This window comes from Ipomoea triloba, chromosome 15 (genome assembly GCF_003576645.1).
Source record: "Ipomoea triloba cultivar NCNSP0323 chromosome 15, ASM357664v1".
In the NCBI taxonomy this organism is placed as follows: Eukaryota; Viridiplantae; Streptophyta; class Magnoliopsida; order Solanales; family Convolvulaceae; genus Ipomoea; species Ipomoea triloba.
The window spans coordinates 8,404,445-8,476,533 of record NC_044930.1 but is presented as its reverse complement, the minus strand read 5'-3'; the positions used below and the strand labels follow the sequence as shown (position 1 = coordinate 8,476,533).

Here is a 72,089-nt window from a genome sequence, read left to right as displayed (position 1 = left end):
GGTATCTATATATGTAGGACATTTGTATGTGAGAAGCGACGTGTATGGTTTCGGAGTAGTTCTGTTGGAGATAATAACGGGTTTGAGAGTGATGGACTTGAACCGGCCGGGCGGGCAACACAATCTAGTAGATTGGGCAAAGCCGATTTTGCCGGATAAGAAGAAGCTAAGGAAGATAATAGACCCAAGACTGGAAGGGCAGTACCCTTCAAAGGCAGTGTTCCAAATATCTGAGCTTATAATGAAATGCCTGGAGCCTGATCCTAAGGTGAGGCCACACATGGAAGAAGTTTTGGGCAATTTGGAAGAGATTAATGCCATCAAGATGAGGTCCAGAGACCACAAACCCAACCAGTCCACGAGCCACCACCGTCACGGCGCCGATCATCGTTCACCTCTCCACCCCAAGAAAACTATCAGCGGTAATGCGATCGGACGTCAAGAGTGCCGTTTACCGGCAATTAATCGGAGCTATTAGAGAAAATGATCCAACTTTTTTTTTTTGTTCTGGCAATTGACTCTTAGTTGTGGGCTTTGTTTACTTTGGGTCCAATATTTGTTTTGCAAGGCCTAGTTAAGACCAACATATTTTCACTTTGACTAGAATTTGTGTAATGTCATAGTTTGATTCATGGAATATGTGGATAGGTTAAGGACATAATAGTATTTTTGTAAATATGTTTATTTTGATGTTAAGTATGATTTTTTTAAAAATTTCTATGAGTAATATTCTAAAAAAAAAATTATTCTCTAGCTTTGTAAAAAAATTACCATTTTGAGAGATCTAATATTAGTTATTTTTACCTCTCAAAATAAGTACATTTTTTCATAGATGTTTCCTTTATCTATGTGCATATGTAACATATAATACACATATACATATAAATGGATTCTAAGATAAAATATGATATACTAGTTGGTCCTTTTTTGGTATTGGCCCATCACTTAACTGATGAATTTAGCTATGTGAGATAATATGAACATTGGATTTTGTAATGAGAAATTGGACAATTAGTTTCTTTTTGGCCTATCAAGAAGCTCTTTCCTGACTGAAACGGTGGGCTTCTTGTAATGCTCATTTGGAGTTGGATTGCTTTAAGTTTATATTGTGAAATGAAACTGAAGTTTGAATTATAATGAAATTTTAGTTGTGATGCAATGAAACTATAGTGTATTTAAAATGTCTCCTTGCTGTAAGGAGAGGTCGGAAATCAAGGATTTAGTTCGACTCTCATTAAAGATTGTACTTTCTTGATGGGTTCCTTTGATAAGATTTCTCTCCAGCACAATCTCAGAGAGGGGAACAAAAGTGCAGATCACCTTGCGAATCTTGGGCAACTGGGTACCTGGGGAACTACTGTTCTAGACACGCCTACGACTAGCATTGAAACGATTCTTGCGGCTGATATTGCTGGCGCCAATTACGTTAGAGTTTGGTAACTTTGCTATACCCATCGTTGACGGGCCAATCCCACCAAAAAAAATAGTGTATTTAAAATGAAACTGAATTACATATCTCATATATTGAGTGTATTAAATGAAGCTGTAGTTGAATTAAATACTTTAGTTGTGCTATAATGAAACTATAATATATATATATATATATATATATATATATATATATATATATATATATATAATGAAACTGAATAACATGTCTTACATATTTGAGTGTATATTGTCCAACTTGCTGAGTTGGGCATCAACTAGGTTGAGTTAGGCGGACGACTTGACCGAGTTAGGCGCTCAACTTGGTACTTAGGGCGCCTAGTCAAGCCAACTAAAAGCTGTCTAAGACTAAAATCGCCTTGGTCTATGGGTACGGGACACCTAGCGCCTAGTCAGTGTCTAGACCAATTTTTACAACACTGCCCGCCAAACATAGAGCCGAAGAGACCTCCCCATTGTAACATCATCATCCCTTCACCTCCTCTTTTTCGTTTCGAACTCAACACCAAGCTATCCACCTCCAACACCACCCCTGCAGCACCACCCACCTTCATCATCGCCGCAGCCTTCCCCCTATCCTCCGGGCCATTCACCTGCAGCCACGGAGCTCCCAAAGGCCAATCACCCTTTTAAAAGACTCTTTAAAAGTCATCAAACTTTTAAGGTTTTTAAAAGTTTATAATAGTGTTGATTGAGTACACCTTTAAGTACAAAGTATAGTCATATATACTATTTTTTGTTGTATAAACTATTATATCAAAATTAGTATTAATAATATTTGATCAAGATAGATCTATCATAAGGATTATATTATACTCAATACTATTCGTAGTTTTGGATAAGAACGATAGTAAGATCATAATAACAATATAATATTGAAGGAGGAGGTCCCAGAGATCTATACAATTGATCATGAAGCTAAAACGTCCTTTCAGCAATCAGCTTTCTAATTTCTATTCACCAGATAATGATGCCATGGTAAAATGTAAAAACTAGAAAGGGCTTTCAAAGCTAAAACTTTTATCTTCTAATTTAATCATTTAAACCCAACTTTTCTCTTTTTAATCCCAAAAGATGAGAAGCATGGGAGACTGCATGCTTGACGCTACTATTGGCTGTTCAACTGCACAAAGGCTTACACCCCCCTGTGCTTGACTGCTTAGCTTGTAGGGTCTTTATTTCTTCATCATTATTGCAGCCATCAACTATTAAATATTTAAAATATAATAAAAATTCCTCGAGAAATAGAATAAGTTATGACAATTTGATCCAGGACAGAAAGCTGAAAACCAATTTAATTTGTTGGCTTTAAAGATGGTAGCTGTGCAGCCACTCGTTTAGTTATGAAATTTTGGACACAAACGAGTAAATGTAGCCCAATAATGGTTAACATTTTGCCTCGATGGGGGTAATGCATTAGATGAAAGTATGAAACATAACTTTTGTATAAAAAAAATTGTGTTAATTATTGTCAATATATTCTTAATTGAGTGTCACATCAAATCTTTCTAATATAATATACTTTTTTGTGTGATTTATAAATTATTTCACAAGATCATAGTTTATCTACTGTACATTTAGTACACATTTTCAAATAGTGAGTGTGAACTTCCCTCATTATTTCTAAATTAAAAAACGAAATAGACACAATTCTATTAAGAGATATAAGATTGTATATCTTCCAAATACATACTTAGAGAAAATCATGATCCAGTTTGAACCAAATTAAATCGATTATTGTATAAACAACCAAGTCAATCAGATCTAAGTTCCAAATCTATTTTTTTAAGGGTTGATTTTTTTTTTTAATTTAACTATCTAGGTATTTATTTTTATTAAAATTATTATGATAAGATAGGTAGGTAACTTAATATTATTATTATTGTTGTTGTTTGTTTAACTTAAAATTCTAAATATTTGATCTAAAAATCTTAAATGTTGAATTTGGATAATTTCAAAATTAGAAATTAGAATTTAAAAATAAAAATAAAAATACAATTCAAATCGGAACTCGTTCCTATGATTCTAAGTACCATGAACCACCTTCAAAATTGAAATCGAATTGGGTTCATGTCTAACGAGATATTACTTTTTTCAACCAATTACATTTGAATATTTAATTAACTTTTAGAGAAAAAAAATCTATTGTTTAAATAAATATTAATTTTTTTTATCTATCTCGTCACTTAATTAATATTTATTTCAATCAATGAATCTTTTATCTTTTAAAAATTAATATAATAAATGTTATAATGTGATTGTTTAAATAGCAAATAAGGTGATAGTTTATAAAACCAAAATTTTCAGTCAAAATACTCCAATAACTTTTGCACCATTTAACTTAGGCTCGAACCCACCACCTCCCGTATAAAAAGAAGGGTTTGATGCTACTGGACCACAAGACTCTCATAACTACAGTGTTCCTTGCTAATAGGATTCCAGTAGTTGTGTTCTACTAGGCTTCTATCTCTTACTGATATTATCTGTATTTAGTTTTATGCTTGTATTATGTTTATGATATTGATTGAATATACGATTCATCTATTTTCCCGGCCTCATCCTTGCAAATGAGTATCCAAACTTCATACTGTATCGAATTTTGGATTCTTACTCTCTTGATTACAAGAAGAGTAACAAGAGTTGCTTGTGAAAACATGTTGATGCTAGCTTTGTGGTCAAAGCAATTGATCTTTCACTGTAATTGTGTTTTAGGAAGTGATTATAGTGAATTATATTCCTCCTAGACGATATGAACAGAGTGGAGTAGAAATATTACATCATTTTTGAACCACTAAAAATATTATATATATTTATTTACTTTTTTAGCACTTTAATTTCTATCATATATTTTCTCTTGTATTTGTTAGTTTTAACAAGATTTCTCTTAAAAAAAAAAAAAAAAAAAAAAAGAACCTTGCTTTTTATTGCACAATTTTTTAATTTTCACTATCTAGTTAAGAAGTCAATGTTGACATTTGAACGTGTTGAAAACTTAATTAGTTAAGAACAATTTATGAACCACTGATTACTTAACAATTTTGAAAAAGTCTATTCAACCCGCTCCCCACCCCTCCATGTAGACTTTTTACCTTTGTTTAACTGGAACCAACAAATGAAGCAATGGTGTCTTTGGATCCAAACTTTTTGTTTCTTTTTAGAATTTACTACCATGGCAACTTAGTTTTCATTGGCAACATTTTCTTTTGGCTATTAGAAGCTAAGAGACAAAGGTACCTTGAGCATCTTTGACTAACCATAGAGTCTATGTATGGTATTCGCCCATCATTTCTATATATAGTTCACTTGCTATCCTTCACTGATATCCATCTTTACCCTTCTTCTTTAACGAGGAAGAAGAAGAATTTTAAAAAATATATATTACTAATATTATTAAAATTAAATTATAATATAACACATCAAGTCATCCACTCCCTAAAACAAAGAAATTAAGTCATGCCTGCATGAACAGCTCAATTGGTCATAGGGTGAAATTTGGGAGCAAAGACTAGGGATTAGGTCTCACCAACCAACGGAAGTAAGGGGAGCTCCTGTGTATCAAAGAACAACTTTTTTCCTCCCAGATGTTTTGTCAGGCCGAGAAAATTCTTCCATATGCTTTGTCGGGTCAAGGCGTGAGAACCCTTAAGGTTTAGAATTCAACCTGTGGGAGCAAAGAAATTAAACCATTTAAAGTTGTCAAATCAATTAAAAGCATTTAGTAAACCATTTATTGTTGGTAAGTGGTGACCTACCCGAAAGTTGTAAATACACTTTTTTTTTTTCAAATTTAGTTATTTATTTCATTTCTCTGTTTTTAATGTTTTAATTTTAAAAAAAATTAAAGACTAACGCTTAGTAGGATTCAAATTTGTGAAATCAAAGTATTGACCCAAACCGTTAAACGGACGGAGAAAGACCAGAAACACCTCGTGAGTTTACATTTAAAAAAAAAGTACTGTTGAACACTAGTCATCCATGTATTTCTAATTCTCCAAATAGAGAATGCTAATTTTAGATTCTTCAAAATGATACAAAAATGGAAGAATGAATATAGAAAATTAAATTGAAGAATTGATTTTAGTAAACAAGTTTTTCATTTTTCACTTTTTCACTTCTCCAATTTCATATTTTTTTTTAGAAAATTCACTAATTTTCTACTTTAGGAAACAACTCCTAAACATTTAACTAAATTTTTTAAAATTTAGTGACTGAATTGCATATTTGCATTTTAATAGCTTATTGGGCCTTTAACATATTTTAATATAATGGCTTATAATATATAAACCTTGTTTTTACAATTTACAAATCTAATTAAACACACATTTAATTATCTATTCATATATTCCTCCGTGCCCAAAGTTTATTAACGGTCACATACAAGAAGCCCATCAACAATACATATATTACAATACATATATTATTTTTTACATAAAGTACATTATTTTAGAGTACATATTTTTGTACTCAAATTACATTATTTTATATATACTATCAAATAATATACTTTCAGTACAAAATTAATGTACTTTTAGTATAATAAAAATGTACATTATATTCATGGTCCACATAGCTATGTGGACCATGGTCCGCACAATAATTTGCCATTTACCAGAGCAAATTATATTGTGAACCTTCTACCTTGGTTCAGATTATTTATTTTCAATTAACATATTATGTACTTGTAAATTAACAGAATATACATAATATGTTAATTGCAACTACATAATACGTTAACTGTTGTATGTACATAATTTGTTAATTGAATATATATAATAAGTTAACTGTAGTCAAGCACATAATTTAGATATGGTCTATAATGTGTATTTTGAACTCTAGTCAATGATATAAATATTAATGTGTGAGATGAAAATGGGAGATATATAAAAACCTATTTTAAATAAAAAGATAGAACCAAGTATACCTAAATACTAATACTAATTCATAAATTCTAATAAATTACGGAGTATTTGTATTTAGTAGATATAATAGAGTTGGTTTGAGCAATGAATAGTAGGTAGAACAGATAAAATGAGATAGATGGAGTACTATTTAAGGTAAAATTAATTATTACTAATGATAAATATTGTAATATTTATAATTGAAATTGTGATATTTCTTTCAAAATGTTGAATCCCCAACCCCAATGCCCCCACCCCCCGATCGACAGAGCATATGGGAGGATGTAAATCATGTCAACTCAGCTCAACACAGATACTAGACATTTGCTTACTGTATCTAATTGTTAAATTGTGATATTTACACAATCTAATTGTTTACAATTTTATTTAAAATAAAAAAAATAAAAAATAAAAAAGAAAAGAAAACAGTGTACAACTCTAATAAATTCATTGTTTTTAAAATGCTCGCAATTGGTCAGTATATCCATAGACAAAGTTGCAATAAATATGATGCGAACCCATGCATCCATATTTTTGGTTCGCAATTATTATTGGCGTTGATTGAAAAATTTGTAACAGTTAGGGGACCCATGTTGACTATGTTTGAAAACGAGATATACGTTACTTGTAGGGTATGTTGCGCATTAGTGTTATATAATTCATAAGTTTTGATGGACCTCTAACGCGTAAAAGTTCTAAACTGTTGAATGATAAAAATATCTTTATAATATAAAATATATACAATATCTACTAAATTATATAAAAGTCAATATTATTTTCTAATAAAAAAAATATAAAAGTCAATTTTATTAATGTTTTAATGACAATATAAGATATGTTTGTTGTAAAATGTTGAATGATAAAAATATCTTTATAATATAAAATATATACAATATCAACTAAATTATATAAAAGTCAATATTATTAATGTTTTAATGACAATATAACATATGTTTGTTGTAAAATGTTGAATGATAAAAATATCTTTATAATATAAAATATATACAATATCTACTAAATTATATTATATAAAAGTTAATATTATTAATGTTTTAATTAGAATATAACATATGTTTGTATAATTATGTGCGTTGATAACTTGTATATTTTGATTTAATCATTATATAATAAAATCTCAAAGTTATAATATTTTCCCTTTGTATAAATTTTGACTAGTTTTTCACGTGCATTGCGCGAATGAAATAATGCACAATATTTGTTTTTAAATAAATATTACAAAGTATACCAATGCAAGATTATATAGGAAATGATCATTGATAAATTTATTTATTTAAATCGATAATTCAAAGTATATGAATGAAAGATTATATATATATATATATATATATATATATATATATATATATATATATATATATATTTATTTATTTATTTATTTATTTGTGTGCAGTGTGTAAAATAAATTTTAATTAAGAACCGTATGCCTAATAATTTGGATCACGTCTCATGCATAATAATGAGTGTTTTGATGTCTCGATAGATAGCTACTTCAATAAATGAGGTAGCTCAAGTGGCAAATGAGTTTTGTTTGTGGGGAAGAATTTTGGGAGAACCCGCGTCCAATTCTCACGAGTGACGAGAGAAAGACCCCGTGAATTATAAAAAAAAAAAAAAGATAGCATTTACTACCAAATTTTTATATGTTAATTAATTATTAGTTTTAAGGAGATATTTGATCTATTTTTTGTTGGAGAAATATGGTATTTGTGTGTAATAAAATATAGGAAAATGTGAGAATCATAGTACTTCAAGCTTGTATTAAATACACTAAGCAACTTAAGTTTGAGATAAAATTTGTTAGATAAAATTTGTTAGATATAATAACAAACTTAGCTGAAATTGTAGCTAAAAGATGGCAAATTCAATTTGTTAGATATAATAACAACTTAGGTCCAATCGGACTTTTTTATATATAGGATATGTTTGGTTGCAATTTCAATTTGACATTTGTGTTTGAACATTGATTTTTGTATGAACTAGTCTTATGAATTATAAACATTTTGTTTTAATTTATATGTTTTCAAATATATGTTCTTACTTTATATTTTATTAAAATATATTGATTTCACTATTTTATATTTTAATATATAAAGAAACCTATTTAAATTTAAAACTATTTAAATTGTATGAAGATGTCATTTTTAGTCTTTTTACATTTATCAGCTTATCAAAAAATTAATTTTGCCAAACACTTTTAAGCATAACAACTAGCGTAACAGCTCTTCAGATTTCAGTTTCGAGCTTATAGCTTTTCATTTTTCAGCTAGTTTTCAACTTTCAGCTACCTTTTCAGCTAGGTTTGCCAAACATAGCCAAAGTAACTTTTCAAAATAAGCTCTTATTTTAAGCTATTAACTTATTTTGAGAATGTTTTCAAAAAAAAAAACTTATTTTGAGAACATTACCAAACAGTACTTATAATTTATTAGTAGCTTAAAATAAACTATAAGCTCCTAAACTCTGCAACAATAACAGGCGGTAAGGCATTTGCTATAGCAATGACTGCACAAAAATAGTAAATGACGGAGCAATAATGTTGAAGTTAAAAGTATTTTTATTTTAAAAATAAATTTAAATGCTTTCGTATTTGAAATTTTAAAAGTATCTTTGTTAAGGAAATAAGATTATAGGTACATGTTATGTTATTATAATATTATTGCAACGTGTGACGAAATTATGATTCATCATTTATTATTGATGTTTAATTGATGAAAGTATCCTAGGCAAGAGGGTATGGAAAATTAATTACATTATAGGACTATAAGAGATGATTGTCAGATCAGTGGATATTGAGAGATTAGACTCACAACCAAACAACCATGTGTTATCGCATTTTTTAATAAGATGATTTGGATTAATCAGGGATTTGCTATTTTGAACGAGACATATGGTTATTATTGTATCTTTGAAGGAAGAAAACTAAATAAATAAATTATTTGATTTCAACAAAATACTAATATAATGACTTTATGCTTGTATAGAATTTTTTTTAATATGATTGTAACCTTTCGACCTTATAGTTAGTTAGACCATCAACCACCCTATTCAACTTCTGAATCAACAAACTTCACTTAGAATGTGTTTGGAAGCTCGAAAAATGATTTTTAGAAATTATTGTTTGGGTTTCCAATGTTGGATGTGCTTGAAAAATTCAGTCAACAAAGAAATATGACTATTTTGGCTTTCGTTGATTGGAGAAAAAAATATGACTATTTTGGCAGAAGACATTTTTTGCAACACATTCTAAATAAAATAATTAAAATGTTTAATTATACAATTCTACTTATTTTCTAAAAAATAACCAGCAATCAAACACTAAAAATGAAATTATTTTTTTTAAAAAATGACTCATTTTTCAATTTTTTAATTTTTATTTTCAAACACACCCTTTGGATTATCAGTATCTAACTCTTCTATGTCATCTTCTTTCACAAATTGAAATAAAGCTCCAATTATTCACAACGCGTATCTCTTAGCTACCTTACTAGTTTACAACTGTTAACAACTTGGCTTCAATAATGTTGCACGCTAATTTTTTATTTTTTATTTTTGAAGGTTATTGCACGCTAATTCAATTCATTTTAAGTGTCATGGCACCCCACTCTTCAACTCCATTTAATCAAAAATCAAAATAGTTAACTATGCCACTCAAATATGAGTTTTTGTGCCTCCATATGTTTAATCCAACCACCAGCTCTATTTTTAAATGGGCATTTAGTTGAGACTTGGGACAACATCGTCAAGTTGATTATATTGTTAGTTTGGTAACCACAAGATTACAAGTTCGACTTTTAATGTGAACGGCTTATTGTCCTTTTTAAGTTGAGCCGATCAGCTATAAGCAACTTAAATTGGTTCACCTCCTTGTGGTTCTTTGCCAGCCATGGTCATAAGGTGGACTTTACTAAGTGCATAACATAGAGTAATGGTTGCGGGTTTGCCTCATCACTCTAAGAAAAAAAAAAAAAAGAAAAAAAAAAAGAAGAAAGAAGCATCTAATCTAGTTCAGGAAATGTAATTACCATAAACTATAGGATTATCTCTTAAACTATTGCATTGATGTGGATATTATTGGAGATGTGCTCAATTTGTATTTTGGTTAGGATTAAGAGCATATAATAATGGATACTATAATAATATATAACTTGTTTGGTTAAGTGTTCTATTTAATTTTACATATAAAACTATGCGTATAGTATATGTATTTATATATTTATAAATTTATAAATATATATAAACATATACATATATTAAGGATATTAAAGTATATATATATATATATATATATATATAGACACAAACAAAAGTCTATATATATTTACTTTTAAAGGTTAAAGATGAAATCATACCACATAACCAAGGTTAACTTCAATTCACAATAAGTACTGGTGCATTTACTTTAAGTTATATAAGATAATCAAGATAATGTGTAAATAATGATTATCTTACTCTTCTATAATGCATGTAGCAAGAGGTAGAAATACTCTGGCCCATGAATTGGCCAAATCTTCTATCTTGTATAGAAACTCTAGGTATTGGCGATTTGACCCCCCTATTTGTACAATTGTACCTTGAAGTTTTCTATTACATAATGAAGATTGATTGTTGGTTGTCAAAAAAAAAATGATTATCTTATACTCCGTATAATTTTGTTTAGTTCAAGTGTAATTAGATAACCTAGGTAGCGTGACATTATTGTGACATACATTTGATTTTAAGTTATATTTAACCTAATGTGATTACCTCCCCTCTTCTTAGAAATAATGGTAACATTACCTTAGTTATGTTGTATGATTGTACACATTTTTCCCCTTTAAAAAAAATACATGTATATATAAATAAATAAATAATTTATAGTTCAGGTGAGAATGAAGTAAAAAGTGTGGACACATCCACACCTTCCATCTTGAGAAATCAAAGACTATAGGATGATTAGGATCTTATCATTACTAAGATTTTAAGTGTGCAATAATTATAAAATGATCGGACCTCACTCTTAAAAATTTTTAATAATTATAAAATTGACCCCAATTTTTTTTTTTACTAAAACCTTCAATCATTGATAAACTCTGATTGACGGCTGAGATCTATTTTATTGCTTTCGTTATGCAATTTTATGGTTTATTTAAAGCGTGCTACATAAATTTTCAATAGCAAAATTTGAATTTGGTTATTTAGGATTTATTATCATAATAATAATAATAATAATAATAATAATAATAATAATAATAAGTATGACATTTGGACTTTATAGTACTTATTCCATTTCAATTTCCATGTATATCAAACATTGAAATTGAAATTCCCAATAATTCTATTCTTGCAAACGAATTTAAATTATCATTTTATTCCCACATTATTTATCTCTCATGAAATTACAATTCTTTTCCACCTAATTTCCTCCCTCCAACCAAATGTGCCGTAATATTACACGACATATTCTCAACTAAACACACTAACTATCTTTTTACATTCCTGTAATATGACATGATCTCTAAAAAGATAATCATGTTACTTACGGATAATCATGTTACTTACGGTAATATCACATTTTGTGAATTAAGGCCACTTAATGTGAAGAAGGTCATCACAATACCTTGACATGACCCAAAATTTGATACAATAGTAATATTACATTACAGTAAATTATCTTATAACATAATCGCGCGAGATTATATATATAATATATAACATAATCATGCTCTTATTACTTTAATTATCTTATATAACTTAAATAAAACACCACCTAAAATCTTTAATTATCTTATATCTTATATAACTTAAATGAAACACCACCTAAAATAAGTAAGCCATTATCTTTATCTATCTGTATTAGCCAAGGTAAAATGACTAAAATCAGTACTAGGGTGCTGACAAAATGTGGTGGAAAACTACATCTACATATATATATAAAGAAATCAGCTACATTGCCGGATCGAGTCTTACTAGCGGCAGTGTGGGAACAACCTCTCAAAGTGAGTGTGTTTAGTTGAACTTTTTAAAACACAAGTATAGGATTTGATTACCCCTATAATTTAATAAACAAAAAAAAAAAAAACTCGCATCCTCATCATACAAGATTAGTACTTTTAGATTTTTGTTCCAAACAACAATATTCATAATCATATTGTTTAAATTCCAACCTACTACCAAATATGTAAAATACTTTCATCAAAACACATTTCAATTACCAAGTATATATTTGATTCTCATTCCCATTTGGATTCCCATATTCGAACCAAACGCATCCTAAGTCCCATCCTCCCTTTTACAGATAGCACAAATGTTATATACAATACGTCAACACATTAAATAATTAGTTATAAGTCAAACAATGGACCCCAAGTTACCCTAATAAGCCAATTGCAAAAACAAAGATGTTAGTATTCATATTAGACATTTACACACAAAATAATAAAGGAGGAGACAATTGGTCCCCATTTCAACCCCATGTATACTATACATTGATGAAGGAGAAGCAACGTATAGTATACACACATATCTAGAAAGTAGAAATGAAAAATTGCTACCCATATTCACACAAAAACCACATTAATAGTCTATGTAAGTACAAAATTGATATGGAATGCTATAATCCACAATGAAATCACAAGCTAAAGACAATATAAGCACATGCAACATTAACAACATAGTCTACCGCAGGTATATATGGTGGAGCATCCTCAGACCGGTGATGTCTTCTCGAACCCATTTTGGCTCATCTTTCACTTCACAATTTAATGTCAACACTAAATATATATGTGTACTGAACTATGAAATGAAAGTGTATTGAACTTTGGAATATAATGCTTATTTATTTTTATTTTTATTTTTTTTGGTCTCAATAGCTAAGCTTTTGAGAGTAAGCTTAAAATTTTGAATGTGGTGTAAGAAGGAATTTAGGGGGTGTTTGGTTGGATAGAAAATCTTTTCCATGGAAAAGATTTTTCATGAAGTGGAGGAAAATGTGTTTTGTCGTTGTTTGGTTAGATGAAAAATGTTTTCCATTGGAACTTGAGTTCCCAAAAGTTAAGGAAAACAAATTCTTTGTTGGTGATGAGATCGGAATGCAACAAATAAATGATCCATTAAAAGTCTCGAGTGGCCCGGTAACAAGATCTAAGTCAAGGAAGATTCAAGAGGCTTTTAACACTTTTGTGCAAACAGATTGGAGTCCAACATCTTTTTGTGAAGAAGAAGATCAATCTGGAAAAATAATTCTATTCAATTGTCTTCACATAAAAACTTTTGAAGACAATTCAGACTTCAGTATCAGATCAAATTTCTCGGTGTGAAATTATTTGCAAGGTGTATTTTTTTTTTAGGTGGGAAACTACTTTGCAAGAATTGTATTTTTTATTTTTGGGTGGAAATTACTTTTGCAAAATGTTGTATTTTTAATTTTGGGTGGGAAATTATTTTGTATTTTAATTTTGGGTGGGAATTATTTTGTATTTTTAATTTTGGGTGGGAATTACTTTTACAAAGTTGTAATTTTTTATTTTGGGTGGGATTAGTGACCTAGAATATTTAATACCTTATTTTCCCCTATAAATACCCCATAAACCCAATGGTTTGAGACACACCTTGTAAGAATTCAATTTGAGTGAAATTTCTCTCTTTTCTTTGCATGAGAAGTGCATTGAAGTTTAGGTTGTTTGTGAGAAGCATTCAATCTTGGTAGGCTAGTGAGAAGCTAGTTTATCCCTTTATCTTGTTCTTTATATTCACACACATATCCAAAAACCCAAAAAGAATACTATTACTCATATTATATAGCTAATTTTATTTTTGTATCTTAATTCTAGTGCTAGATTCCTAATACTCTAATTCTTAGCCTTGCTTAATAATCTAAGGGTTGAGAGTATTATTTGTTAGTTTGGTGAGGCATTTGTAGAGTTGGGATCTCAAAATCCAAGAGTCTACAAGGTAAGATCCTCTTTTGGACACGAAAGGTTCTTGAGTGATTCCTTGAGTGTGCACTTATTGCGGGAAGCAATCCGTGTACGCATCAGTTGGAAGGTGGTATTTTGTTTTCCATGGGGTTTGGGAAGAAAGTTTGACCCAGTAAACTATTTTACCCTCATCAATAATAATATAATATATTATCACTATTAGGGTGTGTTTGGTAACCTGTAAAATGACTTCTGGAAAATGTTTTCTGAGTTATCTGTGTTTGGCAATGTCTGGAAAATGTGGTCAACGGAAAATGTTTTCCGTTGACCAAGGAAAATCAGTTCATTTTTCCGGAAAATGACTTACAGAATTTTTTTCCGTAAGTCATTTTACGGAATCGCCAGAATAGATGTTTCGCATGTTTTCAACCAAAACCAAGCCATATCATCCATGACCATGGACCAAGGAGGTGGGGAAACCGCCAAAAACCTTTGCTAATTTTTTTTTAATTGTTTTTTTAATTTTTTTTATAAATCCTATTTTTTTATTAAATACCATTATTTTAATAACTATTATAATTTTTTATATTTTAAATAAAACAATTACAATGTTTAATTATACAATTCTATCCATTTTCCAAAAAATGAACCAAACACACAAAGACAGTTTTCCATAATACATCCAAACACTGGAAATGAAACTGTTTTCCGGAAAATGACTCATTTTCCGGAAAACATTTTCCAGAAGTCATTTTCCTGCTTTCCAAACGGACCCTTAATTGTAAAGGGCATGCATATTGGTCTTTATATTCATAATTTCTTACCCTTCCAAATCCAACCAAACAATGGAATTTATATTTCCAGTAATTTCTTTTCCACCAACCAAACAATGAAATATATTTTCCTGGTAATTTGTTTTCCATGGAATTTGAATTCCATTTCCTTCAAATATTTTCTAGCGAACCAAACAGGTTGTTAATGTCTATTCGAAGGTGTTTAGGAAATGTTTGATTGGGTGGACATTTTTTTTATGAAAGTTGTTTTCTTTAGAAGGGAGGAAATTTTGTTTTGTGATGTTTGGTTCATGGAATTCATTTTTTTCAATGGAAAATGAATTTCTCAAATTTGAGGAAAACGAAATTTTTGGTTGGACCAAGGATTTTGTTTTCTATGAAGAATGGGAAGAACATTAGGCATGCATGGACTATCTTACCCCTTGTGTTCTTTTCTAATTATTATTACTTTTATTAATTTGTATGGGCATATAGGTTTTTATACTTTATTATTCCTTACAATTCTAAATCTAACTAAACAATGGAATTAGTATTCTAAGTAATTTTTTCCAACAACCAAACAATGAAATTCATCTTCTTAATAATTATTTTTCTATGGAATTTCAATTCCACTTCCCTTAAAATATTTTCTTTTAACCAAACGAAGCCTAAACCCTAAACCCTAAACCAAATGTATCAATGTTAGATGCCACTTTATTTGAGATGTTGTAGCTAAGAGACATATGTGTAGTAAAGAAAGTTTATAAAATGTAGAATCTAGAATACATGCCTACTCACCAAACCTCTCTCAATTGCCAAGTTCAAGTAATGCTTGAATTCACACTAGTACAAAACTAACCATACGTATTGTGTTATAAAAGTAGCTTAGATGCCTAAATTCGTATGGTGGTACTACTGTGATTTTTTTAGTTACTTTAGGCATCTACTCGAGCAAAATATATATATATATATATATATATATATATATATATATATATATATATATATAAAGTATACATTTATAAAATAAAGAGGCTTTAGCTGTTTGATGTACAACAAACTAAAACAAGAAGAACGCTTTTCGTACAAAATGTAGAATAATTTCATTCATTCATCTGAGTTAATCAACCGCTAGAAAATATGTAAAAAAAAAGAGTAAAGTATGATCGATGACATTTTTGTAATTATTGCAAACTTTTGAACGTGCACGGAATTATGCTTGAAATTGCATCTGATGATAACTAACCATACATTCAAAATCTAAAAAGAATGCACTCAAGTTTGTTGCACTCTCGTACAAACCACTCACTATAAGAGAATTAGAAACAAATCAGAGTCGTTCATCTAGAAAGATTTAATGGATCTAAATTAAAGCAATTAGAAAAAATGTAGTGACATTTTTATAAATAACTTGAATCTTAAAGTGAAACTTATAACATTAGTGAGTGCAAATAACAACACTATATAGTGCAACTAAGCAAAGCTACATAATGCATCGGTTGAAAATTGTGGTGATGACATTTAATTTGTCTAAGTAACTCAAACTTTTAAGTGCAATTGTCAACACTATAAAGTGCAACTAAGCAAAGCTAAAGAGTGCATTATTTGTTCAGGTATTGCACTTATACATATGTGAGGTGCACTCTATGATGTTATTAGGTGAAGGTTCATGTGATAATGGACCCCCCAAGTAAAAAAGTGATGACTGATATGATTCATTCATTTAGGTAGATCAATAGTTAAAAGTTGCTAAAAAAATAAAGAAGAAAAGGGAAAATAGTTTTATAGACTTTGCAATATAATAATTATAAATTGAGTATATTACTTTTTCTTTTTTACTAAAATCATCAACCATTGATGAACTCTTATAAGCAGCTAACATCGGTCCTCACTTTTTTATAAGAGGAGGTTTAGAGAGAGAGAAAGAAGTGTGTGCGCTTTTGTGAAAATAATTGTCTATGTTGATGTTAATGATTTGGAACCAAAACCATTAAGTAGCACGAACAACGCACAATCAATCACCACTAGAGGAGACTTAGGTATAAGTTGAAAAGTAGAAAGAACAAAAACAGTATATCTAGTCGACAAATTATTAGCCGCCACCGGCCATGTAAGATCAAACTTGCCTACTTTTTTTTTATAGTGCTACTGACTCTGTTATAAATGTAATATCTGTTCGTAACTACTTTCTCAACCTACTGAAACACACAGTTGTCTCCATTGAGGCTCGAACCCACTCCCATCATCCATGTGAGAGTGTTTTTCGAGACACCGAGTGCCACTAGACCACAAGATTTTTGGCAAACTTGCCTACCTTAGTTTCTCTTGTTTTCTCATTTTTTTTTTTTGAAAGTGCTTTCTCATATTTTAGTTTCCTGAAGTCACATTACAAAGTTGTGTATATATAATATAATATAATAATTATAATTATAATAATAACAACAAAAACAATTATGATCGTCATTTATCATTTGGTAAGAAAATGAAATTAATCTTACCTTAAAATTAAACATTTATCATTTAACATATAATTAACTCTAATCATGGTTTCTCAATCTTTAGATATGTTCAAGACTTTATTAGATTCAAAGGCAAAATATATACTTAAAATAATCTCAACTTGGATATGTATTATGCTAATTACTTTTTTTGAGTTAATTGTACCTTTTGATTATTGAAATCGGCAAGAATATAGTGACCAAAATGATCCTTCATTTAAAGGAATGAAAGTACAAATTACATTAAAAAGAATTATAATACATCAAAATATATAATTATTAATGAAATACTAAAAAATCATTATTAATTTTTTGAAGATAAAAAAAAAATCATTATTAATAAAACCGACATTTCTACGCGTGAATTTGATGGTTGATGGGATAGTTTCGCACTAAATTGAAATGGATCCAAACCTCTAGAGAAAGAGAGGTTGGTAATGAGTTGGTATGGTATGTTCTTACATTAAAATAAATAAAATAAAATAAGAGATTGGGTGGAAAAATAATGGTATATTCCCTCTTTAAAATCATTACTTACATTTATTTTGTTGGGTGGAAACCTATAACTACGTAAGGGTATGTATTGGATAAACTCTACTATTTTGTAATAGTCCGTAAGTTCTCAAGAGAGGTAAATAACAACTTGTAACTTTCTAGTATGAGAACCATGCCACACCCACTTGGTTATCCCTTTTCAAGATACTTACATTTATTCTTTATGAGATTACCTAACAGTGTTAGTTATATTACACGCTTTGTGTTATGAGATTACCTAACAGTGTTAGTTATATTACACGCTTTGTGTATGTATTTAGTATAATTCTCAGTTACTATATATCTGAGGATTTGTATTAGAAAAATCCCGCCTTGCAACCCTAGTCAACAAAGAAAGACAAGGAGATAAACTAGCTTAGGTTGCTCATAACTGATTAACTCAAACCAATAAAGTCAATAGGCAGCTCGATATGAATCAAACTTGTAACCTTATATATAGTTAATAAATCAACAGTCTTACTAACTTGGTTAGAGTTACCCTTGATATTTTTATTTTTAGTCATTAATTTTAATTTATTTTACTTTTATTCATCAATTTTTATTTTTTTTAAAGGTTTCACTTTTATTCATTGACTAAAAAAAACATTGTAATTTTGGTTTAAAATACAAAGAATGACTTCGCATTATAAAAATTTACCTTACTATATTTAAATATATTTTGAATTAAAATGTAACATTATTTAATGTGTAGAAAGTTAAAATTAAGAATAAAATATAGTGGCATTCTTTAGTAACATAGTTAATTTATCAATTAATTTTAACTTATCTGATCACTATTAGGTGTTTGAGTTGGTTATACAACCAATATAAGTGTTTGATTAATTAGCTTTTTGTAACAACTCATTGCTTCAAAATGTTAAAATTCAAAAAGATGCTTACAACAATTTTTTATCACGTTTTTTGAGAAAGTTGTTTTGCATGTAATCAGTTATCAGCTAACAACTAATTTACCAAGCATCTTTCTACAATGATCTAATGCTATCAACTAGTCAAACCCAGTAACTAACTCAGCTAACAGCGAAAACTTGTGTGAGACTGTCTCACCATGAGACGGGTTCGGGTCAAGATGTAAATGTAACACTTATATGCACAAATGTCATACTTATATGCTCAAATGAAATACTAATCAGGAATAAAATTTTTGTTACTTATAAGGGTAAATGTAATACTTTTAAGGGAAAATACAATACTTTTACATTTCGATTTAAAATTATTACATTTTTTCACAAAAGTATTATATTTGCCTTATAAGTAAGGGGCACTTGTCAACATTACTTATTATGAAAAATGTATTACTTTTTCTCTAATAAGTAACAAAAATTGTATTCTTAATTAGTGTTATATTTGAGCATATAAGTATGACATTTGCACATATAAGTATGACATTTCCATGGTGCCTTGATCCGACCTGACTCGTCTCACGAATAAGGATCCGTGAGACGGTCTCACACAAGTGTGAGCCTTTACCAAATACCTGCATAAAAAATTAAAAAAAAAAAAGATATTGTAGTTGAAATACCGAAATTGAAGTGTCACGTCATGAATTGCGATTCTACTAGTTTAGTTTACGGTGAGGTGCTGGGTGATGGTGCGTGTAAAATGACGTTTAACTACCTCAGCTCCCTACTCCCAACTACAAAATTCCATTAACTCAATCGGTAATCATTTCTTTATTGCCTTAATTCTCCATATGGATGCAATCAAGAGAGGTATGTGTTTAATATTATGCAGGGCAGACCTAGAAATTTTATTTAGTGGGGTGAAAAGTTAAAATAAATGAGATATTTTAGAAGAAAAAGTTAATCAAGTAGGAAGATTTAATCTCTTAACCTCTTACAGCAGATACATACTTACTTAACCATCTAAGCTACTTCATCTTTGAATAATTTATAGTTATATTTATATTATTTACTTATATCTAAACATTTACTGTATATAGGGTCCCCTGTATATAAGGAGTGAGGTGGGGTGAGAGAATGAGGCAGGCGGGCAGTTGCCCCCACTGTCCCATATTGGATCCGTCCATGTGTTTATGATATTATTTCATTTATAAATATATTTCATCTTAATTGTTTAAAAAAAATTCATCTTAATTCGTAATCGGATTGACAAATTCACAAGTCTTCAATGAATATGAAGAGTTTTATTGCTACATCAAGATATGAATATTAAAAGGTCAAACTTAAAGAGAAATTAAAATTACATTATTTTTTTATTATTCCCTCTCTCTGTAAATAAAAATAATAATAAAAAATTATCACCCTTACTATATTAAGATATCAAAAAAAGTGTAATTTTTTAAATTAATTTAACAACGAATATTTATTACTTCATTACTCAAATCAGTTGGCCTTGTATGAGATTATCATCACGAGTTTGAGAAATAGATTTTTTTGCTGGATAAAATGTTTATTTTAAAAGTTATTTCAATAGTAACCATTTTTTTAGTACTATTGACTCTGTTACAATATAGTATTGCCAATAACGCCTCCATTGAGGCTCAAACCCAACCCCTCCCATGTGAGAGTGCAACCAAATGCCACTAGACCATAAGGTGTTTGGCCAATAGTAACCATTTGGTTGAAAAGTAATGTGTTTTATTTTAAATATGTTAAGTGTTTTTTTTATAAATATTTTAATTTTTAATTAAAAAAATTAATATGTATTATTTCAAAAATATTACATTTTGGGCTCAAAGTTATATGTTTTTACATAAAATACAATATGATGCTTCAATTATTACTTTTAATTAAAATACAATACTTTTAAAAATATATCGCGTTTAAGAAAATGTAATACTTTTAAAAAGTAAACTCGTTTTGTGTCCAAAATTACTTTTTAGATTCTTGAGATGGTCTCACATTAATTTTTGTGTCCCAAAATACCCTTTAATTAAGAATTTTAAATACTAATTTTATTACTTATACATTTAATATTAAGTACAAAAATGCCTTTATGTTAGAAACAACAAAAAAATACCATAGAATATAAATGATAAAGGTAAAATGGCAATTTATGTCTCTGATTTATACAAAAATAACACTTTTATTTTTTTTTTCTTATTTTAATTTAATCAAAATATATTGTGAGCATTTTACCTTTAAAAGCATACATTGTATTTCCCATCTTTATGACAAAATTCTACTCCGTATATGTTTTGTCAAATCAGTAGCGTTGAAATTTCATACAGCAATAAATAAAGAGGTATTAACTGATCAACTTGATGTCTTGATGTTAATGTTATAGTTTCATTCGCATTAAATACATACAATGGAATTTTGCCAAAAGACCTTCTGGTCCAGCGGCATGAAATAACTCTCTCAAATGGGAGATTGTGAGTTTAAATCTCAGTGGGTATAATATTGACTTGTTGGGCTTTAGTAGGTTAAAAAAATATATATATAAACATAATTATGCCAATTCATTTTCATGTCACATTAAAAAATTATCATATTCTCTCAATAAATACTTCTTTCCATCCACAATTATTCTTTTATATCAAAACGTAAATCATTTTCAAATATTAAAATAAAACAATAAAATTTCAAAATACATAAAACTATTAAAAATGAAAAATTACATTCTATTACATAAAAACTATATATATAAGTATACTTAAAAAACATACAAATTAAAATAATATTATCATATTTATAATTCATTCGTTATTCCTTTTACCCGACAATTTCTACTCACTTTCAATAATAATCATATAATTCTAACACTCGTTTATCCTTTAATTTAAATGAGTCATTCTAATTTCTAATTGTCGTTTATTATCAAACAGTTAAAACTCTAATGAAATTGGTGGCAATGGTGGGGCCTATTAGTCCAATCCAAAATCCCACTAAGCTACCAAATTACGGAGTACAACTTTTGCAAAGCAAAACGACACAACTGCCCTCCCGTACTCCTATCCCAAAGTGTACCAAAAGCTAGGCTGCTTTTCCTTTTCTTTTTAAGAGTTAATTCCATTTTTGTCCTAATTTTATAGGTGATAGTTCAGTTTTAATCATTTTTATCAAAATATTCACTTTTGATTCTAGTATTATTGTGGTTTGATCATTTTTGTTCCTCTAACAATAAAACAGTTTAAATTTCGTCAAATACAGGAGCATTTCAATCTTCATTTTTGATTATTTTTTTCAAAAAATAAACATAAAAAATATAGCGGGTCAACCTACTTTGTATATAAAAAAAAAAAAGAGATAAATGTGTCCTTGTATTTAACGGTATTTCAATGATTTTCTTGAGGGAGGACAAAAAATGGTCCTGCAACAATAATACTAGGACCAAATGAGGATGTTCTGATAAAAAATGACTAAAAGTGGACTGACACCTATAAATCTAAGACCAAAAATAGAATTAACTCTCTTTATAATTACAATTTTTTTGAAGTTTGATAATTTATTTTTTTTCAATAAAAATTCATTCGTTAAAGAACACGCTTTCGATGGTGAAACATCATACGCTTCATCAACTCCCCCGACATTCGGCCGAAAGCAATCGTATTAGCCTAAAAATAACCTGCTTGCCCTTTGAAGGCCCCTTTGCCTGCCAGCCAATTATACCTGCAAATTTGATGTTTTATTATTATTATTTTTATTTTTAATCAGAAGTGTAGTTTACACGTGTATACTTTCAAAATAAAAATTGTAAATTTATCTCATCACCATAAAAAAAAAGTAATTAAAACTAATACATGAACTCTATAAACATGATTACCAAGGTCCAATTAAAACAAATGATATATACACACACATATACGTACATACATAATTTTTTTAAAAGAAAAAAATAGACGTCTAAAATGGAGGTCATGCATGTGTCGTCGCACTGGCCGCACATGACTAGAGTTGGCCCTGTACAGCAATGAACTTGTAGTCATTTGGATAATTCGGGATTTACTTCAATTCCTCCATGAGCCTTGGGATAGGTTCATGGAGGTTCAAGATATAGTTTGGTGAAGCGAAAAAAACATGAATTATATATATAATTTGGATCAATTGAAAACTAGTCATATTGAGAACTGTGGACTAATTTTGTTCATCATGTGAGCTACAATTTCTTCATCATTGATGGAGTGTTCGTCCATGAAAAGTAGTTATTAGTATTTTTTTTTTAATTTTTCACTTGTTTTTAGTATAATATTGAGCATATCTGCACATATTTTACGTGTTATTATTATATATATTTTTAGATTATTTCACTTTTTTCATGACTATTGTTGCATTCTCACATTTAGTTCTTAATTTTTAATTTGATTATATTTAGTTTTATTGTCACATTTGAGCCTTTATTTCAATTTTTATTAAATTAATATTAATTTTAAAGACAATTTAGTATTTTTACAATCTTATTTTCTCTTATTGTCGAAAAAAAATGCTAATAAATGATATAATAAAAATACTTTAATTTTTAAATGAAAAAATAGTTTTTTTCTATATTATATTATATATTTTAGGAATTTAATTTAAATATGGTAACTTCACTGTAGTTGTGAGATTAACAGTTTTTTTTTCTTTTGTATTTATTACTTTATAAAATCTTTTAACTAAAGTAAAGACATTCAACCAAGTTGGTTAGTTAGTGTGAATGATCGTATGTATACATTTTCAAAAGAGGTAAAGAGTTTAAAATTTTTTCTTGTATAGAAAAAATTAATATGGTTAGCACACAAGATGACAGGAAAAGTGTGTATAGTCTATATATACAAAAATATTATATTGGTCTTATACAAAACTTAAGATTAACTAGGATTACAATAGAATTACCTATGCATGCACAAGGTTATGTTTGGTACTTTGGTTGAAGAATAACTAGGATTACAATAACTTTCCATCGCAAGTTGAATTTCTAGTCCTTTCGAATGTATTTTAGAAGCCTAACGCCAATTAGGCGAGTTAAATAGCTTGGTTTGCAAATGTGATATATACAAAATAAAAATATTATTTTAACCTCGTAAGTTTTTTCTTATATTTTCTTTCATTATGTGATTTATATTCATTAGATGTCATGAATTTGTTGACTTTGCATACTTTTAATTAACTACCAAGTAACCCAATTAGATGATACAACATCAAGAGGTGAAATAAGGAGGAAAATTTTAGCTAGGAGGGATGTACGTCTAGCATTGCTCATACTAAAATTAGTAACCTAATTTTGTGAAATAATTCTGAATTTATAAGTTTGAACCCAAATTTAAGCTAGGGTCTTTCACCGTTCTTGCCATGGAGCTAGATTGGTGGAAGAAGTAAATTGCAAGATGTGTATCAATTCGCTTACAACAGGCCCTCAAATGCTTGTATTCACTCAACATTTTGTTTACTCCGCTATCAATAACAAGATCGTTTCATTAAAAATATGGATCATGTCTAATAATTTAATTTGGACCTTCATCGGTTTTGTTTCGAGATGTCTAAATATAATTATATAACATAGTAAAACTACAATATAAATATAATAGAGTAAATAAGAAAGACAACGACAATAATAGAGAGACGAAAATAGGGGGAGAGATTTTTTTTAACATTTACATTTCGCTATAATGATACGAGATCTATATATTCTTTATAAAGATAAGAAACATAATCCAAACATACATTGAATGATAAGTTAAAGACAAAAATTATAGAAGATCTAGGAGGTAATTGAGTCCAAATCCATTTAGACTTCAAGTAATTGTATAGTATGACAAAAATAAAAATGCATAAAAATTCAACAAATATTACAATTCAAAATTTAATTTAAAAATGATATCTTTCGTACATATTTAAATACAAAATTATTCATCAAGATTTCAATATCAAATCGTTCTAAATGTTTATTTTCAATTACAATTAAGACTAATCTGTGTATTGTAAAAAAAATTATCAAATATAAAAATAATAGATTATACATAAAATATTTTTTTAAAAAAAATTGGGCCGCAAAATTTTGGAGGCTCTGTGTGATAGGTCAAAGTACTTGTGAGATATATATATATATATATATATATATATATATATATATATATATATATATATTTGAGTACTACTGACTCTGTTACAATGCAGTATCTGTACTACTTTCTCAATCTACTAAAGCACAAAGAGTCAATGTCGCCTCCACTGAGGCTCGAACCCACCCCCTTCCATATGAGAGTGCAACTGGGTGCCACTAGACCACAAGGTCTTGGTAATTTTGTCTAATTTAGTCTTAGTATTTTAAAAAGTGCAACAATTAAAGACAATAGTTATAACATCCTCACTAGTGTTAGTTTTATTAGCTGAATAGAGAGAGAATGATGAAAATAGGAGAAAAAGAAAAAATAAACAACAAAAATATGGGTTTGAAACGCGCCCAACACACATCTGTCATACTTTTTTTTTTCCTTTCCCCATGTAGGTCCCACAAGAAACCAAATTCCTGCAACTTCAATTTTTTTCTCTATTATATTCTCTCCCCTCCAGGCCTCCACCTGACTCTCTCTTCACTAGAAGAAGATTTATAAGAATATCTTATGATTGATTTGTTTGATATAACTTATGGTTTATTTTAAGTTATAAATAAGCTTATAGAATTTGTGAGTAATGCTATGCATGGTGATTTTATATTTTATAATAAATTAGTAGGGTTAACCGATTTATGGCATCAATGGCTATAAGCCATGCCAGAAGTGATTCTAGGAGGAGAAAATTTTAGAGGGGAGATAAGCATTTTCCTTTTTCTTATTAGAGTAAACCTATTTGTGGTTTTTAGAGGATTTATGATCTTTTGCCATATTGAAAGTGAGAGATAATTTCGAGGGGAGAGAAATGGAGAGAGAAAGTAAAATAAATTAATTCTAATTTTTTTTTTGTGGGTCTTACCTGTCAACAAAAAATGAAAAAACACTTCTCCTGGTGCGCGTTTTGCACACCAAAGGGCGCCTAAATACTCTGTTTTTTTTTCCTGATAAACTTGTTTTTTTTCCTCTCTTCCCCCCCNTCCCCCCCCCCCCCCACCCTCTATCCTCTCTCCTAATGTTATTGACAAAAACCATTGAAAGAACCTACACTCTCTCCTAATGTTATTGACAAAAACCATTGAAAGAACCTACCAAATGGATTTGCTTGAGCCTCCCCATTTGTGATTTTTGCAGCCTTTTTGGCCATGTGGAAGAGATAAAAGAGTGGAGAGAGAAGGTTGGGGTTGCTCAACAAGAACCAAGTTTTTTATGGGCCTCGCAGGAGAGAGAAATAACATAAGAAAGTTGCAGTCTTGCGTGTTTAGCGCACATCCAACGCCCCAAGTGCCAGTTGGGCACATGAACTACTTTACTTTTTCATTTTTAAAAATTTTCTTTTTGTGTCAGATTTTGCTTCTCCTTTTTTTTTTCTTCTCTTCTTTCCCAATACTTGCAGATTTTGATATTTTTTGCAGGTGTGACTAGGAAAGAGAAGATGTGAGAGAAGAGAAAAAGGAAAAAAAAAAAAACAAAAAAAAACAAATCTGAAAAACAAAAAAAAAAAAATCTGAAAAAAAAAAAAAAAAATCAGAAAAAAAAAAAAAAAAATCAGAAAAAAAAAAAAAAAAATCAGAAAAAAAAAAAAAAAAATCAGAAAAAAAAAAAAAAAAATCAGAAAAAAAAAAAAAAAAATCAGAAAAAAAAAAAAAAAAACAAAAAAAAACAAATCTGAAAAACAAAAAAAAAAAAAAGGAGAAAAGCTTCATTAATGCGCCTAGCTGGCACGCGCCCGGCTGGGTGTTGTGGTTGCGCTTAATGTGACCAGGGCGAAACGTTTGTTTTTTTCTTGGTGGGTCCCACAATTATGATAAAAATCAATGCTTTGCAATGAGACCCATTTTATTCTCTTTCCTCCACATAAGCATTTGCCTCTTCAAAACCACACCAAAAAACACTAAGAACATCCACATTAGTGTTCTTTCTACAATTTTTGAGGATGAAACTCCCACATGGAGGAAAGATAATTAAGGTAGATGAGAGAAAACAATGGTTCATCAGCAATAAATGATTTTTGGAACAGTAATTCACTGATGGAACGCACCAGCTAAGCGCGCGACAGGTGTTTGAAACGCGCACCTGCCTTTGTTTAACATGCTATCAGAGCCTAGTGGGCATTGATCTGTGCAAGGAGGCGACGCTGCTGGAGAAAGCGGAGCCGCTACGCGCTGCCACGCGACGACGCTGACTGGAGCTCCGATGACCATGCACTGGCGCGTGGGGGCGCGTGAGGCCTTTTTCCTGTGATCTTGTGGGACGGCGATCACACCAGGAGTCTCGCCGTGAAGAGGAGGTTCGACCTAAGTGAAGAGTGAGAAGTTTTGTTGGGGTATTCTCCAGGTTTGTGTCGTTTGTGCCGTGAACAACCATGCTGCCAACACTAGACAGCAGCAGCAGATGGTGGTGGGCAACAATAGCAGATGGTGGTGAACAACAGTAGTAGATGGTGGTGGCGGTTGTGGCCGGCAGTTTGGAATTGGTGGTGACCGCCAGTTTATGATGGAGATAGTGGAAGAGGTGGTGCAGACAACAATAGGTCTGTGCTGGAAAATGACCAACCCTGGAGAAGGATAAAGCTGATAAATAATGAGGCAGTAGGTTTTTTGTTTTGAGTTGTTTGGTTTATCGTGTCAATAAGTCTTGAGGGTTTGTGTTTGGTTTATCGTTTTGGAGTCGCTTGTTTTAAGTTAATTTAATTTAATATGGAGTTAGCATTATATTTGGAGCAGTGCTAAGGTGTGGGAGTTGGAGGTAGTCCTTGTACAGGGGTGTTGCAGTGATAAGCAACACAGGTGTCAGGGGTGGTGTGGACCTGGCATATGTCGCGACTATTGTGGAAGACCGGCGGTTGAAGAAGAATGGTTCAGGAGGAACCGGCTTGTGTGCACCCAACAAGAAAACGGGAAGTGTTATAGATATAGGGGTTAGTTGAGAGATCTACTCTTAGCCCTATGTTTTAGTGTTAGGAACCTGTGGCTAGGGTTAGTTCTACACTAGTATAAATAGCTCTACTCTCCTGTACATATATACACAGAACATATATACGAATACTTAGTTGAGTTTTCTAGATAGGTATTCTATTGTTTAACACATCCCAATAGAGAATTTTGACTGATTTTTGGAACTTTCAAGGCTTATGTGAAGGAGAAAGAGTGTTTAAGGTTCTCCTGAAAATATCTTAATTTTTGCAGGAAGAGTGAGCCCAACCAGAAAAAAAAATAATCTCCTTGAGACCCACCCGGAGCAGCCAGTCATAATTCGTGTCAAACCTGTTTTATTATTATTATTTTTTGTTTTCTCACATTTCTTCTTCTTCTCTCTCCTCATCTTTCTCCTAGCTAGCACCTCAAAATCAAAAAAAAAAAAATTATTGTTATTGAGGATGCGATTATACTATTATTATATGTGAATACTTAATAGTAGTCCGTGTAGAAAGCAGTTGGTGCACGCAAAAAAACGTCATCCGTCATGAGTCATAAAATTCCATTTGGAAAAGGGAAATGGGGTTACGGGGTGGGGTGGGTGGTTTGTCAAAATTTATTGAAGCTAATAAAGCTATTCGGACTTCGGAGAGTGGACAGAGTGGACTGCGCCAACAATAATAAGCAACAGATGAATCAGATATAAATACTCATTACACCCACCTCATTCTTCGTTGCTCCTCACTATATTCATACTACTCCTCCGTATTACACATTTACACTACTCAGTAATAGTAATTCACTAAATCCTGCTTTTCCGCTGCAAGGGCCAGGGTCCCCTTTTCACACCGCCGATTGACCAGCCCAGCTCCTTCAATCCAAACCAGAATGGAGTTCTCTCCGGGAGGAAGGGGACTGAGCTTTTCTCTCATGGCTTGTTTCGCCGCTGCTTTGTTTCTTCAGGTATCGGAATTCTTCTTCCATCCACGCAATTCTGCCACTTGTGGATGGATGTCTGCACTTTTACAGTTTTACCTCTCTGCTCACTAAGCGACAAAATTTTACCTGTTTCACTTTTTTGTTTTTTTCAAGCAAGGAAAAAAGGATTCCTGTTCCGATTGATTTGGACTGTTTTTTGCATAATTTTGAGAGTCTTTGGATTTGTGCAGATATTTTTTTTTGTTTTCTATTTGTAAAAATTTCAATGAGTAACTGAACTTGATGTTTCTAGCGGTCTCTGCATTTTCAACTTTTTGAAGATGAAGCATTTTTTTTTTCTTAAGGAGTATGTATATTCAGCTTACAGAACCATGCATTTTGTAGGTCTTCTTTAGTGTTTCTAAGGTGACAGCGCAGACGTCCAATGGGTAAGTTACTTCTGATATATCTTTTTTTTTTTGTTTTTTTTTTTAATATAATGTTTTCCTTATTTTTATTTGTTTTTGGTAGTTTAACTGTTTTCTGAAACTCTGAAAGTAAAGCTTAGGACCACTCTAATAACTTAAAATTCTACGAAGTTAGGTTCAATTCATATGAATGGTTGGTTATTGTTGTTGCGATTTTATTATTATTATTTTTTTTTTGGTGGTTAATATCATACTGTAGTACCCAGTATTTTAATGACAGTACTCTGCGGAAAATTTAAATTCCTAGCCTCCTAGGTACAAGGATATAAAATTATTGCCCAGGTCGGTCTTTTTTTTTTTTTTTGGGAGTGATAACCATTAAGCCTTTTTATGTGGTTCTTCTCATTTGATCAAGAGTTCTGCACTGTAATGCTACTGTAGTGAACATGTATCTTTTGCCATATATATAAAGACTTTAGGCCAAAAAAGGAAATATGGGGTAATTTTGAAAGAAACCACTTCTTTTTTTAACCATTTGATATAACTAAATCCCCCACTCTTTCATTTTAAGAAGGCACTGAAGAATTTTGCTATTGTGATTCTTGAGTTCATGTAATATACTTCCTATTGTGTGAGCTATAACAAAAAATGTGAATGTAAATATTGCTGACTAATGTTCTATTTTTACTGATCATGCCATGGCTTAAGTAGTCAAGGAGGAAAGGCTGAAATTACTGACTTCATGTCTTAGGTTACTTTTCTATGAGTGGTCTATGAAAGTTGAAAATTTTGTATTGTTAATAAACCTGAATGCTTCAATTCCTTCACATGGTTAGGGAAAGACATTCTGAAGGATATTGTGCCATGTATGACATTTGTGGACATCGCAGTGATGGTAAAGTTCTGAATTGCCCCTTTGGTTCCCCATCTGTTAAGGTAAATACTGTTGGATAGTCATAGATGAAGCATTTCTTCTTCAATGGAAGACATGCCGTGCTGCATCAACATTGACATCTTCCATTATTGTTTCTTTTTCTGTGGTGAAAAATCTAAATGCTACTGAAATTAGAATTCCTTTTCTTTCTTCTTTTCTTCTTTCTTTACAGCCTGATGATCTGCTCTCATCCAAGATTCAAAGTTTGTGCCCAACTATTACTGGAAATGTCTGCTGTACAGAGGCTCAGTTTGACACTCTAAGATCGCAGGTCCAGCAAGTAAGATGGTTATGCCTTAATCCCACTTCATTTGATATATTTCTAAGTAATCAGTTTTTTCTCAACAATTTCCGTGTGTTAATATCTTTTGCAGGTAATCCCATTTCTTGTAGGATGTCCAGCATGCTTGAGAAATTTCTTGAATCTATTCTGTGAGCTTACATGCTCTCCAAACCAGAGTCAGTTTATAAATGTGACATCTGTTTTAAAAGTCAGTACTTAATACATCTTTTGAATTCCATATTTCTAATTCTTCAAGACAGTTGCTTTCTTTATAATTATCAGTTATATTTATCTATCTCATTACACTGTCAGTAATCCTTAAAGATTATCTATATGATACTGTGCTAATCAGAACAAATATTAAAAATTTTATGCATACAATGCAATTAGGATTAATTGTGTTTGTGATACATACACTTTTACTGGCCTCTAGTATTGATTTACTTTCCAAATATTTCTTGCTAGTAAAATTTTATTGCTAGTCTCTAATTGGTTTTGGGTAACATACATCATTTTCTTTGTCATCCATTACTTTCAGGTTATGAGCAATTTCACTGTAAACGGGATAGATTATGTTATAACGGACACTTTTGGTGAGGGTTTATATGAATCCTGCAAGGAAGTAAAGTTTGGCACTATGAATACTAGAGCAATTGAATTCATTGGTGCAGGTGCTAAAAATTTTAGAGGTAATACTCCTTGGGCCTGGGAACAAACAATTGCATCTAAACTCTATCTATTTTCTGTGTTGTGAGCAAAATTGATGGTCTCAGTATGTTTGTTGACATTGAGTGCCGATATTGACAGAATGGTACACATTTATTGGTAGAAGAGCAGCGCCTGGTGCACCAGGATCACCATATGCAATTAATTTTAGATCAACTCCTGATTCTTCTGAGATGAAACCTATGAATGTCTCTACATATTCCTGTGGAGACACTTCACTAGGCTGTTCTTGTGGTGATTGCCCTTCGTCTTCAGTATGCTCAAATGTAGCTCCTTCACCAGCTCAAAAGAAAGGTTCCTGTTCAGTGAGGTTTGGGTCTCTCAAGGTGAGAGTAGCTTAATTATACCCAATTAATTATTTTAGTTCTCTTGGATGTGGACATCTGAAAGTGTACACATAATGAGTGTAATACTTGCTTTTTTATTGAATTATATAAATTAAATAAAGCTGTTGCATTATCTGTTTTTAATTAATGCAGGCAAGGTGTATTGAAGTTGCTGTAGCTATAATTTATGTGATATTGATCTCCGTTTTTCTTGGATGGGGTTTTCTTCATAGCAGAAAAGAGAGGACTCCAGCTTCTAGAACAAAACCATTGGTCAATGCTCCTGATGCTGGTGTTATCCACCAGGTTAATGGTAAAAAAGATGAGAATGTCTCAATGCAGGTGTGCCCTAATGATGCCCTTCTTTTTTTATTCTTTTGAGTTTTGGATGGTGGTACTTCTCACATTTTTATCGTGATTTTACAGAGCTTGAGTATTTAATAATTTTAATTAAACAAGTTCATTTGATAAAAGAAAAGGAAAATGTGTGTTACTTATAAAATAGTTTTTTTTTACTTGAACATTGTCCTATTCAGTTTGTGTGTGTATAGAGAGAGGTCACTTCTGAGGTTAGAAGGAAAGCCAAATATGTGTATTTTGTAACTTTTAACTCCACATTAGGAGCATGCTTCTCCATAAATTTCTGGAACAGTTTAAGTTATTACAATCATAATATGTTTGTTCTTCCCTGTTGTTGATGTTTGTCAATTTTTCAGATGCTCGAGGATGTCCCCCAAATATCGAGCGGTGTTCAACTTTCACTTGTGCAAGGATATCTATCAAAGTTTTATAGGTAACCCTATTGAATTGTTATTGGATATACAATAATTAGGCCTTTTTTCTTCTAGAGATCTTGATATAAATGTATTTTTTTTTTTCTTTAGGAAATATGGAACTTGGGTTGCTAGGAACCCAGCCCTGGTATTCTGTTCATCATTGATCATTGTTCTGGTACTTTGCTTGGGTTTATTCCGCTTTAGAGTTGAAACAAGGCCTGAGAAGGTATGATGCATGATTCAGATATTTTATTTTGACTAATTCGTTTGTCTCAATTTCTTGTCAATGCCTTCATGGATTTTGTTATTTTGTTTTATCTCACTTTACCTTTTTTTTGCTCAATATGTGATGACTATATGCTGCATTTCTTATTGTGATTTCTGCTTTTGAGTAGGATTAAGTTGCAGTAATTAATGCTTAGAAAAAGGAGTTATACTTGTGTTTCACCTCCCTGTGTTAGGATTAAGTTGCCATGCCAAAGTTGTTTGGAATTCATCATCTGTAGTATAAATGAGCTAACATTCAATCCTTATACTATTGCAGCTATGGGTTGGCCATGGAAGTAGAGCTGCAGAAGAGAAGGAATTTTTTGACAGCCACCTAGCACCTTTTTACAGAATTGAGCAGGTTATATTTTGTTGCTTTCAATCATGGTCTGAACATTTTCCTTCCCTTCCCTTCCACCCTCTTTCTATGTTTCCGCAGTTGATAAAGATGGTTTCATTTGGTTCTTTTTATGGACCTTATCTCACTTTCTTACTTGATACTATTTAAGAGAATTAAATAGCAGGAGGCAGTGACACATAGTTATAATTAGTTTTGAACTATAAAACTCATATTTATGTGACAGTTTTGCATGCACTTCATTATCCAACTCAAACTTGTATTGCAAGTTGAAAATTCATCCCAAATTAGCCCCCAATTCAAATTTTCTGCTGAATTATATGGTTTTAGAATTTACAAGTAAATTTAAGAACCATTAAGTAAACTTCAGTTTACCAATCAGATCAAAGCCAGTTGTGTGTTTAAATTCAGTCTAGTAATTGATAGTTTATATAAGCTTATATTCTGTACTTTTCCCCTTTAGTTTCATCGGAATGTCTTTCTAGTCTTCCTTTTAACTTGATAATCTATGTATTGGATTTATGTGTTTTATGTGTGTATTTGCAATTTTGCATTTTCCAAACCTAGTTTCTATAGCCTCCATATACTCAATAAGCGGTTGGTTACATATGATCTTTTATTGGGGGAATGTAGCAGCCTAACTATATTTGACATTTTGACTAGACTAACACCTCACATATTTTGCAGCTCATAATAGCTGTAAATCCTGACATGAAGAATGGGAAACCATCTCCCATTGTTACAGAAGACAACATCAAGTTGCTTTTTGACATACAAAGAAAGGTGATATCTTTTATGCAAATCATGTACTTCCTTAATAGGCTATAAGATATTCTGAGAGTATATACTTTCATGAGTTTCATCATTATTCTGCTTTGCATACTGCAGTCATTTAACAAAGTGAAGTAATGATCCTCTGTTTTTTATCTTCATTGACAAAAACTAAATGTGCGCTGTTGAAATAGGTAGATGCAATCAAAGCTAATTATTCTGGATCGGTTATTTCTCTTACTGATATTTGTTTGAAGCCACTTGGCAAGGATTGTGCTACTCAAAGTATTCTTCAGGTAAGACTGTATTTTATATAAAAATTGCTGTTATGGTTGCCTGCTTGTCCTGTGTTCCTGTGATGTATGTCTCTGAAAACAGATTTCAAACTTCTATTAGTCAGAGATACATGTCTGACTCTGAGTTAGAATCTATGGCACTTTCAAAATTTCACATATCTGAATGACTGAATCCATAAAAATTTTCTTCTTTATGAAGTATACAGCTACTACTGGTAGGAAGCATTTTTTACTCCAATTATAAAATGGAAAGATGTCATCCAAACTTGTGATACCATTTACCTGTAGAAGTCAACATGGACAACAGTTTGATGTAAATGTCTTTTATAAAATTCTTGTTTGTGGGAAGCAGAAAATGATCTCTGCAAAGGTGCACAAAAGAACCTTAGTTGCCTAAGAAACCTGGAGCAAGTAACTAAGATAATCGCCACTAAAAATGAGCTCAAAATGTTTCCTAATGTTGTGTGGTTTGGCACATGGACTTCTATTTTGCAGGCTTACTAGCGTTTTTTACCCTTAATTGGGCTAAAATTTGACTTGATCTGAGTTTTCAATAACTCATTCTTTAACATTACTTGCCAAAACTTGCTGATTGTGGACATATTGCTCCCTTCATATATCTTTTGTGATTGATTTAGACCTGTTTGGTGTGTAGTATTTCAAGATGAATCCTGCAAATTTTGATGATTATGGGGGTATTGATCACATCCAGTATTGTTTTGAGGTATGCCTCAAACTATATAGTTCCTCTGAGACATTCACTTCATTTACTTTGTTTTATTACTCTTCTAATCTCTCTTTTGTTGTAAATGAGCAAAAAGAGTACTGCGAATAGCTTACTCATCTAGAACTGACCTAAATGGAACTTGATAGTGTTGGGAATATATCCTGTTCCCCATTTCTTAACATATAATTTAATTTCCTGTGAAGAGACACTCTGAATAGAAGAAAGAAATTAAAGAAATCATTTCATCTAGACTACAACATCTACCCTCATAGGATAAAAGCATAGGGTGAAGTGACCAATGTTTTGCCCTAACGTGCACTGATTCCTCTAGTATAACTTTCAGTCCATTTACTTGTTTAGATTTCCTTGAAATAAAACTAATAATGTTTAGCAAAAAAAGAAGGAAAAAAGGGCCAGCTGCTTTTACTTCAATTCTTCACTTCTCCTTTCTTCAGTTTTCCAATCTCCATTCTCTGTTTTTTGAATTGGAAAAATGTACAACTAAATGTATTCTTTATTTTCCTTTCTCTAGTTTTCCATTTCTCCACTTATTAAATGCACAATATTTCTCTTGTTGGATGTTTCTTTAGCACTATACTTCATCGGAACATTGTATGAGTGCCTTTAAAGCTCCCCTTGATCCAAGCACTTCTCTTGGTGGCTTCTCTGGTAAAAATTACTCTGAGGTAATTCATTTCTCTTTTACTGTTTTGCATGAACCACTAGTTGTATATTAAGGGCACAACATTGTTTTTGGTACAGGCTTCTGCATTTATCATAACCTATCCTGTGAATAACGCAATTGACAAAGAAAGCAACGAAACTAAAAGGGCACTTGCCTGGGAGAAGGCTTTCATCCAGTTACTTAAGGTTGAATTCTTCTTCTTGAATTTATTTATACATAAACTGATAATAGTGTCTGTGACTACAGTGATGGATGAAATAAGGCATTGGTAGGATTTCCAATTGTGCATTTTAGGTAGTGTTCTTTTGATTAGGAATCTCACTCCTATCATGCTTGCTTTGTATTTAAGACTAAATTATTCTTTCAATAATTGTACAAAAATTTGAACTAAATTGAAAAACTTTTAAAGAATCAACTAATTAATGATGGTGAATGCTGCAAAACTTTTTTTGAAAGAAAAAATGTTGTAGACACTTCACTACTGACAAATCTTTACTCTGTATGGTGATGGCCTTCTTGTTCTTACTACATTTACATGCAAACTCATCCTTGGGATATATGGACATGAAAACTTTTATACAGGATGAAATCTTGCCAATGGTGCAAGCAAAAAATTTGACTCTAGCATTCTCATCGGAAAGCTCTATTGAAGAGGAACTGAAAAGAGAAAGCACTGCAGATGCTATAACTATATTGGTAACTCTTTCCTCTATGCAATTTGAAATTTTTTAGTTTAACCTTTGTGTGTGTGTGTGTTTTTTTTTTAAAAAAAAAAATTAGGTTGCAATGTCCACTCTCTTACCGAAAGGAAACTTGAAAATTTTGTAGTTAATGATGTAGATTTAATTTTCTAAATTGTTATTTTGTTACAAGCCTTCTCTTATGCAAATAAAAATGTTTACAGTTGTTTTGTTCCAGATAAGCTATCTTGTAATGTTTGCATACATATCATTGGCTTTGGGAGACACTCCTCAATTCTCTTCATGCTATATATCATCTAAGGTATGCTATTATAACCTTATTATTATCTTTCTGTATTACGCATTTTAATACTTCTTGTTAACTCAATGAATGAATACATCTTTCAGCTTTCCATTTGATCCTGTTTCTCTTTCATATTCTTTTGTTGGTGAAGATATTGTATTTAAATGCTAGGTGTTCTCAGTTCTCACCTAAACACTTTTCTGATTCCTAATGGCCATGTTTTTTTTTTTTTTTGGGTGTTGAATGAAACATGAATGCTTCATCCTCTTAACACTTATCTGATTCCAAATCCAACTGTAATAAGCACCAATAGTTGAGATGTGAAGAGTATTCCAACTTTTCAATTGAACACAAAGAAAAAGAGAAGGCAACAAATCCCAACAATAGTCATCGTTGGTTATTATACTTGTATACTCTAATCAGAAGCATCCAAAACGCTGCCAATCTCAAAAGAGATGTCTTGTTTCAGGTTTTGCTCGGCCTTTCAGGAGTTGTGCTTGTCATGCTCTCTGTTCTTGGATCAGTTGGTTTCTTCAGTGCTTTGGGAGTAAAATCAACACTCATTATAATGGAAGTCATCCCTTTCCTTGTTTTGGCGGTAAAATTGCATTCTTTTAAATATACTTGTAATATTTTTAAATTTTGTTTTCATGCTATTATGAATATAATGCGGTGTTTTATTACCATAAGCTGCTGGCCACAAAACTAGTTTAATATAATTTGGCCTAACCCTTTTATTACAATATTACTACTATTTGAACAGTGGGTTGAAAAATGAAATCAGCATTAGGCAAACCTTTTTAATACTATTGTTTGAATGATGAATTGAAAAATGAAAATTAGCATACTTTAATATTTTATTTGGATATGTTGAAGGTGCTGCTTGGTGTAGTGTCCAAGTGCTCACCACTTAATGGTCAGGTCATGGTTAGGCCCTATAAATGAAAAATAACATAAAACAGAGGCCTTGTACAATGAGTCTCATTTTTCTGTTTTTAATTATGTTGAACAATATGGCCCTCTGGTGTTGAGCAAAACAGAAGGAAGTAGAAAGAAAGAAAGATAAGACCTCAAAATCTCTCCTAGGTTTTCTAGGAGTCACACCTAGAACATAATGGCATGTCACTATTTTAGTATTTTTAACAAAGTCAAAGTAAAAAATTCAACCATGTGTGTGAAAAGGAAACTGAAGTGCTAGCTTAGTCTTGGTTTTTCTTGAATGTTTATGGATTGCATCCCACTCTGAGTTGGAGAATCCAAAAAGGAGGATGCAAACTGCATATCTTTGATCTAAAGGACCCTTTTCTTTGTGTTCTAGCTTTTGGATGATAAATGAAAAGAACAGAAAACTATTTTGTTGTGGTAGTGGAATAAGACAAAACATTCTTATGTTCTAATAGTAGATCCATCTCTAGATTTTTATACTTATATTTGATACTTTTTCTTTGTAGTTGGAGTATATTCTTTAAAATCTCTCTTACTTGGTTGTCTAACCTATGATATCTTTTTTTCTTTTGTCATTTCATATTCCAAGATCATTGACCTTCATGATTTTTAGGTTGGGGTAGATAATATGTGCATATTGGTACATGCCGTTAAAAGACAGGCAGTTGAGTTGCCTCTAGAAGGACGAATAAGTAATGCTCTTGGAGAAGTTGGACCATCTATTACACTAGCTAGTCTATCAGAGGTTTTGGCATTTGCAGTTGGGAGTTTCATTCCTATGCCAGCTTGTCGTGTGTTTTCCATGTTTGCTGGTAATGATTTCTCATCTATTTCATGTAGCTGATGCGATTACTATGTGTTAGTCTTGGCTGTCTTGCTCTTTTTTGGGTTTCTCAGTATCTTTTTTTGTTTTAATTTTTGTAGCTTTGGCTGTTCTGTTGGACTTCCTTTTGCAAGTTACTGCTTTTGTTGCATTGATTGTGTATGATTTTCTGAGAGCTGAAGATAACAGGATTGATTGTATTCCATGTGTTAAAGTTTCTGGTTCAAATTCTGACCCTGACAGAGGTTAATGTTCCAACTTTTCACCTAGACCAGTTTAATTTATTTTTTTGGAAGGATATCATTACCACTCGTCATCTTACTTTTGTAATAAAAGCACAAGCTTGACTAAAAATTTATGGATTGCAGGTAGTCATCAAAGAAAACCTGGATTGTTGGTTCGATATATGAAGGTATGAAGAATTCTTTACTGTTGCTATAGTTCTTTGGTTATCTTGCTTGACATGTGAGTCTAGATTATGTGGTACCTTGTTAATGTTTTACCACCTGAATCTTTTTCTCTTTCTTTCTTAAACCTAATAAAATTAATCACAATGGTGATGTTTTCCAATTGATTGGACAGATGTGCTGCATATCTTGTGTAGTTGTGTATCACAACTGGAAACTTGTTCTTGCTTATCTATATAGTGATTGCTTTTAATTTCAATTCTCAAGTAATTGGGTTTTGTTTCACTACTATAGGAGATTCATGCACCCATCTTAAGTCTGTGGGGAGTGAAAGTACTTGTCATATCCGTCTTTGCTGCTCTTGTGATGATGAGCATTGTAAGTCATTTCCCTTCACTCTTTGTAACTACACACTTCTTTTATCTCAAGTTTTATTTGCTTGCTATAGACTAGAATATTGATCTCATGATGCTTTCTCTTCTCAAAGGCACTATGTACAAGGATTGATCCTGGTCTAGAACAACAAATTGTTCTTCCTCGTGATTCTTATCTCCAGGTTTGATTTCTACCCTAGCAAATTTGTCCGTCATGGCATCATGTAGCATTGTCAAAAAATGGTGCTTGCAAGTAATAACAACATTTCTAATTTTTTAGGGTTACTTTAGTAATATCTCCGAGTATCTCAGAATTGGGCCACCACTGTACTTTGTTGTGAAAAACTATAATTACAGGTATGTGGTATTTTATAGCCTTAAAAGCCTTCTGTTTCCTTTTTCCTCTTGAACAAAATACTTGAAATAAAATCCAAGCCCTTTAGCAATCTTTTTCTAAATTGCCCATACATCATCAATTATTCAATACCATGTATAGTTTGTGAAGCAGAAGATGTTGCTTGTATGCTGATAAGCAGCATATTGCATTTATCTTCACGCTGATTGGAGTGATTGCTGTTACCTTGTATTATATGACTAATCTAATTGGTGATACTTAATACCAGTCTTCTAATCACTTTAGAACTCTCAAAAATAAAATTAAAAAATATAACAAACAAATGTTACTATTGGGTGGATGTTGGTTCATATTCAAGAGTAGAAATAAACTCAATCATTTAAAGTTACTATTTTGAATCTATGTTGTGTGATCAGATCTCTATTCACATGCATAAATATACAAATAAATATGAGTCATCCTTTGGCTAGCAATTCCTTTTCTGCACATATATCAGATGGCATGCTTGACATTTTAACATGCAGTCTCCATATCATATATACAATATCTAATGTAAGGGAATTTCTCGAAGTTTGTCTCAGTGGGTTATTAAAGCTCTAGTTATGTGAATGTTGTTTCATTCCCTCAGTTCAGAATCAGGACAAACCAACCAGTTGTGCTCTATCAGCCATTGTAATTCAGATTCTCTTTTGAATGAGGTAAAGCTCATTTTTCCTTCACTATGAATAATGTTAAGTGAGTTCTGACACATATATTCTTGACATTACTATATTCAGAATTAAGCAATGTATTTCCCATTTGGGGAGATTGCATGGGGTGAGAAGGGGAAGATGCAGTGTTTTCAATTACAATGTAGGAAGAAGAAGGGGTTTTTTTTGTTTTTTACCGGGGGGAGGGGGATGGGTGGGTGTGTGGCGGAGTACTGCTAATCCCCATCTCTGTGGCCATTCTATTATGATTTGATTGGCACTGAGGTGCTACTGTTGGGTAACTCATCTATTGCTTCAGTGCTTGAGCTTGAAAGTTGCTTCTTCTACAGATAACAAGAGAATCTTTAAAACCGGAGTCAAGTTACATTGCTAAACCAGCTGCTTCTTGGCTTGATGATTTTCTAGTTTGGATATCTCCTGAAGCTTTTGGTTGCTGTCGGAAATTTACAAATGGGAGTTTTTGTCCTCCTGATGACCAGGTACAGTTATTTTCAGTCTAAGGGTATGTTTGGAGAGAGGAATATCAGCAATATGCATGTTGAATAATATCTAAAATAGTTAATGTTTTCAAACTCAAAGATGTTGAGTGTACTCCTACAGGTGCATTTGGTTGTATGAATGGTTATATTGTCAACCCCATTTTAAATCACTAGAAGTAGTTGTAATCTGTGTTTTCTCTTTTTCTTTTTAATTATTATGAATGCAACTTCTTCTATTCTTCACTTTTAAACCACTGAATGAATTTCATATATATATTTACTAAAAGTTAAAAAGTTTATCCTTTCAGCCTCCTTGCTCATCCAGCGATGGTTCCTCTGGCTTGACTGGCATATGCAAGGATTGCACAACGGTAATCCATAAAAGTTTTTACTTTTGCTGTTTTGTGCATTGAAACAAACTGTGTTCTTATTCTAACAATGTTCTTTCCTGGTTTGGTATTTAGGTTTAAAATCATTCTGTATTTTATTTTAATTCTATTGTGCTAGACTTTTATCCATGAACCGATGGTTTATGCCTGACACTTGCATTTTCCAGTGTTTTCATCACTCAGATTTAGCAAATGACCGTCCAACAACTGCGCAATTCAAAGAGAAACTCCCATGGTTCCTGAGTGCTTTACCTTCTGGTGATTGTGCTAAAGGTGGTAATGGGGCTTACACTAGCAACGTGGACCTTAAAGGTTGAACCATTTGCGTACTTATTTTGCATGCATGTTTTTAAATTGACTTTTAGCATGTTATACATCTCTGCACTGTCTGCAATTGGATGGCTGAGTCAAGTTTTACATTATCTCTGTTCTCCTTGTTTCTTGCACCCTTCCTTGGATTTGAATTTAAATGATTATATCATGTCTTCAGGCTATGAGAATGGTGTTATTCAAGCATCAGCATTTCGTTCATATCACACCCCTCTTAACAAGCAAGTATGACATGCTAGACAAGAAAGAATATTTCACTTTTTATTCTTTTCAGTTTTCCTGCTTTTCATTTTGTTTTACTTTCAGGTTGACTTTGTTAACTCAATGAGGGCAGCACGGGATTTCAGTTCCAGAGTTTCTGATACCTTGAAGGTAATTTTTCTGATGCAGCACCAAATTACTATTGCCTCATGGCTAGTTTTTGGGCCATCTTCTTACTTCACTCTGATAGTGGTTCTTTGTATTTTTCTTCCATATATCAAGTATAGATGTCACTATTTGTCTTCCTCTGGAAATACTCTGATAGTGGTTCTTTGTATTTTTCTTCCATATATCAAGTATAGATGTCACTATTTGTCTTCCTCTAGAAATACTTGTACTCAAACATTTAGGTGATTATGTTCTTCCACAATTTTCTCAACTAGCATGACATGTGTAAAGATTTATCCTGTCATGATAAGAGTGGATTGGGCAAGCTTGTTTTGTTTTGTTGTTGTTTCTTTTTTTTTTTTTGGTTGTTGACTAATCTAGACAAATTATCTGGTGCAGATGGAGGTCTTCCCATATGCTGTATTTTATATGTTCTTTGAACAATACCTGAACATATGGAAGACAGCACTAATCAGCCTTGCCATTGCTATTGGTTAGTAATATTAGAATGACTTGTGCTGTTTTAATGTTCTGCAAAGTTAGAGTTTCATTTATATATTTACTACTTACTGTATCGCTTCAAAGCCTTTTTAAATTCTACATTCTTGTTTAATATCACTGGGAATTCGAAGTTTTATTTAGGTCATGGGGATTATATGAACATAACTCATTAATATGCCTATGCTGATAACTAGTCAACTCTGTCCTCCTTCAAAGGGATTTATCTCTGGTTTATTTTTTTTTCTTCTTCCAATTTAAACAGGTGCAGTCTTTCTTGTATGCTTAATCATCACATGCAGGTTATTTTATCTTATCGTGCTTCTCTGTTACATTCCCCACTGTTCTTTAAAATTACCTTTTACTGGACTGTTTCTTTATCTAATTTACAGTTTTTGGACTTCGGCAATGATCTTACTTGTGTTGGCAATGATTGTTCTGGATATAATGGTACATCCTCTTGACAATTTATAGGAGAGTGCTTCTTTACTTTGACTTTTTCCCTAGATCCAATCCATTTATGGATACATCTTGCAGGGTGTAATGGCGATCCTGAATATCCAACTAAATGCAGTCTCTGTTGTTAACCTTGTAATGTCAGTGGGTATTGCGGTGGAGTTTTGTGTGCACATCACACATGCTTTCTTGGTCAGTCTTTTGTTCTTTCATGTATCTGAAAAACATCCGTGTTTTTTTTTCATAAAATAATTGGAAGTGAAAGAACTTGGTGTCTCTAGAAAGGCAGGCTATTTAACCTATTTTACAGTTGTTCATGCTACTGTACTTTTCTTTTTTCTTCTGTTTCTTGGCTCCATTCATGTCTTATTTTAGTTATACCAAAACCATAGGAGAAAAAAAAAATTTGAAAGGGAGATACCAACACATTCAGGGATATTTAGATTTGTATGCTACTTAACCCATTATTTATAAATAAGTCTTTTCTACCCCGAGAGTTAGCAAGCTCTAGGTTAAAATGGCACCCAGACTGCTGTGTTAAAAAGAAAAAAGGTGATGATACTTGGTTAACAAGATCATCTTAGAATATGATGAGGGATCAGCCAAGATTCCTGTTTTGTGTTGGATGAATTACCCTTCATTTAGAAGGTTGGTGTATGGTTGGTCTACCAACATGCTCTTTTTTTCTTTTTGTTTATTCACATTATATGTTCTCTATATCTGTTCAGTCAATATAGGCTTCCTTCTCGTGTATCTTTTGACTTGTGAAAGTACACATGCATTCGTTGCAGGTAGCCAGTGGAGACAGGAACCAACGGATGAAGGAGGCGTTGACCACTATGGGGGCTTCTGTATTCAGGTTAGCTAAAATCTAAATGGAATGAATGATATTATAAAGCTAAAACATAACTACTAGAATGAAAAAAGGAATATTACAGTCATAAGCCACATTGTAAAGTTTTGAAATTAGACTGTATTGATCTACGTTTAGTGGCAAAGAGACTAACTAGCAAATTAACAGCGCTTACAGAGTCCATAGCTGTTTAGATGAGCAGAAAATGTAAATGAAGTCTTCTTTGTATATAGTTTGATGTAACAAGAAAACTGTCTACTCAAAGGATCTTCATCTGTTCCTTTTTTTCCCTCTTTTGCAGTGGCATCACGCTTACTAAGCTAGTTGGGGTGCTTGTTCTTTGTTTCTCGAGGACAGAAGTTTTTGTGGTACTTGAGCGTGCATTGGATTTCGTAAGCTAAATATTGCATATTCTTGTGTCATTACCTGAACCTTGACTTCCCTTTTGCAGGTTTACTACTTCCAAATGTACCTGGCTTTGGTTATTCTTGGCTTTCTGCATGGTCTAGTCCTTTTACCTGTAAGAGAACAAGCTCCTTTTTATTTTTAATTTTACCCTTCAGAAATCTGAGTGCTTATGATTTTGAACATACCCTAATTGATACCCTCTCTTTGTTCCAATTTCTGCTTGAGTGCTTAAGTTTTAATAGTGAGTAGTAACCACCCATGGGCCCGCATGGGTATCTCAGTTGGTCACAGAAGTGAAGTTTGGGGTAGGGATCGAGTCACACAAGCGGTAGTGTGGGAGCAATCTCTCAAAGTGAGGGGGGCTCCTTGTGCGCAGTAAGCAAAGATCTAACATCTGTGTTCAACTGAGTTAACATGATTCACATCCTCTCAGATGCTCTGTCGGGTCGGAGAGTGGGGGGCCCTTAGAGTTGGGGATTCAATAATTTGGAAAGATAGTAACCCCCCATAGCAAAGGACCAAGTGAGTTACATTAAACTTCCCTTTGCAGGTATTATTGAGCATGTTCGGTCCGCCATCAAGGTGCGTGCTCGTGGAGAAGCAAGAGAGTCACCCATCTACATCCTCGCAGATCTAATCGAGAACCATGTAAGGCTAACTTTTGTAGGATTCAGAGGCCTTGAATGCATACTCAATCCTCCTCCCTCCCCTTTGGAAGAGAAGCAAATCAGTCCATTGGAATACTGTTGAAATGTAAAATATAACTTTAAAGGTTCAATGAAAGGGGAGACTAGTATACAAGTCAGTTCTTTTTCCTGTCTCTACTGTGAAAAACTGCATAGGTATGGTTAGAGAACATTTTCTAAGAGCTGTATATAATGTACTATTCCTTACCTATTTTACTTGCTTTTGGAATGTCAAGAAACTTTCAGCAATCCACATTTTGTCTTTTCACTATCTAAATAGTTAGATATGTATTGGCAGCTTATAGTAAAAATATAATTCGACTACTAAATTGAAAAGTGTGATTGGATAGTTTTACTTTTACATCCGAAATATCGTGCAATCAGGGTCATTAACAAGTTGAAAGCAATTATTAGGTAATATGGTGTGATGGCTGACTGGGACAAAAGAATAAGCTTACAAAAATAGAGGTGCCAAAACAATTGGATAAGAGAATTTTAGCAGTGATAGGGCAAAATGACAGTTAATGTGGTTAGAGTGAAACAAGACCTTTGATCATCAAAAGTTGCATCTTAAATTTTGTAAAAAGGATACGAGAAAGTTGCATCAAAATTTCTCTTTATTCTTCTTCCTGTTCTCCCTAGTCACTCTTTTTGTTCTTCCAAATCTCCCATGTTTTTTTTTAATGAAATTCCTGTTAGAGCATCCTTATCAGTGGAGATATTTCACGGTTATTGAGGAGTTTTTGTAAGTGTGTTTAGGAAAGAGAAAATGAGTAGGGATGAATAAAAAAAACAAAACAAAACTGAAAATAAAAAAAATAATAATAATTTATGCTGCTGTCACGCGCACAGCCAGCAGCCAAGTTTAATTTTTTCTTCTTTATTGGGAATCCAAATATCTTCATATTTGCAGGAGGACCCAATTCTCTCTCTCTCCTATTTCTCACTCTTCCAAATCATCACTTACTGTTCCAATATCTATCTATGATACATTGATGGGGTTGCTCTTAGGACTCTATAAGTTCTGGTTATAGTTAGACTCTAATACATGTATTTATATTTATCTGATGTAACGTATTATGTTTGGCTTTCAAGAATCATGTTCTAATATGGTATCAGCATTCAAGTTCCTAATAGCGAAAGTGAATAACAATACCGCAAGTTCTGAGCGGACTGTTTCCGAGACCACTGCCTTGTTGCCGCCGCCCGCCGGTAGCATCGATTACGTTGTCTACGATGCACCATTTTGTTTCCATCAAATTTACGTCCCGTAATTTTCTTTTTTGACGTACTCAACTTGTACCGTTTCTTTGGGGCCAGAACTTGCTCAGTTATGTTGATGGCTCCTATCCCTGTCCGCCGGCAATGATTCTTGCAACAACTGTCAGTGTTGTTGCTTCTCTCGTTCTTAATCCGGTGTTGTTGCTTCTCCCGTGCTTAATCTAGCATTTGCCGTGTGGACGCAACAACTTTTGTACTCATTCATGCAACAGAGGGAAAGGAGCATATAAGAGTGATTTTAGCTGATTGTGGAGATGAAAAGTGCATAGAATAGGAGTAGAGTACGTGTTGGAACAGTACGGGGGGATATTGCGCGGAAGCGGGCGAAACAAGGATGGGGCTGCAATCTGGCAAAAACACGGGCGTCGTCGTCACGCCCATGACCGAGCCCGTCTCTGGACACAAGCTACAACACGCCCGTGAGGCTGCTGTTCGCAAAAATGGGCAGCAACACGCCTGTGTCGTGGCCCATGCACCTATCCCTGTTGTGTGTTTTATTCTATATTTTTCAGACTTTAGGAGGGAGATTCGAACCCTAGGCAGTAGAAAGACTTTTCCTTTTTGTTCCCAGGCAGCCATTCTTTTGAAAATAGAGATCTACATTGTTGCTATTTCACTTTTGTAAGGATCGCATTGAAGATTTTATTCCAAAAGTTTTATAGAATTATTTCCCTTTTTAAGATAAGTCTATACATTACTTTTCTCTTTAAACCTTTAATGATAATGCTTTTATTATGTGTTTTTGCTTCTATTTTTAATAGGGAACTCAATCGCAACGAGAGTTAGATTGATATTCTCATAGACCCTTCTTGCAACTCCTTCTTCCTCTATGAAAGTAAGGAAGTTAGGGGACATTTGATTGCTTGGACCTTGTTATAAAGGAATTGATACATCATGAATGTGGAGCAATTATCATCTGCAATTCGGGTTTGCTTAACCACGAAAGTGGCTTGTAAACCCGAGTTGGTGGAGCAATCTTTGGAACCTCAAGTTGGTATTTTCGTCCCTTAATCCCTTAGGCATTGACATTTAGAATTGTTTGTTTTTTTTTGAGTGCTACTCTTTGTTAGAGTGCAGTATTTGTTCATAGTTACTTTCTCAACCTACTGAAGCACAAAGAGTCAAAAGTCGCCTCTACTGAGACTCGAACCCACTCCCTTCCATAAACCGGGTGCCACTAGACCACAAGGTCTTTGGCAAAGTACTCCTCATTTAAATTGAATTTCTTGTTGTTTATTACCTTGTTATACTCTCTTGTTGATTCAATTGCGGCCTCCTAACCTTTGTGGCTAGTCATAACTTGATCAATCTCACGCCATAAAAATTATTTCCAGAGGACGACAAATTTACAGTACTCCTTTACTACAAAATGCATTAGGTTTGTACTTGTCTTCACGGATGATATATTGAGGACCACATTTAGCATCGGGATTGGGCACTTCCCCTACAACAGAAGCTTGGACGCCACCAATACCACAGACAAACACCAGGTGAGCTCGTCGTGGACTGAACAAGCTTGGGATTGGACCTTCTCCTGAACCGAAAGTCTTGATGCCACAAATACCGCAACTCCGGGTGAACACAAAGTGGACCATACAAACTTGGACACACAAGGTAAAGAAGACAAACTCCAAACTGGAGGACACACATTCTTTACAAAAAAAAGGGAAACATGCCCCAAACAACAATGAGCATCGAAAAAGAGAGGGATAACACCAAAACAAGCAACGGACTCCATCCTTCTAGAGGTCAAATGTAGAGACCCCCAGACGCAAGCCCCTCACCAATCACCCTATTTGTCATAAGATTCCGAGATAGCAGCAGCACATTTATACTCAGTCATACCCACCAACACAGATCACAAACAAATCTCAAAACACACAAAAAAGGAGCCAAAAGATGTACGAGACAAACCGACAGTAAAGCAGAAGGCAATGGTCCAAACTAAGTCCAGAACCGAAGAGAGGGAACTCAGGCGACTCAGGAATTACTGACCCAAAAATATTTTCGATCACCGGAAAGGCCACACGCGCCAGCACGTGAGAGAAGAGCAGCGTACGGTGCCGGCGCGTGGGGCTCATGTGCTGGTCAGAGAGGACTCAAAACTTGCCGCCATGGTCGACGGACGACAGCACTTCTCCCTAGTTGGGTGGTGACAACAGCAGAAGCGAAAGAAAAGAAATCCTTTATTATAAAGGCTCTGATACCATGTTACGAAAGTAAAGAGAGAGTTTCTAAATATGATGTCTTATAGAAAAGATAATACAAAGCCCTATAAATACAGGATAGAAGACTACGAATAGGAAACAAGTTTTCATATGCCTACCTACCTAAATCCCTAAGACTGTCTAATCTATAGAGATTCCATATATTAAATATATATTTCATAACAATAACAATAGTCATCCAAGCAGGGGCTATCAAAGAAGCACAATTTAAGAAAAGAAATGGCAAAACATATGCACATTTTGAACTCTAGTTTGAGAAAGCCCACAGAGATTTCAAATATATCTCAACATGACATTGAGCTTCAACATACAGGACTTGTTTATATAGTCACCTTTATTGTTCTGAGTTCAAACAATCCTACTCCTTATCTTGCAAGCATTTCTGCCAAAACTATCTATAATGTCAAGAAAATACCATACTTATACCAGAGGGATTTTTGGTGCCCAAAGAGCTTCCAAATTGGTGTTGAGAATTGCAGAGGAAAGCCAGCCTGATAGTTTGGTTCTGTGATGCCCTGCAAACATCAATACATTCCTCCAAATCTGCATCACATGTTAACAAAACCCACTCCAAGTCATCATCTAAGTATTTGAGCTGAAACCCCCTCGGATCATCTATGCCAAAACGCCTAGCGATTTCTTTCACCAGGTCTTGGTACCCCCAGTGGTTCTGCAACCGGAACCTAATTTTTTCTTCCCCAAACGTGACTTTAACTCTCGGGCCGTCTTTTGTAGGCGGAAGACACTCGGACTTAGGGTGCTCGCTAAGAGATGCGTGGCTCTGGGATCTCGGGAGGGTGGTTGTTAGTCCATCGTTTGACACGAGCAATTCAGCATTGCTTTTAACCCTCTTTACCACGCCGTTAACTGATTCTTCCCTGACAGTTTCGGGAGCTGCTGCAGCATGCAATGTGCAAGGACTTGGCTGAGTTCCACTCGAGCAACATTGGCTCGAACTCGAACTTTGGCTGCACGAGGAGGAGGGCGACTTGGATGCAGAACCGTTGGGGCATACGTTTTCACCCTCGTTCTGCCTGTTTAAGAGACTTGGATGCTGTTCATCTGATGTTGGATTTGATCTCGAGACATTTGGAGATGCCAGTTCTGGGAAGTTTGAATAGAAAGTTTCGATTTGCAAAGCACCCGAGGCACCTTGGACTGAGTCAATCACTCGTCGAATCTTTTGTAAGGAGTGACCAACCTTCTTGATCTTTCGAGAAGGCCATCGCTTGATTCCGTGCTGTCTGCATATCCTCTTCAGGGTGGTAGGACAAACTGAGGACAAAGCAGAGATCATGAGAATGAAGAAAATGAAGTAGATTACAGCACAAGTGGAAAAAAAAGGAGTTTATACCCAATTTAGTTCTGACTGTAGTGGTTTTTCTCGATTTAGTCCTAAACGTCTTTTTGTACTTAATTAGGTCCTGGACTTCAATGATTTTACCTAATTGAGACTATAACTGATGGCTAAATTGGGTAAAACCACAATAGTCGAAGACTAAATTGGGTATTAATAGATGGGAAATTACCAACATATCCTAACAGAGGATTCAATTGGGCAAAACCATCGAAGTTAAGGACTCAATTAAGTACAAAAAAGCGTTTAGGACTAAATTGAGAAAAACTACTATAGTCGATGACTAAATCAGGCATTAGTCTGAAACGATGAATGCCCATTGAAAACAATCAATGGAGCACAGGGGCATAAACACCTCAAATAGTCAAATGAAGTCATATATAAAAACGTGATTGCTTTTATGTAGTTTAAAGACGAATGCTTACCACCAAGACTCTTTGCAGCATCTTTTAGGCTACCAGCAAAGTATTGCTGAAGAATCTGCAACGTAATTGTTTTCTCTGCCTTCATACGCTTTTTATCTCCCGCTCTACCCAAATTCTGAGCGCTCCCCTCCCCAGAAGTACTGTCGAAGGAAAGGCCTGATCCCGACACAAATTCAGGTAGCTGCTGCCTAAACTCCGGCAATCTTTTGTACAAGAGTTCACTTGCCTTTTCGTTCTGGAATGCTGAAGCAGTCATGCAACTCTCTTGGACGAGTGTAGGACTGGAAGTCCAGGAACAACCTTCTTCACAAGGCCCGACGGATGAATTATATTTCAGATTCGGAACTTCTTTATTAATTCTAATATCAGAATTTTTTGCTGCTTTACTGGAAAGAGAAGTAGTTTCTTCCTCCAACTCTTGCTCAGTCACAACTCGTAAGGTCTGGCAAACGTTTTGTATAATGATGGATAGTGACGTTAGCATTCTTTTGTGTTCTTCGGGACTCTTGCAATCTCGGGGTAAAAAGAACTCCAAGACGAAGTCTGTTGAGCCAGTGCAGGTACTCCGGAGACGAATAGCCACAGCAGCTTGTAGCGAAAATATCCTCGCGTAGTGGGAGAGGGGGTACTCCGTCTTGCTGAAAGATGTTATGTCAGCTGAAAAGCACGGTTGATTAGTCATGAATGCCCTCCCGACAACGCCTAGGCCTTTTAGCAAGTGGTGCTCGGAGCAAGCTTCGTGGAAGCCCTGTATACGGGGATCAGCAATGTAGCAAGCGGAATCCACTGTGGAAACGCAACGCAGAAGGTTCTCATCGGAGTGACGGAGGCCCTCTTTGCCTTGTTGGACACACGGGACCCAAGTCTGAGCTAGTGGCAGTTTATGAGTTGCACAAGCAGATTTCAAAACCTCGAGAATTTCGGGTAACACCACTTGATAGCTATCGCATGTCTGATAAGATAAGAGTAGACAGCATATTATGTTCAAGAAATAATTCGTAATTAAATAGTACTGTTTCGCAGATTTCATCCACTTTACCTTCGCATTCCTCACGTTTGAGATTTTAGAACCCCTGAGATCAACCTCCTGCAATTCAATTTGGAGGTCAATGCAAGATAATAAAAATGACAGATTTCAAGCCAAAAAGCACTGTTTTCTCTTCTTCTAGTAATGTTACTTTTTATCAAGCATGAATATATTGAATTTAAAGCTGCTCTTGTGAAACACAGATATAGTAATGTTTCATTTAGTTAATATAACTTGAAAAAAATTATGATCAAAATATAAATAACCGATTTAGTCCCTATATAATTCATTCTTTGATTTACAGGAAAGCATGCAGCTGCTACCCGAATGTGCACTCTAGGTGAAGTCGCCTTGTGGCCTTAACCAGCAAAGGACCACAAGGAGGTAAAACCAGCCTAGGTTGCCCCTAGCTGACTGGCTTAAATCGAGAAGGTCAATAGACAGCTCCCATGGAGAGTCAAACTTGAATATATAATTCATTTGGCTAGTCTAAAATTCAAAGTTTCACAAATCATAATGAATGAGAAATAGAAGAGTCGAGCATAAGTGATATATAGAACTAGATTACAAACCTCAAGAGCTTTGCAGACGCTATCAAGCTCATGGCGGTACTTGACCTTCTGTGTGGTTAACACAACTTCAATGACACCTAAACAAGTACGACTTCCTTGATCAAAAACTGGAACGGCAAAGGTGCCCCTAACATCATAGCGCTGTGCATGGCCAACTCGCGGGTACTCTTCCCTCTTGAAAAGCTGAACATCAGGAGTCCACTCGGGTACTTTACCCAAAAACACGCGCCCTGGCAGCCCAACATTTTCCTGTGAATCCTCCTCGACGGGGAACTCATAGTCAATGGAGATGTCTCTGTAGTGGGCGAGCCTCGGGCACTTAAGGTCTAGCTGGAAAGGTTGGTCACCAGTAACAAGCACACGCCTACCATCCCGGTTTACTGGAACCCATATTTGGATAAGCATATCCTTATCTCTAGAGAAGTCTTTGATATACCCAAGCGCCTGAATCAACCTGGCCATTACCGAGGTTGTAGCCTTCGGTCCAATCCACCATCTCCTGCTCAGCTCCGGGCTTTCAACTAGTCCTGAAGAGCAGACAGCATTACTGTCATTCTGACCAAAACACTGAACTCCTTGATATTGGCTTGCCGATAAATTCTCAGGCAGAGAAGACTTCTTCCTTTCTACCTCACTTTCCTTCGATACGCCCTCAATCAATTCACCATTGTTGGGTTCTAAATGTGGCAACATATAGGAAGGCTCGAAAAGCGCATTGGGATTGAAGGGGCTATGCTGAAAGAATTCAGATCCATCGGTCGTCTCCAACCAACACCCCTCTAATAACAGATCATCCAAATCCATGAAGGAGGAATCAGATGTTGTATTCAGCACAATAGAAGAAGGGAAAACACTCTCATCCATTGCCTAAAATGCTAATTTCCTCAAATTCTCATTATGATGTGTTCTGTTCTTGGCCAGACAATAGCTAATTGAAAAGAAGAAAGCACCAAACTTTTGAAAAGAAAATCTGCCCAAAAGAAAGAACACAAAAAAGCTCCAATTAAGCATCTCTGGTGAACACAAGCAAGCATATTGGGCAAAAAGCTCCCTAAAAATGCAATAAAAGAAGGAACTTTTGGTATTGAATATTAGATATCAAGTAGTCTGAAACAGGACCCAATATATTCCTCCTTCAAGTTGGATCTCTAATAAGAGAAATAATTTACCTATTACTCCAAAACTACCCCTTATAGCTCTTTAAAGATGCAAGATTCCTATGTTAGAGAGGTGAAAACATTGAATAGATACCAAAATGAATACAAGCATTCTCAACTAGCTAATGATGCTTTATGGTGGGAATGAAAAGGAGAAGAAATCCATTCAACCATAACAAGATTACCCACACAAAAAAAACATCAGAAACAAAGAGAAACCCAGACAAAATAGGAAAAAAAGGAAAGAAGAGTAACCTCCGTACAAACAAAAAGATTCTTGGATATTCCAATTCCCAGGATGGGTATTTTCTTGCTTTTTATTTAAGCAGTATATATAAATATAAATATATATTGAAATAAATACCCAGGAATTTTGTTGTGGTTGTCTGAGCAGGAGGAACATGAGCAACAAATGATGTGGGCTCTGGGCAAGAACTGTGGTGTCCCTAAACACTCTCTTCTTAGGCTATTCTTAGTTGTTACCAAACTCTGATGAATGATGATTCTCTCAGAGCTGCCTATTCAAGGATGGAAGATTCTGCCTATTCACAAAACAGCGGGCGGCCCCACCATGAAGCCCTTTGGGATTCCCGTATTCAAGTCAACTATAATCTCTCTAAACCAAAACCCAAGTTTAAATCAAGGATGGATACAACAACAACAGCACGCATCTGGTTAAAAAGCATGAGCTGTCAAAAATCAAAATGATATATACTGTAAATCATGCTCACCCCTCCTTTCTGACTCTACAATGCTCCCTCTCTATTCATACATTATTATAATATATATAGATGGTTAATTAGCTCAATTAATTCAATCCATAACTTTAAAATTTACTAAAAGACACTGTAAGGAGTTTGAATCTTACTTGAAATATGAGAAATACTTACTGGATAACTCGTGATTTACCTCAGTTAATTCAACCAATTAACTTAAAATTTGTTCATAAGACAAATCCAGAAGATGAACAATAAAGACAAAACGCACTACACACCAAAAGATACACTATGCCTCATCAAACCTAATGGTGCATTTTCAAATGTTTTGTGGTGTATTTATACGTATTTAATGGCGAGTGGCCGCATGGAAATAATTGTTCGCACCAAAGCTTGACTAACATTGTGGTGTGCAAATATTTTTGTGTATTTTCATTGTGGTGCATTTTCTGACATTGAGTGATGTATATTTGTATATATAGTGGTGTATACCGCACCAACAACACAAGAATGCGCGATGACATTTGAATAGTAATCTATATATATATATATATAGTTTATTTAGTTGTTCTTTAAAGTTTGATATTATATATTATGGGTTCAAGCATGGTGAATAAAACTGTTATTTTAATTTTATTTACTTAAAAAAATTAAATTAAGATGAAGATTTTTTGTGCACAAAATATACAAATAAGGGATAAGAACGGAGGATTGAGGATGGCGTAAGCGTATAATATATATATTTAAGTGCTGTAAAGCTGAGGTCCAGCTTTGTATATATATGTATACGTTGGGTGGTCCCCACATGGAGTGACGAACGATAATGGTCCGTAAGAGCGGCTTGGAATCTGGGTAGAGCAAGGTTGTTGCGTAGATTCCTATAAAACTATATTAATAATAAATTACGATAAAAACAAAAACCAAAAAAAATGAAAAAGAGTGCGCTGCGCAACTGTTGCCTGTTGGGAGTGTTTTGTTTGCCACCTTCCTAATGCCAACACCAACACTGCACCACTTGCCCCAATTTTTCCTTTTATAACTACTACTCTACTACTTCCACTATTTTTATACTCCATTATATAATTTTAAATAGAGCAAATACCAATTTTAGTCTCACGATTATTAGCAAAATGATAATTTTAGTCCATATATTTTATTTCTACCAATTTTGGTCCCACGACTATTGTTTTAGTACCAATTTTGGTCTCACGACTACGGTTTTAATGTCAAAATTCATCGCGCCGGTAACCCATCCGTTTAAAACATGCCGAAATCTAAAATTTTTAAAGGTATTTTCTTCCTTTTCAACTCAATATCTCAATTTGAGCATGAATAAAAAGATTTAAACCCTAAGATCGATCACAATTCACAGTTCTCCTCCTCAATTTAAGATAAAATGATGAGGAAAACTGCGAATTTTGATCGATCTTAGGACTTAAATCCATTTATTTATGCTAAAATTGGAAAATTAAGTTGAAAATGACGAAAATACCCTTAACAATTTAGATTTTTGCACGTTTTAAACGAATGGGTGACCGACGCGATGAATTTTGGCACTAAAACAATAGTCGTGGATGAAAATTGGTACTAAAACAATAGTCGTGGGATCAAAATTGGTAGAAATAAAACATGTGGACCAAAATTGTCATTTTGCTAATAGTCGTGGGACCAAAATTGGTATTTGCTCATTTTAAATATAAAGTAAACTGTAAACCCATTATATTTATTTAAAATTTCTATTAATTAAACTCAATTTTACTTTTTTAAAACAATTAAATTCTCAGTATTGTAATATTATACCATAAATTTCATCTCTCAACACCAAATTATATTGTCAATTTTTACAAAGTCTTTAAAAATTAGACAAGGTGTGCAGTAACTCATATGGTAGGTAGCCAAGGCTAGTAGCTATGAAATTCCAACCCTTTTAATAAAATATTTTTGTTCCACCAATGTTGGTTTGGATAGGTTAAAGGTAAAAATTTAGTCATATGAATACGATAAATGTAAACCACATAAATTGAGGCTCCTTGTTAAAAGAAATACAAGGCATGAAGGCAGGCCATGTGAATTGGGTGGTCCCCCAAATGAAGGGTGGGTGAAGCTCAATACGGATGGAGCTATGAATGGCACGAGGAACTGAGCCAGTGTTGGTGGATTATTCCGCGACTTCAAAGGAAGTTGGATTGTGAGATTTGTTGTCAACATTGGGAGTATGAATAGCTTTCTTGCTGAGTTGTTAGGCCTAAGGAAGGGTCTACGACTTGGTAGAGAGAGGAGATTCTAGAGATTGATCGTGGAACTGGGCTCGGAAGCGGTGATTAAGATGATGAGTAGGAATTACAAGGTTAATGACTTTATGATTACCTTTCTGATTGCAAGATTTTAGCTTTCGGCTTTGAGGAGGTGACATTATTCACACATGTGATGAGGGGAGGTAATAAATGTGCTGATTTTCTTGCAAATCTTGGCCATACAAAAAAATCGAGTACAACAGTCTTAGAGGCCCCACCTGAAGATATGGTGGGGCTCCTTTGGCCGATGCCAACAATGCTAGGTTCATAAAGGCCAGTTAATGTCCGCCTTGAGCGGGGCTCTCACACAAAAAAAAAAATATATATATATATATATATATATATATATATATATATATATATATATATATATATATATATATATATATATATATATATATATATATATAATCAAGTTGCGCCAATCCACAACAACGACACCTTCTTTTGATAACTAAAATAGAAAGTGTACAATTTATTATAATTAAAATTTCACTAAATTAATAAATATATCTAACACAGTTAATGAATATAGAAACCATTAAGAGAAAATTTTTTTATTGCTCTTACTACATTTTTTTTAATTGTTGTATAGCCTCACTTATTGACTAATTATATAACTAAAATGTAAGCATTAATTTCTAATACCTTATAACTTACTCGTGAAATTAACATATAAAGGATATGCTATCACGTATAACATACTTGCACTATAGTTATATATAATGAAATTTGAATCAATGACAAAATATTGTAACCTCAAGACTCTTACTATCTTTAATGCCAACTTTATCAAAATTTTGAAAAATCATAATCAAATAAATAAATTTTAGAAAAAAAAAATATTTCTATCAAACACTTGAAAGAAAAAAACAGTTTGAACTAATCTAGCTAAATACTTAATTAGATATCATAAACATTGTGAGAACTTTTCTTAGTTAATACTTGATAGTCAATTAAGTGTCAAAAAATTGCATTCCTTCTAAACCACACTTCAAAGAGATCACATTTAAACACTATAATAAATTCAATAACAACAACTATTAACGGTAAATTATTATTTTTTAAATGTAATAAGTTGATATCAAAAAGTTACTTCCAATAACTTTTGCATTTTCAACTTATTAACATTAATAAGTCAACTCAAAAAGTTACGTACGGAGTATTTACTAAAGACTTATTTTAATTGTTTGACTAAGTTAAACAACTAAAGTTAGTTAAATAAACCAAAATTTTTAATTGTGAACGAAAATTACATTTATCATATAATTTAAGCGCTAATAGTGTAATTTTTCTTAATAAAAATTATACTTAATAATTAATATATTAAGGTCACGCTCCTTAAACGGCATGTTGATGTAGACATAATTTATTAATTATTTGATTTTGTTGGAGAGAAAATAGTCAAAATACTGAAAAAGGAAAAAACTATTTTGGGGCGTGGGGTGCATATCATGATAAGAGCGCGTTGGGAATTATAGCACAAGAATCTCTATTTATCTCTATTTTTAATTTGCGTCATCATGGTTTTTCAAATTTTAAAACGAAAAATTAAAAATTGTAGGTGTTAAGGTTGCAGTCTTGAAGAATGGGTTAGGAGTTGGGACCACCAATAATATTTAATTTGCTTAAAGTTAGATCTAGGTTTAGCATTTGATTTCATTTAAAAATTTTATATTTTAGTGTGCAACTTGTATTTCTATATTTATGATGTCAGCATGTAGAAATGTCATGCATGTGAGTTAAATTTAATATTTACAGTATCGTAAATATCAGCACTAAGCAAGTGCAGGTAGTGAGTGATGCTTTGATATTTTCTTTTTTTAATGAATTAGTATAAGAATTTATTCTTGATGGGAATATATGGAGTGTATATTGCACATATCGACATTATTCAACTGATCTTTCTATGCTCTTTCTGAGCTTTAATTTGAGGTCGGGAGGCTGGCCCGCTTAGGATTTTTGTAAGGAGAGATTTCAGTAAATTACTTGTATTTGTGTTTGGTAAGCGTTCGTTTATTAAGTTAAATGAACATAAATGAACAAATTTTAGAACTTGTTTAATAAATAAACAGAGTCTGAACAATTTGTATGTTTGTTTACTAAGAGCTCGTGAATGCATTCATTAGTGTTCATTTAATAATGTTCATATATAAACAGGCTCATTTAGTGTTCGCTTGAATGTTTACGAACATATGCTTGTTTAGTGATTTTAAGAAGGTTCACAAATAGACTCATTTAAGTGTAATTGATTGATTTATTTATTTTAATTTTAAGATATTACTTTAGTTTAATTAGCCTTTTTTTTTTTGTAGTCATATTATTTGTGAACATAAACTATTTCTTGTTCATGAACAAATTATGATTATTAACATGTACATGTGTTTGTTTGTTTAACATTCATGAACGTTAACAAGCACATTCGCGGACGTTAACAAACATGTTCGTGAACATGTTCATAAACATTAACAAACACTAACTAACACTTAACAAACGAAAATGAACAGGATTTTCAAAACCATAACAAACTAGACAAACACGAACACTCTAAACATCTTAACAAACGAACATGCATGAACAACCTATGTTTGTTCATGTTCAATTCGTTAACCGACCCGCCTAACTAAAGTTTTGTCCTCTAAAATATCTGTTCGACTGTTATTTTAGTCCACGTTACACCTAATTTAAATCATGTATTATTTCATTAATTCAGTCTTAACCCTCTTCATTTCATCGCCTCCTCATTTCGCTACCTCCTCACTTATCTCTCATCACTTCATCGGCTTCCTCACTACATTAAGAAATAATGCACCAATGCCGCCCTACAAAACGCACCAAACACCCAAAAAAAATGCATCATACCTAATGGTGCACTTTCGAACATTGTGTGGTGCGTTTATGCATACCTAATGGTGCGTTTTGTGGTGATGCGTACCGAATGGTACTTTTTTTTTTTTTCATGTGTTGGTGTATTTCTTTGTCGTGTGTTTCATAACACTTCATAATTAATGGTACGGCCGCACCTACCGCACATTAAGACATGGTCATTAATGGTACGGCCGCACCTACCGCACATTAAGACATGGTCACATTTGAACTGACATATATATATATATATATATATATATATATATATATATATATATTGTCAATTTTAGTATGAAAAGGCATCTGTGCTGGAAAAAATTGCAAAAATAACATATGAGAGTTTATTTTGAAACTTTGTTTTGAGGCGATTTCCGATTTAGGTCGAGTTAACGTGAAATTTAAATGAAGTGTTTTGTGCATAAATATTTTTATATAAGTACATAATGTTTCAATTTATTAAGAGGCTATATATCTTTTTATGACAAGATTAAAATTATACCATTTGATTCATCATTAAAACTTCATTAAATTAGTTAACATAAATCTGTGACCTTTCTTCTACTAGACAATCTTATGTAGAAAGAGAGAATACATTAATAGAAAACAGGTTACCACAACATAACCATTACACATTGTTGCAACGATGGCCCTACTTTTATTAGTCCTCCCAACTCAGATTACTTACATAAAGTTCATATTTAATACGGAGTATACTAAAAGATCATTTTTAATATATTAATTGTTCAATTTTTTAGGATTTAGTTTTTTGTATACTAAAGTTTTATTTTCAGGTGCACTATACTACCTCAAATGTCATTTTTAGTACTCCGAAAAATTATGAGTTTTTTTTTTCTTAAAGAGCACTATATGCAATACCAAATATTATTGTCATGTTATTTATTTATTTTTAGGTGACGAAGGCACAAGAGAAATCTACAACAACACTATGAAAATCTTGTGCAATGACCTTCATCAAAAGGGTAGGGTATTGAAAAGAGAGAGGTAAATCAAACTGAGAAGATGCATGTTTGCAATAATCAAACTCATGACTTTTAGGTATAAGAGTCTACTTCACCACTCGACCACCTCCTTTAAAGATATTTAAAAAAAAAAAAAGTAAATAGGTGACCTACCTTCAATCCCCAATAATGATACCTTTTATTATTATTATTATTATTATTATTATTATTATTATTATTATTATTATTATTATTATTATTATATATTTTGAATGAGAATTTGACATAATGGCATTAAAAAATTATTTGAGAATAGCAACATGACTTTAAAGTACTTCTATTGTGGATAGATTTTAAAATGAACATCTATTTCGATGTGTTATATGATATTTGTAACATTTATTTTTTATAAATTAATCAACACATCATGATTTAATTACATAAAGTTACATACGTACTCACATTAGTTAGATCAGATGATAAAGTTCAATGAAACTCTTTTATTAAGATAGCATATCCTAGAATTAAACTAACAATCTTGTATTTATTTATTTGTTTTTTAATACTACAGACTCTATTACAATATAATATATGTTAGTTTGTACATACTTTCTCAACTTATTAAAACACAAAGAATCAATGATCCATTAGGATTTGAACCTATGACTTTTTATTTGGGAGAGCAATCTTGTATTTATTTATTAAAATATTAATATTAATCGAACTAATAAATAATTAATGCAAAGTTAGAACTAGACTTCTTTCTGACACGATTCCATCAAGGCAAACTTAAAGATTAGGACCTACCCGTCTCTACCACTTATTTAATTATAATATAATAAAGTCATAACATGTTCTTAAATGTGTCTTATATTTTATGCATATGAAAAATACTACGTATCTCACCAAAATTTATCCTGCTTTTTAGGATGTAAAAATGGGTCAAAATTTGCGGGGCATCCCTAAACCACTTCATGGTGGGGCGGTTTTGACCTAAAATTTTTGACATGTAAAAATGTGGGCCGTGGACCAACCCGCCAGCCTCCTATATATATATATATATATATATATATATATACACACACACACGCACGGGTACACAAAACATTAAAAAACTTTAAAATTAAATATTTTAATTTTCAAACACAGAATAATCTAATATCACTACTACAAAATTAATCGTATCCGCATAGTTTTACACTACACCTCTTAAACAAGGTGTAGTGAGTTCTAAAAAAAAAAAAAAAAAAAGACACTACTTTCCGCAGCGCCCACCGAGATCGGGTGCCGCGAAAAGTAAATAATAATAATAATAATAATATATTATATATTTAAGTTAAATTATATATTATTATAATATAAAATAATACTATAATATTCTTTTTTAAATTGGCCCGCAATGCACGTGAGCATGCATGAGGCGGGCTAGGATTGAAGACTTCTAGCCTGTGAGTTTCACAACAACAACAACAACAACAACAATAATAATAATAAAATGTATCAATTAGCAACACCGTCAAGAATATTGAAAATAATCCTGAAAAGAGTGGGTGAATAGATAGAGCATAATTCTTAGCTCGTACTTGGAGTTCATGACTCACGTACGAGCTTGATTCTTGCCAGCATCATATCCTCTAGATTTGAGCTTGTCATACATCGTTTTCCTAATATAATTTACATGCTATTACACAAGAGGGGTGTTTATCCCGCACATACTCTAAGATAATGATTGTGGGCATCCGTTATATATATATATATATATCATCCAAAAATAATATTAACAATAGAGCAAAATTTGTAGGGAAACCTACTATAATTCTTATGCATATATCTATGAGTAAAGCTACATGAATACATCTAAATATCTAATACATAACATGTCATTATTGTATTAAATTATCTTTTGTGTATTTAACTATTATATAGATTAATTCTTTAAGAACTCATGATAAAGTTGACTAATCCATGGATAATCAAGAAAATGAAGAGGATTTTTTTTAAATCATGAAATGTGTCAACAAAGTACAATAGGATGTGTAATAGCTAGTTCATATCTATCATGATCGAGCAGGATATAATAACTAATTTCCTAGCTGGTTCATCTGTTAAGCATGCATGACTGAGTCTTATATATAGCTGGTTCATAGAGGATTGATTGTGTGGCCATTTCTAGATCACTCAATTTTTACCCTCTAGTGTAGGTTTGTTTGGTAAGGTATCCACACTCCCCAATAAAATAATAATAATAAGGTCAAATAGGCCTCAAACTTTAGGTAAAAAGTCAATTAGCCCCCTAAACTTTTTAAAGGTACAACTACACCCATCAACAATTCATTTTGATGCAATGAGGCCCAAAAATCGGTTAGTGACCTTCTATCACATGTCATTAGAGTTCTGACCACCCTCCGGCGAAATTTCAGGCAAAAAAGTGATCGGCGACCTTTCACGGTCGCCCGTCATGGAGAAGGTACAGAGAAGGGGATCAAGGTCGCATTCTCAACTGGTGAAGGCGACCTTCTCCGTGACCGGGGACCGTTCGCCGGTTACTTTTTCGCCTGAAATTTCACCGGAAGGTGATCAGAACCCTAATGACCTGTGATAGAAGGTCATTAGCCGATTTTTGGGCCTCATTGCATGAAAATGAATTGTTGATGGGTGTAATTGTATCTTTAAAAAGTTGAAGGGACTAATTGACTTTTCATCTAAAGTTTGAGGGCCTATTTGACCATAATAATAATAATAATAATATACCTGTTATATATTATATATAAATATAATGTCAAATGGGATAAAGTGTGCAAAATTAAATATTGCTGCCATAATGTGCCTAGCTATTTAAAGCTAAAGTCAGAGTCTCAGAGATAATATCTAGATTGATAATGTACAAATACGTAAGCTATAAACAGAAGAAGAAAGGGATGTCCTTGTAAGTCACGATCATAAGCAATTAAATTGATTACGTTTCAGAAAAGAAAAGTTTGCTTTCTTTTCAAATACAACAAACTTGTAGTTGACTTTAACATAAAAGTGTTGATAATAAGTATGTCTTGGAATAATAATGGAATTTTCGAGTCGTGATTCAAGGTTCGTTCATACTCCTCGGTAAGTTTTGTGTGTTAAAATAATTGAAAAATAATAATAATTTAATTTAATTTAATATATACATAAATTAAGTGTGAATAAAATAGCAAGTGTATAATCGTTTTGGTAGCAGATTGTAGAAAGCTAAGTTAAATTCACATCAAATACGTTATTGGTGAATTTTCACTAAGCGGATATGTATGATTATAGGCTGCGTTTGGTTAATGACGGATCCACCAATTTTTGGCGGATCCGCCGTTTTCAGCGTTTTGACCTTGGTCAAAACACTGAAAACTATGTTTGGTTAGTGGCGGTTTGGAGCAACAGTTTCGCTCCAAACCGCCAAAGTGCAACACGCTGCAATTTGCAGCGTGTTGCAATGGCGTTTTGGGAATTTCCCAAAACGCCCTCTATATAAAATATAAAAAAAAATTAAACTAAGGGGGCAGGCTCCAATTAAGGAGCCCGCCTCCTGAAATCAAAATGGGAGCCTTGAGGCTCCTATAAGGCTCCATTCCTCACTTATCCCACCGATGTGGGATAAGTGAGGGTTTAGGGAATTAGGGGAGCCGCTGTGTGCAGCTCCCCTTTTCTTCTTCTTTTTTTTTTTGTTTTTTTTAAACATTATTATTATTGTTAAATTATTAAATCTCTTTTTCTTTTTATTTTTTTATTTAAAAACATTATTATTATTATTAAATTATTAAATATATGTATACCCTTTTTGTCATTTTACATGTTAACCTCTAATCTAAACAGCTAATTTTACCAAACATCTTTTTACAAACCGCTAATGTACTCCGCTGGTCAAACTCGCTAATACAATCCGCTATTTGATAACCGCTAACACAATCCGCTACCGCTAACTGCTAACCGCTAATAACCAAACAAGCCCTATATCCATTGAAGCAGATTTGGCGGATCCATGTTAACCTAACTAATTGTTTTTGCTATGCGGCTATTTTGAAAAAGAAATGATTTCTAGAACAAAAAGAATTAAGTTTAGATGATCGAAATACTTAGAAGGTTTTTTATTTTTATTTTTTCAAATTAGCATTAACATTAAAATTTAAAAAATAATAATAATAAATTTGTCATCAAGTTAATAGTATAGTATATTTGTTCAAGTTTCTATTAATTATTTAATCCAACTTAATAATTAATAACATTTTAAGATTTTCTATTTTTAGAGATTACATATGATATGATGTGAAAATCTATGGCAACCTATATTTGGAATCCATTAAACAATTGTGTGATTAGGTGCTAAATAATCATACCAATCTGAATCTTAAACAATATTTTCTTTCCTAATCAATGACATTACAACTAAAGACAAAAGTTAAATATCAAGCTGTTCAGTTTAATCCTCAACATTAAAAATAATAAATAAATAAATAAATAAACAATCGTTCACTATTTACGTCTATTTCTAATCTTACCTGGACCAATCAACAACTGACTCCATTTGCCTCCTATACAATAAAAAAGAGTTATCAATATTATATAGTTGATTTACCTCGTACAACAGCTCAACTAGTCAACTAACTCATTTATAATTTGTGGTCTTCATGTGCAACCTCCAATTAAATTTCTAATATATCCTAATCATTTATAATTTTACCAAATTCTTTCCGTCAAATATAACGGAAGTTTAGCATCAAATTTTTTAGGCAATTTGTTTCTTTATTGCGGTTTTCAAACAAATTGGCAATTTGTTTCTTAATAATCACAACATCTCATGTGTTAATTTTTCTAACTTAAAATTAAAATATCGAAGTCTTAATAGAATTCTATAATACAATTCTGTATAGGTTCCTAACTTAAAATTAGAATATTGAAGTTTTAATAGGATTCTATAATACAATTTTGTATAGATTCCTAACTAAACTATTATTCTACCTAAAACAGCAATATATAAACCCCTCTCCTTCTTACTGGTATTCACCCAAAACTAAACCTAACATATTCTACAACACACCATCTACGTGACATTCTATCAAAATCTTATCATGCTGATTATATTATTTGTATTTGTACTCATAATGATTACAATTTTTTTTAAATCAATGATGGTATACTCATTAATTAGTATAATTTCAATATCATTATGTAAATATATCTATTGTATAATCTGTTCATCTATACTTGTATCCTTGTATGTAATGTTGTGATTCTCATTATATATCCCCTCTATAATCTACACATTTTAGTTACTCCTTACTCCCTAATCTATGGTTTTTGAATTTATGTTGTGGTTCCCATTATATTATTTCATAACATTTTTTATGAACATATTTTCAATGGCACAAAGATATTAGTCAAGGCAAATGCAGTAAAGTTAATTGATATTGACAAACAAACTGTGGGCTGGAGTTCTAAAGTTCATGTCCATAAAGAAAAACGAATCAAAAAACGCTATTGAAACGCCTGAGAAAAGTATATGATCAACGTCCTTGAGGATGAAACTGTAAGTAAATAGTAAAAAAAATTCTCCCATTATTATTATTATTATTTTATTATTATTATTATTAGTTGCAGGGTCAACAACTAAGAATTCCACATATCAATAACTACTTATAAGATGAAGAATATATAATACAATTGAGGTTTCAATCTTATACACAACAAGACAAAAACATGATATCATATATCATAACATCATTGCATGAATCATTCTCATTCACTGCCTCCAGTAAACAAGATACAATAAAGGGCACAACCATAAAAAAGGAAACTCAACTTCACTAAAGATGGAGAAGATGAAGATAATTCCGAGCCTTAGCAAATGGCGCACTAAGAAAAATTAATTTATTCTGCTCAAATTAGTACTCTTTATCCAATTGTTTTCTTCCATTGGTTGATCATGATAGATAGTCATCTATAGTTAGTGGTTTATTTGTTTCTACTTACTTTAGTTGTAATTTAGCTATTTACAATTTCATTATGTTTTATTAAAATATATAAGTATCGAGACTATTTCTTTGATTTTTATTAATTTAGAATTTTTTTTCTCTCTCATTATTATATGACTACTTTAACCAATTTAGGAATACTAATTTAAAACTACCCATTGGGCATTGGTTTAATCGCGTAACGCGCATGTGATAACTAGTAATACTAATAAGAGCTAATAAAGTTATGCTTATAACGAGAACTAAAAAATATTCGTCCAATTATTAGATGAAATGAATAGTTCAGATTATTTTGATTTTAGTTTTTTTTTTTATTTTCCAACTTTACCCTCTATTATATTATTTTATTCCCTTAAATAGCTCCGCATTCCATCAGTTTAAACTTTAGTAACAGAATATTCCATTAACTATGGAGATTATTTATTATTCTTAACTTACTCAGTGATTTTCATAATGAATGTCTTAGGTTTGAACCACATCCCAATCAGAGTTGACATAATTGTTGAACATATACTATGAATATGTTAGAGTGTATTAAAAAATAAATTATAAAATTTAACATGAACTTTGGTGAATTATTTAGCTAGACTATATACATAGCATTCAAAGTTGAGCATCAAAGATTACAAATAATGAACTTTGAAAATCATTTTCTTGCATTTAAAAAAAAAAAAAAAAGCTAGGTTAAGTTACTTTTTTCTTTCTTTTTTTTCGTTTAATTAATCTTCTTTTGATTATTTAGAACAAGACTTAATATGGTTTAATAATTTTTGTTTGTATTTCTATAATGATACAATTGTATATTACTTTGCAAATATTGTATTGTTTTTTATCGGACAAAATTGTTCATTAAAGTTCCATACCTATATATCTATATGAGTAAAGCTACCAAACCCGTCCTAATCTTCTTTTTGACATGATACTTCATTTAATGATTTAGTCTTTGATAATAAGTTAGTGGGATAGCGATTCATAACATCGTCCAATTGTTATAAGCTATGTAATGATGGATTTCAGGTGGTGGGGGTTGGGGATGGGGTAGAATATTTTTGGGGAAAAAATAATTTGCTCCATCCATCTAGCATGATCAATGGCTAAAAATATGACGGGGTCAATTTTATAAATATTAGTATAAGGGAATTAACTTAGAAATTTCATGCATCTATTTCTTTAATGTAACAAAATTAATTAGACTGTAAGGTGCAAGATACTTTAGAAAGAAAAAGGGGGGGGGGGGGGGGGGGGGGGGGGAAAAAAAAAGANGGGGGGGGGGGGGGGGGGAGGAGGGGGGGGTCAAACAATTTGAGACACAAAACAAATGAGTAAGAAGCTATCATATCTTTCATGAATTTCAGCCCTGGATGAGTTGCCAAAAGTTATTTAAGCATTGGTTTGAAGTTTGCCAATCGTTAATTTGATCAATTAAACATCACCTTCTGGTTCACCAATTTTTAGCATTTCTGTAGTAAAATCAATGCATCAAAAACACAAAAACGTCAATGAATCACCTTGATTTTGGGGTCTGCATATTTAATTCTTTCCCAACAGTAAAATAGAGAATTTGATGAAGCAAATTAAACTTTCTTGATCCAAAAGACTTTACACCACCTTAAATGTTTAGAACAAATCCTCATATGAGAGATAAAGAATTGCACAATTAATACAAAGAAAATTTTCATGATTTTCTGATTTCATGAAGGTTTTGCTACATAAACTTGACATTAATCGACATATAGATTGTCACAGAGCAACATAGCCAACATTACGTAGAACATATATACTTCACTGGAATCAATGTCATTGTCAAACTCATTCAAACTTGAAATTGATCCTTTGATGTTGAAGTCACCAACTGCATCTAATTGGCCAACATCTATTGTGACTTCATCAATCTCATGGAGTATTGAAGCAAACGTAGGAGACGAGGGAGCTAAGTGACAACAATTGGTTGAGCCTCACCAGCCAAGATCTTTGATTCCTAAGACATTTAATTGTCCCATATTGCTTGCCTCTTCAACCGGTTCCATCACGATAAGTTGTGGCTCCTACTTAATAACAACAATTTTTTTGGTTCAATCCCCTTTGTTCTATAAAATGTAAAAAGTTTAGTACAATTATAGCTTTATACAAACCAGATTTCAGGATTGATTCCTCCAGAGTTGGGAAATTTGTCGAGCTTTCAAGTGTTCTTTTGGTTGGGCAAATCAGATTGAAGGTGGTGTGCATCATTGACTCCCTTTAGCTTAGTCATCTCCCAGATATTAGTGAAAGAGATATGCCGATGATATTATTTTGCCTCTTCTCTATTACTTCTTTTGGTATATGTTCAACATTCAATTTGTTCAAATAATGCATACTCATTCTTCGGACGCTATTCATGTTTGCAACTCATACAACAAAGTGAGCACATTTATATCCAACATAATTATGAAATTGAAACAACAATCACCCAAAAATAACAATAATATTGTTAACCTATTTTAGATTCAAATATCTTCTTTTTGTAAACTAGCACCATCAACACAATTGCACATAAGACACTATTAAAAAAAATAGGCAAGTAATGAAGACAAAGACAATGACAAACCTATCCAAAAGCGAATTAACAAACTTTAGAGTAATTCCAACCAAAAATAGTATCTATTACCTAATACCATACCAACTACAATAAGTATTTAAATAATTGTTTTTAGAAAAGTGCAAACTTTACTTTTAATGTCAACTATAATGAACTTCTCATATATAATCTTGCATTGATATACTTTGAATTACTTATTTAAATACAAACACTAGGCATTAAATCAGTCACGCAATGCACGTGTAAAAACTAGTCTAATAAAAACATAATAAGTCTCAATCAAAGTTATATCTCTCATTTATGTCCATGTTTTTAATCTTAACCATTTTGTACATTGTGTTTTTAGAGTTGTACTATACAAATTTTTGGACAAAAATACCCTTACCATTATAACTTCCGTTATCTTTTACATTAACTTTGCCATGCACATGCATTCACTACATCTTTTCTTACATTCTTTAATGATAATAAAATTTGTAGATATTATATATTGGATTAATATAATAAATAATTTTTTTCATTTTGATTTTAATTAATAAGAATTTGTTAGTTATTTTTTAAAATATAAATATTGGGTATATGTTTTTGCGCATCGCGCATAAAAAAAGACTAGTATTGAAATAAAGGAGAATATATAACAAAATTGATTTTAAGAAAACAAAAAAAAAAAAAAAAAACAAAAAAAAAACAAAAAAAAAAAAGATGAAACTGATATATAGTTAGCAGTTTTGCTAATTAATTTGTAGTAATATTATACTAAAAAATTTGTGGACGGAAGATTCGAATATAATGGCTGGGTGGAGGGGATCAGGCATCACGTTGTTGGAGATTTTCATAACCTCCCTCCCATCCATTATTTTCTATACAAAATTAAACCTAAGCTAAGCATATCAAATTAAAGACGACAGCCAGATCGATGATCTCTTAGCTTTAATTTGGTTTTGATATTCTAAAGCTTGCTGCAGATTCCAATTCTGTTTTCTATTCATTTCTACTCGATTGCTTGCTTGCTTGCTTTAATATAATGTTTGCTTACAATAATTTATATATTATATTGCGCCATTACTCATATATCATCAGTCAACGATAGATAATATAATGCATCCATACGTAGGCCTCCAACGTGGGATTTCTAATGGACTCTTACATAGAAAGTAGAACCCCCGCCAGCCCCAAATACAATTTAAATGGATTTTCCAACTTGCATCCCACTTCCTCATCATCTATATGCAATTAAAAGCTACCACACTTTTGGTTAATTATTTAATTGTTTAAACTAGTGTTTTATCCGGGTGATATGATGCAGGTATGGAATCGAAGAAAGTATATTATTATGAATTTAAATAAAAAATAAATTAATGTTTTACTTGTGGTGCGTGACACTGTATCGATTTTAAATTATTTAACATTTGAGGGAGATGGAATGAAAATAAATTAGAAATTATTTTAGAGAATCTCATAACCTAAGTGAGTTCATGTCTTTGGAAATTAAATGATGAGTCACATTATTAAGTATTATGTAATATAACTTGAATCAAATGCGTTCAAAAACTTTGGACTCTACTTGTTCTTACATATACAGAAGAGGGTTTAGAATTGCCCGGTTGGCTGGTTGGTTTTAACCTGGGAATCTTTCGTGGAGCTTTTTTAAGAACCTGATTTTTTTAATAGTGGCCTAGTGAATGCATACCAATAGTTATACCATCGAACATTCAATATGTAAATTGTGAACATTTAGTTGTGAACATTCAATATATAAATCATAAACATTCCGTATATAAATTGTGTATTTTGAATCCAGATCCACCTTACAACATGAACCCCAGTCTAAAGAATAATTTGACGAGGCCTACAACACGCTTGCTAGACACTTCAGTTGGCAACCGATATTGCACTCTCTTATTGTTTGTTTGTTCGTTTGTTTTTTCTTTAACTTGCAATAACTCAACTCAGCCACTACAATTGCTTTTAAAGTGCCAGTGAGTGGTTGACCTTTAATTTCTTCGTTAAAGAAAGATATCAACAAGTGATCAATGTCACATCCTACTCTAAACTAATACATCGTTCATCCAAAACCACGTTGTTTTGTTAAATTTTATGAGTTAAAATAATGTACATTATATATTAAAATAATATACATTATGTGTAAAATAATAAAACTTTCATAGTAAGATAATGTACATTATGTGTTAGAATAATATATTTTGTGTTAAAATAATGTACATTATAAGTTAGAATAATGAAACTTCTGAGGTAAGATAATACACATTATATGTTAGAATAATGTATTTTATGTGTTAAAATATAAATTATAAAAATATATATTACAGCAGGTTGCATGAAAAAATACACGAAACGATATAGTTTTGGATTGTAGTCCACACAATAACTATTGTCCCATTGCCGATTGGGCCACACTCTTTTATGAAAGGAAAAACAAAAGAGGGCAAATTTTATTATAGAAATGGTCCATATAGTAGCATGGACCAGGTGGAAAAACAATTTAATTTGAAAATGTTTCCGTGGCAACTTCTCTCATCATTTAGTTTCATTATATACACACAATAATTTCATTATAGCAATATTAAACTATCATTTTAATTTATTGTTCAGGTATTACACCCACATGACAAAACACCTTAATGAAGATTTAGGCTTGCAACAATAACGCCAAAAAGAAAAGAAAACAACTACACCAGAGCTTAGAGACGTAACAACGGTGCACTGTAGAAGTCTAAAGATTGATTTATTACAACAGCAGCCGTGTGGACCATAACCACTTTATAACAATTGTACAAGCTTTCAAAAAAAACAATTGGACAAAAGAGTTTACAGGTCGTCTATTAAAAAAAGGAATGGGGCTTCAAAAAGCTACTGTCCTTACGCATACACTTGTGGAAATTCATATTCTGTGCTTTAATTAGATATATTCCTACCAACGAACACAGAGTGAAAAGTAGTTAACGCAAGCGATAAGGATGAAGAAAGTTGCATAATGGAGTATTAAAACTTAAAAGTTGTTTATTACAAAATACAACACATGACTACAATTTATAACTTATCAACCACTGTAAATCGGAACATATTATTAAAAGCTTCCCAATGCTCCGTACATAATCAAGACCTCACCAAACATTTTACCCTGCACGTTACCGTTCACATTGTTGGCCGCACATTGAGTCGTGAAGCTAGCTTCTGTCCAAAAGACTTGTCGGCCTGCATCGCGTTCAAGTAACACATAAACACAGTAAATAATGAGCTATCCATAAATATTGAGTTATTATCCAGGCATATATTGCGTGGTTATGGTGGCAAGAAAGATCATACCTGAGTCCAGTACGAAACCCAAATACTGCGAATTTCGTGGGTGACTCGGGGATCAGACAAAGCATCAATCCATCGACACGCAAACCTTTCTTGCCTGGATAAATGATAGAACCACCCAATTAATTTCATCTAATCAATATAGTGAATACAATAAGAAAAGAAGCCAAGGGGCAAATGTTACCTGTCTGGTGACCAGGACCTGTATCTCTCACCAGGTTGTTTGAAGTTGTTCTCCTTCTCAATGATGCACTGAATATAAATAAATAAATATCATGAGTACAACATAAATCTAATATGTTTTGCATGTTATAGTTACAGAACTAGCAAATATATCAAATAGGAGCTAAATATACAAGTGGCTTGCATCAGAGTGACCAATATCGAAAGTTCTCAAGTCCCACATGATATGTTCAAGTTCTTAAATAACCAAGGATCCAACCATATCAACAACAACCTACCTTGTCACGCTTTCCTGTCAAGATACGTGGAGGGATGGGGTGCTGCTCAGCATGACGACAAGGATCATACCTTGATGGGAAATAGTTAACCTGTAGTAAGAATGCAAGGACATGAGATGTCTGAATCAAGAGAGATAAGTTTCTCATAAATGAAGAAATGCACCTCTTCGTCTCTGTGCATGAAATTCATAAAGCCATCATGGTGATTGTTGTGATGAGCACACTTGGGAGCGTTAACAGGAAGCTGTAGATAGTTTGGACCAAGACGATGTCGCTGAGTATCAGCATAA

The 72,089-nt window shown here is 32.5% G+C and overlaps 4 protein-coding genes across 7 annotated transcripts in view; 2 read left to right on the top strand and 2 right to left on the bottom strand.

Annotated features, from left to right (window-relative positions):
* Nucleotides 1-723, top strand: part of LOC116007461 (probable serine/threonine-protein kinase PIX13) — a 7,829-nt gene extending 7,106 nt beyond the window's left edge. For both annotated transcript variants that reach the window (XM_031248135.1, XM_031248134.1), the window contains one exon: nucleotides 18-723. In XM_031248135.1, the coding sequence (XP_031103995.1) occupies nucleotides 18-478 (461 nt within the window). In that variant the 3' untranslated portion in view covers nucleotides 479-723. The remainder of the gene's footprint in view (nucleotides 1-17) is intronic.
* A 27,932-nt stretch (nucleotides 724-28,655) lies between these two features.
* Nucleotides 28,656-44,833, top strand: LOC116006516 (NPC intracellular cholesterol transporter 1-like). Its single transcript, XM_031246928.1, has 39 exons — nucleotides 28,656-28,958; nucleotides 29,319-29,362; nucleotides 30,178-30,277; nucleotides 30,448-30,555; nucleotides 30,650-30,766; nucleotides 31,097-31,247; nucleotides 31,366-31,610; nucleotides 31,764-31,952; nucleotides 32,327-32,403; nucleotides 32,495-32,612; nucleotides 32,931-33,014; nucleotides 33,699-33,794; nucleotides 33,977-34,078; nucleotides 34,734-34,802; nucleotides 35,396-35,491; nucleotides 35,568-35,675; nucleotides 36,073-36,186; nucleotides 36,409-36,492; nucleotides 36,944-37,072; nucleotides 38,033-38,231; nucleotides 38,344-38,487; nucleotides 38,611-38,654; nucleotides 38,944-39,027; nucleotides 39,137-39,205; nucleotides 39,304-39,380; nucleotides 40,007-40,076; nucleotides 40,418-40,567; nucleotides 40,876-40,938; nucleotides 41,124-41,268; nucleotides 41,447-41,511; nucleotides 41,593-41,658; nucleotides 42,055-42,148; nucleotides 42,419-42,455; nucleotides 42,546-42,603; nucleotides 42,691-42,801; nucleotides 43,401-43,468; nucleotides 43,764-43,830; nucleotides 43,914-43,982; nucleotides 44,421-44,833. Exons 1-39 carry the CDS (start codon nucleotides 28,884-28,886, stop codon nucleotides 44,505-44,507), a joined length of 3,873 nt encoding a protein of 1,290 aa, XP_031102788.1. The 5' UTR covers nucleotides 28,656-28,883; the 3' UTR covers nucleotides 44,508-44,833.
* Nucleotides 44,834-48,250: 3,417 nt separating this feature from the next.
* LOC116006661 (protein NLP5-like) lies at nucleotides 48,251-53,339 on the bottom strand. 3 transcript variants are annotated; one of them, XM_031247121.1, is made up of 5 exons: nucleotides 52,968-53,339; nucleotides 51,447-52,416; nucleotides 50,887-50,934; nucleotides 49,848-50,799; nucleotides 48,251-49,340 (listed from the first exon to the last, which is right to left on the bottom strand). In XM_031247121.1, exons 2-5 carry the CDS (start codon nucleotides 52,308-52,310, stop codon nucleotides 48,469-48,471), a joined length of 2,736 nt encoding a protein of 911 aa, XP_031102981.1. In that variant the 5' UTR covers nucleotides 52,311-52,416; nucleotides 52,968-53,339; the 3' UTR covers nucleotides 48,251-48,468. The 3 variants fall into 3 exon arrangements, with proteins under 3 accessions (XP_031102981.1, XP_031102982.1, XP_031102983.1); XM_031247122.1 differs by lacking the exon at nucleotides 52,968-53,339 and adding an exon at nucleotides 52,616-52,798; XM_031247123.1 differs by lacking the exon at nucleotides 50,887-50,934.
* Nucleotides 53,340-70,987: 17,648 nt separating this feature from the next.
* LOC116006944 (catalase) overlaps nucleotides 70,988-72,089 on the bottom strand; it is a 3,895-nt gene continuing 2,793 nt past the window's right edge. The window contains exons 4-8 of the mRNA XM_031247477.1: nucleotides 71,963-72,089; nucleotides 71,800-71,889; nucleotides 71,523-71,590; nucleotides 71,342-71,435; nucleotides 70,988-71,230 (exon numbers count right to left, since the gene is read on the bottom strand). The exon at nucleotides 71,963-72,089 is cut by the window's right edge and continues 650 nt beyond it. Of these exons, the coding sequence (XP_031103337.1) occupies nucleotides 71,171-71,230; nucleotides 71,342-71,435; nucleotides 71,523-71,590; nucleotides 71,800-71,889; nucleotides 71,963-72,089 (439 nt within the window). The 3' untranslated portion in view covers nucleotides 70,988-71,170. The remainder of the gene's footprint in view (nucleotides 71,231-71,341; nucleotides 71,436-71,522; nucleotides 71,591-71,799; nucleotides 71,890-71,962) is intronic.

Bases quoted from the DNA above. Each gene is read 5' to 3' on its own strand.
- LOC116006661 (XM_031247121.1), bottom strand. From the start codon at position 52,310: ATGGATGAGAGTGTTTTCCCTTCTTCTATTGTGCTGAATACAACATCT. The intron at 50,935-51,446 runs GTTTGTAATCTA...ATTGAATTGCAG, and splicing joins GCGTCTGCAAAGCTCTTGAG to GAGGTTGATCTCAGGGGTTC. The intron at 50,800-50,886 runs GTAAAGTGGATG...TTATCTTATCAG, and splicing joins CAAACGTGAGGAATGCGAAG to ACATGCGATAGCTATCAAGT.
- LOC116006516 (XM_031246928.1), top strand. From the start codon at position 28,884: ATGGAGTTCTCTCCGGGAGGAAGGGGACTGAGCTTTTCTCTCATGGCT. The intron at 38,488-38,610 runs GTTAATGTTCCA...TATGGATTGCAG, and splicing joins AAATTCTGACCCTGACAGAG to GTAGTCATCAAAGAAAACCT. The intron at 39,206-39,303 runs GTTTGATTTCTA...CTAATTTTTTAG, and splicing joins CTCGTGATTCTTATCTCCAG to GGTTACTTTAGTAATATCTC.